The sequence below is a fragment of the Cyprinodon tularosa genome, unplaced genomic scaffold, assembly GCF_016077235.1.
Source record: "Cyprinodon tularosa strain WSP-4 unplaced genomic scaffold, ASM1607723v1 ctg1238, whole genome shotgun sequence".
Classification (NCBI taxonomy): domain Eukaryota; kingdom Metazoa; phylum Chordata; class Actinopteri; order Cyprinodontiformes; family Cyprinodontidae; genus Cyprinodon; species Cyprinodon tularosa.
In genome coordinates, this window is record NW_024038046.1 from 39,707 (window position 1) to 102,778 (window position 63,072).

At 43.2% G+C, this 63,072-nt stretch overlaps 1 protein-coding gene across 1 annotated transcript; it reads left to right on the plus strand.

Moving 5' to 3' along the window:
* Positions 1–10,948: 10,948 nt before the first annotated feature.
* tg (thyroglobulin) lies at positions 10,949–60,031 on the plus strand. Its single transcript, XM_038276281.1, has 49 exons — positions 10,949–11,038; positions 14,173–14,281; positions 14,503–14,600; positions 16,857–17,012; positions 17,114–17,270; positions 17,347–17,453; positions 19,374–19,517; positions 19,634–19,819; positions 22,125–22,630; positions 25,016–25,400; positions 25,476–25,514; positions 26,780–27,010; positions 27,922–28,026; positions 30,579–30,656; positions 32,896–32,999; positions 34,220–34,331; positions 35,762–35,923; positions 36,010–36,198; positions 37,499–37,626; positions 37,721–37,868; positions 39,323–39,481; positions 39,553–39,696; positions 39,883–40,047; positions 40,127–40,231; positions 46,251–46,360; positions 46,453–46,558; positions 47,357–47,536; positions 47,609–47,779; positions 47,852–47,938; positions 48,023–48,088; positions 48,164–48,301; positions 48,435–48,611; positions 48,703–48,817; positions 49,814–49,893; positions 52,212–52,349; positions 52,431–52,496; positions 52,818–52,952; positions 53,032–53,214; positions 53,287–53,491; positions 53,571–53,658; positions 54,774–54,918; positions 54,990–55,174; positions 55,353–55,526; positions 55,598–55,738; positions 55,827–56,014; positions 58,975–59,079; positions 59,230–59,370; positions 59,446–59,627; positions 59,812–60,031. The coding sequence occupies exons 1-49, from the start codon at positions 10,969–10,971 to the stop codon at positions 59,910–59,912; spliced, it is 7,194 nt and encodes a 2,397-aa protein (XP_038132209.1). The 5' UTR covers positions 10,949–10,968; the 3' UTR covers positions 59,913–60,031.
* The last annotated feature ends 3,041 nt before the right edge of the window (positions 60,032–63,072 follow it).

A 63,072-nucleotide genomic window follows, 5' to 3' on the forward strand; every position in this document is an offset into this window, starting at 1 on the left:
TTGAAAGTGATTTCCACAACCAAATTTATGGTCTGGCCTATCAGGACGCAGGGCGGGTGTGTCCTGCATGTGACGTAGTGGAGAAGCGAGTTCTGTAAGTCGTTCGTCTTTACTTTTTTGGTTGGCTTCTTTTTTTAAAATAAGTCTGCTGTGCACAATGTTGCCTTTTATCCGCACATTTTCATGGCGCAAACGGCATTGATCATTTACCGACATTGCGCTGATTCCACTGTTGCTATATCCAAGATGTCGGCTGTTCTGTTTTGTTTTTTTCCTGCGTAGCTCTCACAGCGTCACGGGTTAGCTTCGGTGTGAGTGGTTGAAATAGCACGTCGATAAAGATGACAGACAAGTGGCTTATCCAATCATATGCAAGGAGTTTTGATAAGGCCCAGCCTTCAGTAAAGGCAATTCCTATGGCGGTGTCCCAGATGTATGTGAGTGGAGCTAGGCGGAGCGAGACATGCATCTGGTTGTTGTCAGGTTAGGATTTAGCAGTTCTGGGAAAATAAAATTATTAATACAACTGTGTCTCCAACAATAAGTAATTTTTTCCAGTAAAATGTCAAATCATTGTGGCTTAAACATGTATATAAATCTACTCTTTATCAGACCATGTTTGGTTGTGGCTGGTTTTTCATCTTGCTAACCAGTTAGCGACTTAGTGCTAGTAGGTCATTACGTACCTACTTTTATCAAAAATTGTTCTGCATAAAATTTATATTTAAAGTCGTAGGTAAGCGACTGTTCCAACCGTTGCATTTCCTAATTCTCCCGAGTGGTGCCCGACTTTACAGGAGTGAATAAAGTGAATGTGATTTGTTGTTTATCAAGGGGGCGGGATTGTTGTGGCGGAAGGTTCACAAGCATGTTTGGTTGTGGCCGATTTGTAGGAAGCATCTTGCTAACCAGTTAGCAACTTAGTGCTAGCAGGTTCCCAATGGGAAATTCCATTGGGGAAAAGTAGCACTAAATTGGTGACTTAGAAACGACGCTGTCAAGGAACGCTATGGACAGAGGAAACATGCAAGAGGAGGAGAGTTTAGTGTCGGAGGTCGTGGATGAGTCTCCTCCGTCATCCATTTTTTATTTAGAGGAGGAAAGCGGGGACGAAGATGTTGTGGAAGAGGACGCCAGGGCGGCAGAAGCTTGGTTTGGTGTAGAAGGCTTCCAGCCGTACATGTTTGAGCCCTTGCCTCGCAACGCTGCCAGTTCTGTTAGCTCTACGCCTGCCGAAGACACAGACGTCCATCCCCGTGAACACTGGGACGCAACTCAATGGGAAAGGAAAGGATTCTGGTTTCAACCGTTGCGTATATTAGCTGCGACACATGAATCAAGATGCTATGACCGGAAACATTTGATTGACAGATGACCGTTGATATATTATTGGCCGAATTTAGGTGTTCAGGCTGACGTAGAACTAACTGGCCTGCAGAAGATAACGGAAAAAAAACCTGATTTTAAGACAGGATATTTTTAAATAGAAATTTTCTAAATTTTGGGACAATATGGTCTGATAAAGAGAACATTTATATACATGTTTAAGCCACACTGATTTAAAATTTAAATATGACTTCTGTACAACTTTTAAGTTCCCATCTAACATAAAGAGGTCCCCGTCCTTCAGGTAGGATTTCAATCAGTCCAGTGCTGAACCTGAAAGGCCGACCCAGTTTTCCAGACACTGTAATAAAATCAAGAGTTCAACCGAATCGAATGCGGCACTGAGGTCCAATAACACCGACACTTTGTTCTTTCCAGAGTCTGAATCTATACGGATGTCATTCCACACCTTCATCAGCATCACAAAAGAATTTACATTAATTTATAGATTACATTCTTCTTCTTTTACTATTTGAGCTGATGTAATGAGATCAATAAAGTCAATTAATCAATCAATTAATTAATTCACCGTGAAAAAGATGGAGGGGCAGTCATCGTCTCGACCAGTCGCTCTAAGTTCATATGTTTCTATAGAAATATTTTATCATTTGTAGATGCGTTTCCTTCGGAGGTGGCAGAGAGTCGAGGAGAAGTAATTTGAAAACGTGTTAAATATATATTTTTTTAAAACAGGCTCACACTGTTTAGCATAAATAACTCTCCTTCTGGGAAATATTTAGTTTGGCCTAAGTGTGTTTGTAAACATAACATCCTCCCCACTCTCTGCTCGGCATTTCTGACAGACCCCCCCCCCCCCCCCCCCCCCCCAGCAGAGTGTTAGCACACTGGTCCCTAAGGGAGGGGCTAAAAAAAGGTCCAATTTCCCTGCAGAAAAAAAGTTTTCTCTCCTTTCTTATTTGATTGAGAGCAGACTTTCCTTAAAGCATAGATGGGCGTGTCTATTTTAAAGAAGAAAAAACCTTTTGCTTAAGGAAGCCATCTATGTTAAGAAATAAAAACAACCTTAAACAGAGGGGGGGGGGGGACTGAGATCTCAACTTTAAAAAAAAACCTACAATGCAGCTTTAGAGTTGATTCCTTCCATCATGAGAACATCATTAATTTACCATCACAGTCTATCCATTACAGACTGTATCATTCATCAGCATATGAAAATATATTTGAGTATATTATTTTTCAAAGTGTCAGAAATGGATAACAAAACTGCTATTTTCAATGACTACTTATTTTTGTCCAGCTTTAACATCGGTATCGATATCGGTTATCGGCTACATGAGTTTTAAAATATCGGCATATCGGATATCGGCCAAAATCCCAATATCCTGCATCCCTCCATTTCTACTCATTTTCAGAACATTGTTGTAGTTTGTGAACAGCAGCATTATTTTGCGTCTTGTCCTCCTTGAGGAAAGTGTCCCACTCCTAAAAGAAAAGTAATTTTCTGTTTTAATTGGATCATTTGCCCTCATTGTAAGCACCTAGGTAAGAAAACATATGGAAAGTATTCACACCCAGCCGCCTACATTTGCTGAAATCAAAAAGTTCAAATATTTCTCATTAATGAAAAACTCAGCAACCAATCTTGACAAAAAAAAAATTTTTTTGCTGATTCACTAAAAGAGAAAAAAAGTGAAAAGCATTGAGAGCATTTTTCTCTTCTGTTCCTCCTTGACTTGGTTCCACTCCTTCATCGAACTCCAGCTGTGTTCCGTTAAACTCATCTTATAAATGTCTACTTAAGATCGTACATCTCACTGCAAAAAACACAAATCTAAATAAGTCAGTTTTCCTTAAAATAAATGCATTTTCTCTTGATTTGAGGTCAGTGAGTCACTTTGCCGAATGGAACAAGACAATTTAGATTTAAAAGAATAAAAAGCTTTGGCATTACTTTAAATGCATCTGATCTAATGATATTATTTTATAAATTCTCATTCCATTGGCAGATCATGTTATTTACCTGCCCAATTTAAAGGTAAATACTGTAACTCCAAAGTGACACCACTGGACGGCTTCCTTTAGACGGGTTCTTTATTAAATGGTGTTAAACTATAGAGACGGAGCTTTAGATATACATGCATTTACAGGCAGTCAGGTGACCTCGTGACCACCTGACAAGTCAGGTCTTTAAAAGATTAATTTGTCGTCGTTTCTCATAGTAGCTTCATCTGGTCTGTTCCTGTTTGGCTGTGACTCCGTCCTGGAGAGAAATATCAGCTGTGCTGCTGCCATCAACACCTTTGTTTCTAGATGTTGGAGCTTGGCCTGTTTTCCAGTGTAGTCCTGTTTCTCTGACTGTGACTAACTGGATGTGCTCTCTTCATCCTCTTGACATGGGAGCTGGCTCGGAGCTCGTCTGCCTGGCTGTGTGTTTCCTGGACGGGGCCGCCTGTGGAGCTGGTTGACAGTTGCCTTTTGTATCTATGCTTCTTTTTCTATGTCTGCTTCTGTCTCCTTGAACCCCAGTGGGCCTCAGCAGATGGCCGCTCACACTGAGCCTGGTTCTGCTGGAGGTTTCTTCCTGTTCTTCCTCTCCACTGTCGCTACAAGCATGCTTAGTGTGAGGGATTGCTGAAGAGTCAATGAGTCGATGCAATCAGCTGGTTTTCCTTAGATAGAAAACTTTGAATCAATCTGACTGGATGATCTGGTGAACTGGAAAGTGACCTGAGATGACATGATGTGAATTGGAGCTATAGAAATAAACTGATTAGAATTGAATTGAATTACATATACACTTAATTTAAGAAATGTTGACTTATTTTCAGATCGTTTTTTGCAGTGAGCTCACAAAGCGTTTCAGAGCAAATGAGAATCATGAGGTCTTAAGAACGGCCAGATCTGGTCAAGGTTATAAAATCCTTTCTGCAGCAGTCCAGTTTCCTTAGATCCTCTATGACCTTTAAATGGAGGAAGTTTGAGACGACCAGAACGCTTCCTACGCTGCAAAAAATGTAACCTTTTAAAGCCTGAACCATGAAATATTTGAAAGAAAATTCTAATTTTTCAAAATTGGTATTGTTATTGAACTTTCTGACAAATCAGATTAAAAAAATAAATTTTGTGTAAAGTAAATTAGATTATTTATTTAGATCAATTTTGATACAGGTCATTCTGTATAATATTTTATATGTTTTCTGTTCACTGCATGTTTCTGATAGTGTAGGTCAGGATTTCAAGAACAAAAACTCTGCACTGATGTTGCAGCGTATCAAAAACTCATCTATCAAATATGATACACTTGGCTTTAAATAGTTAAATCTAAATAACTATATTTTTTCTCAAAATAAGTTAACTTTTTTCTAGAATTGAGGAGGAAAGTGGGGAACTTTGCCAATGGAACAAGGAAATTTACCTTCAAAATAAGAAAAAAACAATTGCATTGACTTATTTCACATGCATGATATATAATTATCTTATTTTAAGAGTAAAATAGTTATTCCATTTGCTAATTTTTACGTATTTTTAAATTGTGTCACATGCAAGCTCATGAGGCGCTTTTTCAGCTGCTCACATTGGAAAAAATCAAAATCTAGATAAGTCAGTTTTTCTTAAAATAAGTGCATTTGTTCTTAAATTGAGGAGATAAAAGATACCTTTTGCCAATGGAACAAGAGAATTTAGATTTAAAATAAGAAAACACAATTGCATCGTCTTATTTCAAGTGCAAATTATCTAATTATCTTATTTTAAGGGTAAAAATACTCATTCCATTGGCAAACTATCAAATTTACCTATTCAAATCAAGGGTAAATACACTTAATTTAAGAAATTTTTACTTATTTCTAGATCATTTTTGCAGTGCAGTCGCACTGCACGCTGGAAAAAAACATCTAGAAATAAGTTAAAATGTCTTTAATTGTATTTTCCCTTAATTTCAGTAGATACCGTAAACCCTCTAATATAGGCCTGCATTCCATTAGCAGCCGGGTCTCTAATAATGGCCGGATCTCTGAATCTGACATGACTTTTCCTTCCTGGGATCAGGATCAGAATGTTTAAAACTTTCTCATAATATTCTAAAATGTTTGGTTGCGCTCTGATGAACACAGATCCAGCAGATGGGAGCCATCAGGCTCTTCTCAGATCATCACAGTTGTTTCCTGTTTGACTTCATCCTCAGCAGCTGTGCTGAAGTTCTCAATGAGAAAAAGCCACACAGGTTGTTTTTTATCTCATTATACTCGTCTCCACTCTGCTCCATTGTGCTTTTTAGAGAAAAATCGTAAATAGACGATGTGATTCTCTTCTGCAGGCTTTAAATGCAGTTTTAGTGGTTAGTTCGTTTTTGCAAAGATACAATCATTTATTAAAATGAGGCTATATTACATTCCAAAATGACAATCTGCAATAACAGATATAAATCTACTGTCTCCACAGAGTCTTGGACCTACATGTAGAGACACTCTAGAGACTCAGAAATCTAAACAGTTTATAGCAATACTAAATTTGTTCTGGACGGGATCCGAGAGAAGCGGACAGCAGGTGGTACGTTTAAAACGGGGGGAAAATGGACTGGGCTCGCTGCTGCATGTGCCGTTTGAGTCGAGAAGGAGACAGAGGTCCAAACAGTGTCTGTCTGATAGTGCTGGAGTTCTGTCCAAGAAGCTTCTGGGGATTTCCAGAAGTGATGAACAGGCAGGATGAGAGTCTTCAGGGTTAGTTTCACTGGAAATCATGAAACAATAGGAGAACTACAGAGGAGCTAAAAGCTCCACTAGGGTCACCGCTCAGGCAGAGGGCGGCCATTACTATAGCACCTAAAAGGCGGACATTATGCATCAATAAATTACTACGATTTACATAAGAATCTGGTAAACTGTCATTTATAGTCCAATATTTAAAGAGGATGCTTCTGCAGATGAATAGGAAAGATTGATGAAAGTATTGGTTCCCAGTAGGGCTGAAACAATGAATCAGATTAATTGATTGCTGAAATAATCGTCAGCTAATTTAAAAATCGATTCAACAGAGACTCTAAAACTTCCCTTTAGCTGACAGATAAGATAGTAAAACAATATAAAAACATTTTGCATTTAAGATAAAAACTGCATAAAGTCAGCCTCACTGTGTGAATTCGGCCTCGCTGTTTTATTTGTATGTTTGTTGTATGATCAAAAATACGGAAGAGGATTAGGGCCACTGAAAAAAAAAAGTTAACTGATTTTTACATTTTATTTCAGTTTAACATGGGAAAAAAGTCAGAATTCAGACTTTTTTATTGTCAGAATTCAGTCAGAATTCTGAGATTAAATTCAGAATTCTGACTTTTTTCCCATGTTAAACTGAAATTAGGCTTGTCCCGATCCGATCCACGTATCGCATCGGGACGCCGATATTGGCAAAAAAATGCGTATCGGCAAAGCATGTAAAATGCCGATCCAGTTTTTTAAAAAAAATCCGGTCCGTATTTTCCAGTTTCGCCGATTGAAACGATCCATTCCACTTTTTTGCGCCAGTGTTTCCCTGTTTTGCATTTTTATTAAAACTTACAGTAATACTTGCACCTTTAACTGTTTACGGTTTTATTGTTCACTGTGCAATTTCAGATTGCTATTCATAATTTTGTCCAGTTTGTGTTTATCTCTTAATAAACAGGTAAGTTTGTTGTTACCAAGCATTGTGTTTTATTCAATCTCACCTAATTCAGCTGGCTAGATGTTATCAAGAGCACTAAAACCCTTTTCAACATGAGTCTTACAACTAAGGCTAAATACTTTAACTTAAACTTAAATACATGCTCGGATAGGCTGGTATCAGCCAGTATCGGTATCGGATCGGAAGTCTAAAAACAATATCGGTATCGGATCGGAAGTGCAAAAACCTGGATCGGGACATCTCTAACTGAAATAAAATGTAAAAATCAGTTAACTTTTTTTTTTTCAGTGGCCCTAATCCTCTTCCGTACAAAAATAATAAAATATAAGTGACAAAAAAAAAATCAAAATCTCTCTCCCTCAAATGCGTCTCCAGCTCCTGCAACTCGACCCATGAATCACCCCAAAACGTCTGCACTGTGGCGGGACGTGGCGAGCAAATGCACTTCCTGTCACCTCAGGGCGCAGCTCTCCTCTCCTCCTGTATTGCAGAGGAGCTGCTGCACATTGAAAACCTTTAACCAGAGTCAATTTGCACCGTAGGGCGGAAATAGGTCACCAATCAAATGAACCATTAAATGACGCTTTACTCGTCATTAACCATTTAACATATATCTTACACATTTAATAAATATAGATCAATATATTTCGAACCATTTTTACTTATTAATTTAAAATTAAATTACAAATTACACATAAGGTCCGTCTCCTAATGAATGCTGCATTGGTTAACCTTGAAATCGAAATATATCTATCAAATCTCAAACTAAATTTCATTGATGAGACAAATGTTTAATTTCTACCTACAATGAACTGAGCACTGTCAGACAAAAACTGTCTGATATGTGCACAAAAAAGGGATTGTTAATCCTATTTCAGTATTTTATCGGGAAAAAGAGCAGAATATGAGTCAGTTCTTCTGTGAAAATGGGTGCTTTTTTTTCTCAAGTGTAAAAACAGGTCAATGATGCTTGATAACAAATAGAAATAAGCAGTTCAGTTTTGGCCTCAGAGTTTCATGTTAGTCACCCCTGGTTTAAAGCATCACATCTCCTGCATGTTCAATGCCGCTGATTCAGTAACATGAGGGGAATTTCATGGGATTCATACAGTTTGGTTACGTAAATCTCCAGCAACAGCCTCCTTTATGTGAGAATTAATGCTGATCAGCTTCATGCCGCCACTGGTCTAATCGCTTCTTAAGCGATTAGACCAGTGAATAATTCCGTCTGAAATGAATGAAAATAGTTGTTTTAATGGTTATAGAGTCAGATATATGGCGGTAATGTTTAATTTATCTAAAGGTTTTTATCTGTTACTGTGTAAATGAGTTTGGCTGTAATTTAAGGACAGATTCGAATATATCTGCAGAGTGGGAACTATAAAGCTGATAGGAGTTTAATTTTTTTATTGTTGTTTTGCACAATATGCTTAACTAAGTATTTTTTGTTGTTGAATATTAGAGATTTTGCAGATATATTTTGTAGATACATTGTTTAGATTTACTTATATATTTCGAACCCTTTTATAGAATAGAAAATCCCTTTATTGTCCCACAATGGGCAGATTTACAGCAGCAGAAAGATTATTGAAAATGGTCACACAAATGAGGACCTTAGAAAAATGTATAAGAATAACATAATAGACAAGAGTTAAAATATAAAAAATAAAATTCTGTAAAGTGTTTTAACAATATAAAACTGGAGAATTAATAACCAATATGCAGCTATGGACATTTTTACAGTAATGGATATTTGAAAATAGCAGCAACATCAGAGATGTGCAGAATGACAGCAGCAGGTTATTTAACTGACTGAGGTTTCTATCATTACATTTGATTTAATCTGTTCCTGCTCCCGCTGGTTGGAACCTTTATTCCACTCTGGATTCTTGTGAGTGTAGTCTTTGTTCACTTTAACTTTTTAAAAAATAAATAAATAAACAAACAGTTTTGAAAACCTCGGTATTCATTCTTTTCCTGCTTTGTGTGTCAACTTTCACGGTTGCTAAGCAACAGAGCATACGGCGGTAAAACCCGCCGAAGGGTGGACCTGTTCGAATTTACAGACAGAACTCTTCCGGCCTCCTTATTTTCAAGGACTTCGAAGGATCCAGTCTAGGTACACCGCGTCCTTGGAGGATGCAGCCCAGGTTTTTGAACAGAGCCTCTGATTAAGAACAGGGCTGCCTGCACTGAGGCGGCTCAGGGATTACGTCACACGGAGCGTCGTGCGCAGTGAAATCAGGACATTTCCTCACTTTCTAAAAAAAACCCGGAACGCCCGGGACAGGACGTGAAATACGGACGTTTGGTCACCCTAACTTAAAGTATAAAAGTAAAAGTAGAAACCACTTTTTTCATGCCGTTGCCTACATTTTAAATGGATGTCTGCCAATAGGACTAGATCTCCGTTGTGTTCATTTTCAATCATCTCGTCGTCCATGCTACTATGCTAACGCCACTGCCACCAAGCTGCAATGATTTGCCGCCAATGAATACCGCCGAATCTGTCGATTCATCTTGTAGTGGTGCGTCAAATGCAACGTAGATTCCCATCCAATTAGATTGAATTTGGTATTGATGACGTGAAAAATAATAACGGTAACTCCATTGAAATGATTCAAAACTAAAGTAACGAGACAATTTTTAAAAATGTAAGGAGTAGAAAGTACAGATATTTGTGTAAAAATGTGAGGAGTAGAAGTAAAAAGTCGCCATAAAAATAAGTAGTAAAGTAAAGTAAAAATATCAGAAAAATCTACTTGAGTACAGTAACTAAGTATTTGTACTTCGTTACTTACCATCTCTGGAAGGATGTAATCAATTTTAATAGACACCAATCACGAGAAAACAGCTTTTGTTTAGATAATGAGAAAATTATTATATAAACATTTTCGCAAGAAAACCTTTGCGAAAACTGATCGGAGGGACATGACCGCTCTGGGCTTCCGTATATAATTATCTGCATAACTTAGAATCGATTTTTAATCTTCATAATACTGCTTCCTGTTAAATCCAGAATAGAATTTAAAATCCTCCTTCTCACATATAAAGCCTTAAATGGCCAAGCTCCATCTGATATCAGAGATCTGATTGTTCCTTATGTTCCTATCAGAGCACTTCGCTCTCAATCTGCAGGTTTACTAGTGGTTCCTAGAATTTCTAAAAGTAGAATGGGAGGCAGATCTTTTAGATATCACACTGCAAAAAATGGAAATCTAAGTAATTTTTTCTTAAAGTAAGTGCATTTTTTTCTCCAATTGAGGACGAAAGTGAGAGACTTTGCCAATGGAACGAGACAATTTACATTTAAATAAGAAGTTCATATTATCTAATTATCTTATTTTAAGAGTAAATATACTAATTTTATTGGCAAATCCTTACATTTACCTATTCAAATTAAGGGTAAATACACTTAATTTAAGAAATTTTTACTTATTTCTAGATCGTTTTTGCAGTGCAGGCTCCTCTCCTGAAAAGGAGCTTTAGACCATTGGATATTTTCAGTATATCTAAAGGATAATTTATGAAACCAACAATATTTATAGATTCAGTTTGGAGAAGAAAACACCTGAGGGAAATAGTTAGAAGATAATTAGTGATTCTGTTTTCCAGAATTTTCTGTTGGATTCTTCTAATGCTGGGAGCCTGAAGGACCGTTCCAGGCTGTGATGTTGCACCTTTCCAGAATCCGCCGAGTCAGACCCTTCATCTTTCTATGAACCTTAACTTTACGTTCTCCACGTGAGTCAGAGATGGATGAAGATCCAATCAGAGCGACCCACGGCCTGTTGCCTGCCTCCTGGGTTGCGGTGAAGGACCCCTGGTTCCACCCGAGCGGACAGATGAGGAGGCAGGAGAGGGTTTAAGATGTTTTCGTGATGCCGATCCTCCACATGGTGACTCAGCAGGTGAGCAGGGTTATAAAGAGGCAGAGGTCTTCTGTGTTTCATCACTGAGACGATGGCCTGGCAGCTCTGCACAGCCTGCATCCTGCTCTGCTGCCCCGCCCTGCTGCAAGCCAGGGCTTCAGGTAAGAGAGGAAAGCTCCTCCACTGCAAAAAATCACAATCTAAAAAAGTTATTTTTTCTTAAATTAAATGCATTTTTTTCTTAGATTGAGGAGCTAAAGGAGACATTTTGCCAATAGACCAAGACAATTTACACTTAAAATAAGAAAACACAATTGCATTGTCTTATTTTAAGTGCATATTATCTTATTATCTTATTTTAAGAGTAAAATTACTAATTCCATTGGCATACTATCTCATTTACACTGCAAAAACGTTCTAGAAATAAGCAAAATTTTCTCAAATTAAGTGTATTTACCCTTGATTTGAGTAGGTAAATGAGATATTTTGCCAATGGGATGAGTATTTTTACTCTTAAAATAAGATAATTAGATAATATCCACTTGAAATAAGACAATGTAATTGTCTTTTCTTATTTTAAGTGTAAATTGTCTTGGTCTATTGGCAATATGTCTCTTTTATCTCCTCAATTCAAGAACAAATGCATTTATTTTAAGAAAAAATGACTCATCTAGAATTTGATTTTTTCCAGTGTATCTACTCTAATTAAGGGTAAATACACTTAATTCAGGTAGTTTGTATTTCTAGATAATTTTTCCAGTGTAATACTGCAAAAAAAAAAAAAAAGAAATCATCTAAATAAGTCAACTTTTCTTAGATTAAAGGAGAAGTTCGGTTTTTTACACTTTAAGCCCATTTTCTGTAGCGTCCAGGATGAAATTGAATGATCGACACCAAAATTTTGACAATTGGTCCTGTCTCTGCTTTTTGGCTCATGCAGAATCCCCCCCTGGCTGCTTCAGAATGGCTTGCATAGTGCATGTCCGATAATGTCCTTAAAACAACCTTAAACGTTCTTTTTTTAAAATATGCTACTCACCGTGTCGTCAGCGCTGTTCAATGACGTCCCAAAAAAAGTTTCGTGAAGAAAAAACGTTCCTGTAGTGTTTTATTTAGCATTTTGTAAATCCCATTGAGTTCTGTAGGAATAGTCAATATTCCGCTGCCACCGGAAATGGAAATGGAGCCTGTTTACACAGTTGTAGTCTTTTCGCTTCACTCTGTGTACTCCGACGTCGAGGTGCTAACGTCTCTGTTAAACACTTTAAAAAACTCTGAAAATGGAATACGAAAGGTGGATTCTTGATTCTCGACGTCGGAGTACACAGAGTGAAGCGAAAAGACTACAACTGTGTAAACAGGCCCCATTTCCGTTTCCGGTGGCGGAGGGATATTGACTATTCCAACAGAACTCAATGGGATTTACAAAATGCTAAATAAAACACTACAGGAACGTTTTTTCTTTACGAAACTTTTTTTAGAACGTCATTGAACAGCGCTGACAACCCGGTGAGTAGCATATTTAAAAAAAAGAAGGTTTAAGGTTGTTTTAAGGACATTATCGGACATGCACTATGGAAGCCATTCTGAAGCAGCCAGGGGGGGATTCTAAATGAGCCAAAAAGCAGAGACAGGACCAATTGACAACATTTTGGTGTCGATCATTCGATTTCATCCTGGACACTACAGAAAATGGGCTTAAAGTGTAAAAAACAGAACTTCTCCTTTAAGTGTATTTACCGTTAATTTTAGCAGGTAAATAAGATGATATGCACTTGGAAAAAGACAATGCAATTCTTTTCTCCTATTTAAATATAAAATGTATTTTCCCATTGTCAGAGTGTCTCACTTACCTCCTAAATTCAAGAACAAATGAACCTATTTAAAGAGAAAACGACTTATTTAGATTTATATTCTTTCCTGTGAGTTTTAGGGGTTTTGTTCGGTGCTTGATTTAAAGATGGTTGGAAATCCGGATGATTGGAAGAAAACAAGTTTGAATCTTCCTGATCCAGATTTTTGGATGTATTAACCAATAACCTGCAGAATGAGCTCAATTTCAATCACCCCTTGAACTTAAAAAAAGAAAAATAATGTTCCAGGTCCATGTGGTTTATAAGCCATAAATCAGTAATAGACATTTAAAATTTCCCCAATGTCCTTCATGGTCCCTGGCTGGTCCTCTGCAGTTCCTTTTTAAACATCAATCATGGAGCTAAAATATTCTGTCATGATTTGTGGACATTGAGAGGTAAAGAGAAGCGCCATCTCCTGGTCAGTCCCTGTAATTCAGTGAAAGGGTGGAGGGGGGTCACTGCAGGGACTGGAAGGTGGAGGGGGTTTGGCTGGGAGCTGCTGCTGTATCACCATGGAGATGATTTTTATTTCCCTGGTTTGATCAACAGCTTAAAGTCATCTTTCCAGCTTTCATGCAAACATTCCTGAGCTGGAGATTTCAGAGTCTAGGTGGCATCTTCAGCTCCTGATTGCTCCTCCCTGTGAGGAACCACAGAAGAAGAAAAACATTGATTGTTCTCAGCGCTGCCGCGGACAGCAGGCCTGCTCTGAACGCTCACTGCGGGGCAGGCGCTGTGAATAATAAGGAATATTTCATTTATTTAAAAACACTTTATCGAATGATTCATTGATTATATCGTCTGCCTGGCTGTGTGTTTCCTGGACGGGGCCGCCTGTGGAGCTGGTTGACAGTTGCCTTTTGTATCTATGCTTCTTTTTCTATGTCTGCTTCTGTCTCCTTGAACCCCAGTGGGCCTCAGCAGATGGCCGCTCACACTGAGCCTGGTTCTGCTGGAGGTTTCTTCCTGTTAAAAAGGAGTTTTTCCTCTCCACTGTCGCTACAAGCATGTTTAGAGTGAGGGATTGCTGAAGAGTCAATGAGTCGATGCAATCAGCTGGTTTTCCTTAGATAGAAAACTTTGAATCAATCTGACTGGATGATCTGGTGAACTGGAAAGTGACCTGAGATGACATGATGTGAATTGGAGCTATAGAAATAAACTGAATAGAATTATATGAATATAACCTAGTTAATCTAGACTTTGACAAACTTTATTGTCATTTTGTACACAGGGTGAATACAAAACAAAATCAATCAATACGCAGGCCAACTTTTAGGAAACCTTAAAGCTTTCAGAGCAGACTTGTTTTCTATAAAATGTTCTAGATCAGCTCTCTGTCTAATTGTAGAATAATAGGAAGATTAGCTGCAATAAAAAGTTGCTGCAGGATTGAAGCGATGCCTGCTGAGGCTGATGAGAAGGGTTTGTTTTGTCAGAGTACCAGCTGGAGTCGCAGACGCTGAGCCGATGCGAGTTACTGCGGAGCGTCGCCACGGAAACCAAGCAGGGAGACGTTCCTCACTGCTCAGAGGACGGCAGCTTTAGGTATGAGAAGCTCCACCATCTTTAGCTCCGTCTTTCTCTAATGAACTTCACTCAGTTTTACGCTCCAACAGAAAAATTTTCATATTTAATTAACATTTTTCTCTCTAGGTTAAAACCAAGAACCTCTGTTGTGATGAAAACAACTCACTAGCTTTTTTATTAAGCTGATTTATTCAAACTGAGTTTTTTTTTTTATTCTATGTTTGCGTTTCTGTGTGCAGACCTGTGCAGTGCAGCGGGCAGAATCAGGAGTGTTGGTGTGTTGACTCCGGGGGTCAAGAGGTCATCGGGACTCGAACCAACAACTCTGCTCCTCACTGTGAGCATCAGAATAAAATCCCACAAAAACATGTTCTGTGGGCTTTTATAGAACATTTTTCACTTAATTAACTGAAAATGTGATGGAGGATCCAGAATGAATTGATATTTAGCTTTAAGAGTTTCTGCAAAAACATTTTCCTGAAACAGAGTAAAAAAAAGCATTAAATGTCTGGTAAAAACAACAAAACAAAAAGACTGTCTGACCATCTAAAACTCTAGTCATGGTTTAAACTAAAACCATCAAATCAAATTTTATTCTAAAGTATTTTATTAGATGAAATGTTGCAGAAACTCAGGTTATTTTTCTTCCAGCTGGAGGCAGAGGTGTGCAGCGCATACGTGGGGTACCAGAAGGCTAGGTTTCAGAATAAGGAGGTGTTAATAGAAAGTAAACGACACTGAAGCAGATACTTATATTGGGTGTTGGTACCATATATTATGTGGAAACAAGAAAAACAACAAACAAAACTCAAAATATTTACGATCTGCAGAAAATCTAGTTTTGCCTTGGTGCGATTGAGAAAATTCAGTTCGGCAGACTCAGTAGTTTACCGAGTTAAACAACAAAATACAGAAACAAATTGAGGAGCATTCAAAGATGAACGTTGCATCCAAATGAAGAGAATACTCTGTTAGATGCAAATATTCCACGATCCAAGTCGAATGAGTAAATGATACGAACTTATATGGAAAAAAAAAAAAAGAGTTTATTTCTAACTGTAGTTCTGCACTCCAACAGTAGGTGGTGACATCCCCGAGGGGATCGTTGAAGCGATTTAGCCAAACAGTTCAATGAGGCTTCACCATCACTAGCTAATGCTGTTAGCATTGGGCTAGCAGAACATTTCAAAATAACAGATAGCATGGCTAATAGCAACATGCTAGTGAACAAACCGACTCACCAATTCCCGCAGATATGCGACACACCGCGGTAGTAAACGCTCCAAACACAGAATCGCATGCTAGAGTCAAACATGCTTTAAGATGGAAAAGAAGTAAAAACTGCATCGTTTGTGTAGAGTCTATTTTTAAAATGTATGGAATATAAGTAAAAAGTTGTCTAAAAATATTTACTCCAGGAAAGGAAAGATAGCTAACATCTCTACTTAAAGGTATAATGGAGGATTTTTGCAAATTTTTGAAAAGCCGCTGCAGACAGGCTAATGTTAGCGCTGGAAGCTGCAGATGGGTATCGTTAGCGCTGGCCGCCACAGACAGGCTAATGTTAGCCATGGCCGCTGTAGACGGGTTAAGGTTAGCGCTAGCCGCTGCAGACGGGCTAACGTTAGCCCTGGCCGCTGTAGACGGGTTAACATTAACACTGGCCGCTGCAGACAGGCTAACGTTAGCCCTGGCCGCTGCAGACAGGCTAGCGTTAGCCATGGCCGCTGTAGACGGGCTAGCGTTAGCCCTGGTAGTTGTAGACGTGCTAATGTTAGCCCTGGCAGCTGTAGACGGGCTAACGTTAGCGCTGGAAGCCGTTAGCTCTGCTGTTTGCCGTGGTCCTCTCAATTTTGGAATGAATTTCTTGACTTATGCCCTAAATCAGTAAATGTTCCATATAGTGAAGCTTAAAGTATAATATTCTCGCCTTAAATGATCTTAAAATTTACTTTTATTGAACAACAGCATCCGGCTACTTTGTCCGTTCTCGGTCTGCTGTTCTTTTGAATTTTAACAGTGCTAGGGTTGACAGTGATGACGTTTCATGAGGACACGAGAACGCACGACCTTTAACTCATTTAGCAGCTAAACCCTGATTAACAAACCAATTTTCTTCATTTTTAGGACATCTGCCTCTCAGTCTGAGCTGTCCATCTGCTCATCATGTTTTTTGTGAGAGCAGTGAGAAATATCAACTTCATTTATAGGAGTTTACAATGATATATTTAAAGTAAAGTGATATTTCATTAGAAGATATTGTTATTAATTCAAAGTAGCCTACTGCAAAATGGCTCTTAAATTAAAAAAAAATTATATATTTATAGGGCAATATCAATTAAATTGCTCTTAAGCCACTAGGTGACAGCACACAGCCACATAAGTTTTTCTTAACACATCAGAATGACAGCAATATCTAAGTTTTCCACAGCTGAATTTTTGTAAAAAATTACAGTATCTGATTATATTTTATTATGAGAAATTCATCATATCACCAAATTATTGCCGTATTGATTTGATTGTTTTCTTCCTTTCGTATTAAAATGCTTGTGACTTGAAATGCTTCCTTTAAAGTGCTGAAATTGTCTGGTAGGTCCGACTCCCTGCCAGCTTCAGTCGCTGCTGCAATGCTCCCCATCTGGCCTCTTTGAGTCGGTTCAGTGCGACTCCAGCAGGGGGCAGTGTTGGTGCGTGGACCAGGATGGTATGGAGCTGTACGGGACCAGACAGAATGGGAGACCCCAGCGCTGTGCGTACCGGTTACAGTCAGAACGACTTCCTTCAATCTGCTCCGTCATCCTCCCTCAGCTCCAGGCACTGTCCCTACTGACTATGACCTTTGACCTTTAGGTCCCGGCAGCTGTGAGGTGAGATCCAGACGTCTCCTTCACTCCTCGGCTTCTTCTCCCCCTCAGTGTGCGGCAGACGGCAGCTTCCTTCCAGTTCAGTGTAAATTCATCAACACGACGGACCGAATGGAGCTGGATCTGCTGCACGCCTTCAGCAGGTAGAGGAACATCTATCCGCCCGGATTAAACAGCTGGATACAGTTTAATTCTCACATCTGTCTAAATGTGCATCAGATCTCCTGAGGCCTTTGAGACGTTCAGCAACTTCAGGAGGTTTTTCCCACTGGTGTCCTCGTACTGCTTCTGCTCGGACAGCCGTGGCAGAGAGCTGCAGGGAACAGGTGAGGAAAAGGATTTCTATCGGCCATTCCAAAAAGAATATGTAAAAAAATCCACTGGACTTTGTTTCCAAGTTTGAAGGCGTTTCTCTTCCATCCAGGAAACTTTTTCATTTCGTAATGTCAGAAATAGCGTTTAGTTCCAGGTTTTATCCAGCAGCCCAACAAAGCCTGGTTTTAGTTTAGAAAACATGCAAATAGAAACGGATGAACGGGTCCACCCCTTTGGAATGGGGGTCGTTTGGCTTCTTTGTTAGCCTGCAATGCCCCATACCTGTCTATGTCTCTGAAAGGGGGGGTCGTTAAAGACACTTCAGACACTTAGACGGGGTTGTGAGGATATTTTGGACAAAAAAGACAGGTAGTTTGAGAGGGGCGTGAAGGAAGCCACCTATGTTTAGAAAGAAAAACCACTGTCAAGGAACGCTATGGACAGCGGAAACATGCAAGAGGAGGAGAGTTTAGTGTCGGAGGTCGTGGATGAGTCTCCTCCGTCATCCATTTTTTATTTAGAGGAGGAAAGCGGGGACGAAGATGTTGTGGAAGAGGACGCCAGGGCGGCAGAAGCTTGGTTTGGTGTAGAAGGCTTCCAGCCGTACATGTTTGAGCCCTTGCCTCGCAACGCTGCCAGTTCTGTTAGCTCTACGCCTGCCGAAGACACAGACGTCCATCCCCGTGAACACTGGGACGCAACTCAATGGGAAAGGAAAGGATTCTGGTTTAAACCGTTGCGTATATTAGCTGCGACACATGAATCAAGATGCTATGACTGAAAACATTTGATTGACAGATAACCGTTGATATATGATTGGCTGAATTTAGGTGTTCAGGCTGACGTAGAACTAACTGGCCTGCAGAAGATAACGGAAAAAAAAAACAGATTTTAAGACAGGATATTTTTTTTTTTTTTTATAGAAATTTTCCAAATTTTGGGACAATATGATTAGCCTGGTGAGACCATCCTGATCTCGCGAGCTTTCAAGGTTTCACTCGCAGATCAGTCTGGAGACTCTCCGTTAAAGAAAATTTGGAGCCGTTCACCAAACGAACGTCCAATCAGCGTTGGCTTTGAGGCGGGTTGAGGTGTGACGCAACGAGAAGCGTGACAGTTCAGTCTAAAGAACATGGCGGCTTCAGCCGATGAAACTAGCGTTAGCGTGGCTATCGAGCAAGTTTTATCGGAATTACAGAGTATTTCTTCACTGAAAGAAGAGCAAAACACTGCTCTGGAGGCTTTTCTCAGAGGAAAAGATGTTTTTGCTCTTCTCCCCACTGGTTTCACCAAGAGTTTGATCTATCAATTGGCTCCTCTTCGTCGTCGCTCTGTTAGTACGTCATATGCTTCGTTGATCTGATTGGTTTATTTGGCCCGTCTATCACCGACATAGGCCAATCAGCTAACCAGTATTTTCGCCCCTTCCCAAAATTACTTCAACGGAAGGTTTCCAGATGGATATGCGGAGCAAATCCATCTGGCGGAGTCAGGTTACAATATGGTCTGATAAAGAGAACATTTATATACATGTTTAAGCCAGAATGATTTGACATTTAAATATGACTTACCCTGCAACATTAAAGACCCCCTTTCAGAGACATAGACAGGTTTCAGGTATTACAGGCAAACAAAGAAACAAATGGATCCCCATTCCAAAGGGCTGGAACAGCTCATCAGGCTCAATTTGCATGTTTTCTAAGCCAAAACAAGGCTTTGTTTTCGGTCCACTCTATGAAGCTTTGAACTAAACGCTATTTCTGACATTTTGAATTGAAAAAGCTTCCTGGATGGAAGAGAAACGTCTTCAAACTTGGAAACAAAGTCCAGTTGATTGATTTTAACTTTTTAGAATAAATTCCAATCTGAGCTGTTTAATCCGTCTGAGCACCGGGTTAAAGTCGTGATGCAGGTGTGAACTTCCTGTCCAGGTGTGGAGCTCTTCATGTCTGAGGTGTACGACTCGGCATTTCCTCGTCTGCATTCTCCTCGATCCTTCTCTGAAACCAACATCTACAGAGTCCTGCAAAGGAGGATGCTGGGAGTTCGCCTCGCCCTCACCGGACACTTCAGATGTAAACTCACTGCACTCCCAGCAGAACATTCAGAACTCAGGGCTAAATCCAGACTGAGTAAAAGGTTTAACTTTAACACCAGTTGGAATCTGAGACCTTCCCCTCATCCCAATCAGGTCCGTCTGCTTGTGAGGAGGAGAGGCGCGTGGCCATGGAGTCATCCAGCGTTTTCGTCCCCTCCTGTGAAGCGGGAGGCTCGTTCAGGTCTAAGCAGTGTCAGCAGGGGGCGCAGTGCTGGTGTGTCGACCCAAAAGGAAGGGAGATTCCTGGGACACGGCGGCTCGGAGACTCCCTGCTCTGCGGTATGTGTCTCTCTACATGTTGCTAGTGGCTTATGTTCAGACCGCAGGCGTTTTGAGCATCAAAGAAGCTTCTGCTGCTTCATCTCTGATCCTCATTAAGGTCAGCCGTCCAGTAAAGTGAGTCCAGAAGCTTCTGCTGCTCCTGTGTTCGATGCCAGAGAGCAGCTTTGCTATATTAGCTGTGATCAGCGGGTAGAAAGTAGTTAGAATCTATGTTGAAGTGAGAAAGTCCTCCTGAAAACATGGTCTGTGCAGTCAGTTCATCCAGATTACCATCCTGCCTTCAAAGATTATTTCTCTGTGGGAGCCGCTCAGACCCCCACATACCGGCGCTGCGCTGTCACTGGGAATCCCCAGCAGCAGCTGCCTCAGGCCCGCTCGCCTCTCCAGGGTTTTCCCCTCCTGTTGGTGGCGGCTGGAAGTAGATGTTAGCGTTTTACAGGTCTGTGCTACAAACTGCAGGCAGCAGGATAATAAAAGCCAACATATTCTGCCGGCAGGTTTCTACATTTGAAGTTAATTTAGGCGTTAATAAACTGTTTCAGAGGAGTGATCATAGCGCTCTGCATCAGCAGTGCTGCGTCTGACTCCCTGCCAGCTCCCAGATCAGCTTCTCTGATTGTTTGATGCGACGCGTCCAGCAGCTAAAGTTACATTCTTCCATCTTGCGCCTCAGATGCTCATTAGGCGCTGCTCCTGCTGATCTAGACGCAATGCAGGACCTTCTGATGCGCCTTGATGCTCCTCAAACATTGACTTCGCATGTAAAGGGGTTGCTGCTGCCGCTGCTGCTCAAAGTGTGTGCAGTGTGAACGTAGCATTATAGTCAAACTTGACAAAAACAACTTCTGAAAACTCTTTTACATAAACCAAGAGAGATGGGGGATTAGGCTTAGCATGCTTTCATCATTACTATTGGGCAGCGAATGCAAGGGCCTCAGATGGCTAACGAAAGAAATACTGTTGGAAATGGTTCTCTTCAGGCACTTTTCTCAGCACCAATTTCCCCCAGAAAGTGAAGTAAATAATTTGATTGCTTCAAACTGTTTAAATATATGGAAAGACATATTTAAACAGTATTAAGATATACTTTGTCCTACCAATACCTCAGTTTACGCCCCAAACCCTCTGCACGCGGTTTGGCTGATTGAAAAAATCCTGTGCATTTCCATCTATGCTGGAAATGCAAAATGGAATCAGGAACTTTTATACATGGGAATGTAAATGCATCTCCCCATTCTGGAAAGCAGTATTACAACACATTGGATGTTGGATAGGGGTGGGGATACCCATGTCACCAAGACTATGTTTACTGGGGGATCCAACAGTGATGCCTAATATGCCTAAACATCAAAACACTGTGGTGCAGGTGGGGACGGTCACAGCTGCCAGAATAATCCTCAGACTATGGAAATCTTCAACTGTTCCAAATGTTGAAAGCTGGTTGGGATTAATGTTGGAAATAGTGTCATATGAACAAATGCTGGCTAAGCTAGATGATGACATAGAAAACTTCAAGAAATCTTGTAACTATTTTCTCTCCTGCAATACTGGGACAAGTAAACCTTTTTGATGAACATCTGTTTTGAAAGTATTGTTTACTGTGGATGTTTCTGCTGACTTCGAGGATAATTGTAAATGTCAATTTTCTGGGAAACTTAGTGATTTGATATGCGCTGGCCTGGCCGCTTTGGTTGTTTTTTTTTTTTGTTTTTTTTTTGTTTTTTTTTTTTGGTGAGGGGGTTGGGAGGGGTTATATACTTATGATCTGAAAAATAATAAAAACTTTAATAAAAAAAAAAAAACCTGTGCAGCTGATGTGGGCGTGTCCAGGTACGGGTGGTAATATGACAAACAAAATCAGAAAAAAACATGCAACACAACCAAAAATAAATCAAACAAGAAAGTAAATAACTTTAAAATAAAGCAAATCCAAATTAGAAAAATAAAACATGCAGTTAACCTCAAGTAAAGCGAAAAAAGGCCACAAAACCACAACTATCCTAAAGTGTAAATAATAAACAGTGCAGTGTAACAGTTACTTAGATAACTTCCCTCCCTTTTTTTTTTAAATAATTTGGTTATTATTTTTTTTCTTCCTATATCTCTCTCTTCTCTTTATCATCTGTTTTTTTTTCTATTGTTGTATTGGTAAGAGTATTTTTTTTCTTAGACCGTAAATTGATAAATATATGTATGCTTTATACTCGGGTGTGTGATTTTTCTATGTTGCACTTTGGAAACTTAATAAACATATTTTTTAAAAAGAAAAGAAAAACAGCTTGTGTTCCTTCTCCTTCTCCAGGTTCTGGTTCTGCTGACTGTCTCACTCGGCGCCGTCTGGCTCTGTCTCAGCTCTTCTCGGGTCCCATCCATGCTCCGGCAGATACCTCCTCCGGTGGCGCATCTCCAGCGGCTTGTCCCGCCCTCCTTCGTCCTCTCAGGGACCTTGTGTCGGTCGAGGAGGATCCAATCTCTGTCCTTTTCCCTTTAATTGAAGTTCTCCAGGGTTTATTTCCCTCAGTGGGCGGAGCCTTAGAGGCTCTAACACGCGCCACACCCCGCCGCCTCCAGGAGAATCTGTTTGGGGGGAAATTCCTGAAGAACGCTGCAGATTTTAACTTCAGTGGGGTGGTGGGAACCAGAGGAGCTCTCAGTTTGGACCAGCTGACCCCTCAGAACCTCAATCTGTTGAAGAACCGCGACCTTGTCCGGTCTGTGAGTCGAGCCCTGGAGGATCCTGCCTTCCTGTCTGCCCTCAAGGAAACACTGAAGAGTGCCAACAGCGCCCCCTCTGGGTCACTGCAGCAGGTCTGGAACTAGCCTAGATATTTCATTAGCGATAAGCTGCATCCTGCAATGAGCCGGTAAACCGTCTGCTGGGTCCTTGCAGGATGCAGCCTCTGAATGTGTCTCCAGATGCACAAATTCACCTGCCGGCGAAATATTTTCACTTTTATTATCCGGGTGCATCCGTCCAGGTCCGTGAAAATTAGGAGGCCAGAAGAGTTTTGGCTGTGGATTCAAACAGATCCAGCCTTTTTCAGCATTCACCGCCCGTACGCTCTGTCGCTTAGCAACCGTAACAGTTGACTGAACTTCTTATGCTGTTCTGGCTGCTAATAACATTTCTGAGGAGCTTCAGCAGCAGAACCGTCATCTCAGATATCAGATTTATGGTCCAAACACTGCAGAGATGTTGGAATCTGAGCTAAAATGACAGCCAAACCCGTTTACACAGGGACAGATAAACGTAACGGGGAGTCTTCCGATCCGCACAGGCCTCGGCGCCGAACTATGATGTTATCGGCCGAAGAATCTGGCCTGGTAGAGAAGCAAGTTTTGAGCACAGGGAGAGTCTATTTCACCTTAACATCCAGCTGAGACCAAGCAGAGGAGCTGATTTATTTCACGCTCTGATTACGTTAGCCCTGGCCGCTGCAGACGGGCTAACGTTAGCCCTGGCCCCTGCAGACGGGCTAACGTTAGCCCTGGCCCCTGCAGACGGGCTAACGTTAGCTAAGGCCGCTGCAGACGGGATAACGTTAGCACTGGCTGCTGCAGACGGGCTGCGGTTAGCCCTGGCTGCTGCAGAAGGGCTGCGGTTAGCCCTGGCCGCTGCAGAAGGGCTGCGGTTAGCCCTGGCTGCTGCAGACGAGCTAACGTTAGCCCTGGCTGCTGCAGAAGGGCTAGCGTTAGCCCTGGCTGCTGCAGAAGGGCTAACGTTAGCCCTGGCTGCTGCAGAAGGGCTGCGGTTAGCCCTGGCTGCTGCAGAAGGGCTAACGTTAGCCCTGGTCGCTGCAGACGGGCTAACGTTAGCCCTGGCCCCTGCAGACGGGCTAACGTTAGCTAAGGCCGCTGCAGACGGGATAACGTTAGCACTGGCTGCTGCAGACGGGCTGCGGTTAGCCCTGGCTGCTGCAGAAGGGCTGCAGTTAGCCCTGGCCGCTGCAGAAGGGCTGCGGTTAGCCCTGGCTGCTGCAGACGAGCTAACGTTAGCCCTGGCTGCTGCAGAAGGGCTAGCGTTAGCCCTGGCTGCTGCAGAAGGGCTAACGTTAGTCCTGGCTGCTGCAGAAGGGCTGCGGTTAGCCCTGGCTGCAGCAGCCAGGGCTAACGTTAGCCCTGGCTGCTGCAGAAGGGCTAACGTTAGCCCTGGCTGCTGCAGAAGGGCTAACGTTAGTCCTGGCTGCTGCAGAAGGGCTAACGTTAGCCCTGGCTGCTGCAGAAGGGCTAACGTTAGCCCTGGCTGCTGCAGAAGGGCTAACGTTAGTCCTGGCTGCTGCAGAAGGGCTGCGGTTAGCCCTGGCTGCTGCAGAAGGGCTAACGTTAGCCCTGGTCGCTGCAGACGGGCTAACGTTAGCCCTGGCTGCTGCAGAAGGGCTAACGTTAGCCCTGGCCGCTGCAGAAGGGCTGCAGTTAGCCCTGGCTGCTGCAGACGTGCTAACGTTAGCCCTGGCGGCTGCAGAAGGGCTAACGTAGCCCTGGCCGCTGCAGACGAGAATGCACAAGTACACAGATTGAGAAACGGCCTTGTAGACAGACATACTCAAAAAGTACAACTTTAAACTAACTGAAACAATGTATCTAACTAATTAATACTCCTAAATTACTCACAGAGATACATTATGGTTACTGTACTAATAATTACAGTTTATTTATTATATCAAATGTAATTAGTTAGGAGTAAGAGTATCACTGCTGCCACCTTTGGGTTTAGAGGGGAACTGCTCGTTCTGAAGGTAATAAATGATGTCCTCATGGGAGCAGCAGAAACAGCACCACACTCTAAGCAACATTCTTGAGGAAAATCTTAAATATCTTTAAACCTAAAGTGTGATTGTAGATAACAAGATCAGATAAATTCCAACTTCTATTACCCGGTTAGACTGTGAATAAAGGTCCTGAGAGAAAGGAGGCCGTTCGTCGGCCCTCTGGGAGGAGCGTAGAACAGACACATTATGCCAGAAACAGAAAACGGAGCTCTGATGCGTTCGCTTGGGCTGTTTTATCTGTTCTTTGTTGTAAAATATCAGCTTCCAGACTCAGACTTGTCTGATCTCAGATCATCCTGCAGCCTAATGAGGTTCCACCTCTCAGCAGATCAACCTCTTTAATCCTTCCTGGTTATTTACCGGGTACAAGAACGGATAACAAAAACATCCCTTGTTTGAGGAGTAAAAATTCATCTTGTTTCAGGTCCTGAATCCTGTTCTGAGTTCCTGCTCTGAGGAAGGAGAGGATGAGTCGGCAGCCATCTTTATCCCCCGCTGTACGGCCAGCGGCGGCTTCCAGCAGGTCCAGTGTCGGGGTTCACAGTGCTGGTGTGTCGACTCTCAGGGTCAGGAGGTTCCAGGTTCTCGAACCGCCGGCCATCCATCCCGATGTCCGTCCCGCTGCGAGACGGAGCGCGCCACAGCTTTGAAGGTGAAATCCAACATGGCCGCTGGCGCTGAGATTTACATCCCAGCATGCTCAGAGGATGGAGGCTTCCTGCCGCTTCAGTGCGTCGGACCGCGCTGCTTCTGTGTGGATGCTGAGGGGAGGAGGATGGCTGCCGGTCCAACAGGGGGCGCTGTCACCTGTAAGACAATTCAGAGGGGTTAATCTGGGTCAGATGTGAATCTCTCTGGTTGTGATCATGTCTGCTGTGTTTCAGGTCCAGAGAACCAAACACTGAAGCTGCAGCCGTCTGAAGGTGAGCTCAGAAATTTCAAACTAATTTGATTTCTGCACATTTTAGTTTGTGGAATCACTTCAACTCTGAACTATTGGGGAATATAAATAACAAATAGTCATTTATATTCTACATCAATCAATCTTTCTACAGGACTGATCAAAAGTACTGAACACATCCATAAATAAATAAGTACATACATAAAAGACGATAAAAGACATAAAAAAGACATAAATCAGTGATAAAATTCTCCTTCCTTCCTTCCTTCCTTATCTTCCTTACTTACCTTACCTTACTTACCTTATCTTACTTACTTACCTTACTTACTTACCTTATTCACCTTACTTACTTACCTTACTTACCTTATTTACCTTACTTACTTACCTTACTCACCTTACTTACTTACCTTACTTACCTTACTCACCTTACTTACTTACCTTACTTACTTACTTACCTTACTTACCTTACTCACCTTACTTACTTACCTTACTCACCTTACTTACTTACCTTACTTACTTACTCACCTTACTTACTTACCTTACTCACCTTACTTACTTACCTTACTTACTTACTCACCTTACTTACTTACCTTACTCACCTTACTTACTTACCTTACTCACCTTACTTACTTACCTTACTTACTTACTCACCTTACTTACTTACCTTACTTACCTTACTCACCTTACTTACTTACCTTACTTACTTAGTTACTTACTTCGAAGCCGGACATGAACTTTGCGATATCTTCAATCATTGTACTCAGCTAGAGCTCAAACTGTGCGACTCACAGTGTGAGAACCGTATGTTCTCTGTTCCAAAAACCACATGTGAAACTCATCGCCAAGAGATGGCGCTAGATGGACTCGTCGATGTGGCAGAACAGGAAAAAGAACTCCCTTGTTTGTGCAGTGCTGAAGGTTCTGGTAAATCGGCTCGTAGCTCTGCTTCAACAGGATTTGCCCACCTTACGACGGCCGACAGAATTTCAAACATGTTTGATTTTCTCCCGACCTTACGATTCCTGATGGGGAGGCGGTCGTTAGAGGCTGATCGGCCCTCGTTACGCCCTGAATACTATAAGACGAAAAAAGTCTCGCATGACTGGAGAATCGGCGTGAAAAGGGCAAAAACTCCTTTCCTTCCCCCCAGTTTCCGGCGCTGACTGGCCTCCACCCACAGTGTTAGCTTCAGCTTCAGATTTGTCGGCATGTCGTCGTGTGTTTTTTGATCTGAGGACCTTTTTTCATCAGAACTTCTCTGACCTTCCATCACCTGCTACCTTTCAGGTCCCTGCTCCAAGGCGCTCGCTGAGGTCACTGCATTCAGACAGGAAGTGCAGAGCTTCATCACCCTCTCTAACTCCTCCCACTTCCCTGTGGGATATGGATTTCTATTGGCCGAAGGTCTGAGCCTGACGGCCGAGGAGCTGCAGAGGAGCCAATTAGAGGAGGAGTTGAAGGTGTCTGAGCGGCTGCTGAGTCGCTCCAGATCTGCGCTCCGATTGGCTGCTTTCTCCAGTGAGTTACAGCCACAGAAGTAATCTCAGATTTATCTGAAGATTAAACTGCAGAATCTTTGCTTTTGTTTGTGAAAATGATTCCTGGTTTGATTTACTTGGCCTGAAAGATTTCCAGTGTTTTATGGAAATATAATCCTTTGAGCTAAAGAGTTAAATAATAATCCGTTTTCTGATGCTCATACTGTGAAAAAAATGACATCTAGATATGTCATTTTTTCCTAAAAAGAGAGCATTTGTTTTTGGAAAAAGAGACATTTTGCCAATAAAAGAAGCCAATTTACACTTAAAATAAGAACAATACAATTGCATTGTTTTATTTCTAGAGAACGTTATCTAATGATCTTATTTTAAGAGTAAAAATACTCATTCCATTGGGAACTCATTTCATCTACCTACTCAAATTAAAGGTAAATATCCTTAATTTGAGACATTTTTACTTATTCCTAGATAGTTTTTCCAGCGTTGGATCAACACTGGAAAAATTATCTAGAAATAGGTACAAATTTTTTAAATTAAGCTTTAAAAAAGCTTCAAGAGTGATAAACTGCACAGCAAAAACATTCAACAAATGAGTAAAAATGTCTTAAATAAGTGTATTCACCCTTAATTTAAGCTGGAAAATAAGATGATCTGCCAATGGAATTAGCATTTTTACCCTTGAAATCAGATAATTTGATATTATGCACTTGAAATAAGAGACTTCTGTTGTTTTTTTCTTATTTTAAATGTTAATGTTCTTATTCCATTGGCGAAGTGTCTCACCTACCTGCTCAATTTAAGAAAAAAAGCACCTATTTTAAGAAATAATTACTAACTTAGGTTAACATGTTTCGCAGTGTGTGACAATCTAATGCACTTCACCATTTTGCAACCCTCTTAAATGTCGCTGAACATTTGGTTCTTCCTTAGCTGTGCAAATGCTGCTTCCTCCTCATGGTCGGTCCTACCAGCTCTTCACTCCACAGTGTGACGCTGAGGGAAACTGGAGGCCCACTCAGTGCCACCGCAGCACAGGTGTCTGTCTCACACACACGCTCTCATTTTCAGCCATTAAATAAGACAGTTATAGATGCTGTATTTGATTTCTTATTTATTGTTTTCAACAAAAATCTTATTCCATTGAAGATTTTACTTACCTGTATAAATTAACTTATTTAAAGAAAAAATCTGGTCAGCAAGGAATAATAAAAGGATCATTATTTATACCTAAAACTAATACGTTCGCCATCATATCATGAATTTTGTCTTAAAAAAATAAAAAACAATAATTTTCATCCCAATCACAGAGTCTGGGAGCGGCCATTTTTGCCCAAATATAGTAGCCCCTCCCTCCTGCCATCTTCCAGCAGTGACGTCACGGTGCGGTAAGCCTAGCGCCATTCTCCCCGCTTTCCAAGCTAAATCAATGGGAACTACTAGACACATCTGCAATCAACAACAATTATTGAAGATTTCCAGAGGACTTCACCATTGAAATTCACCAGAGCTATAGTGAAACTGACAATGCCCACGTGCATGGCAGCTGGATGCTGGAATACATCGGGTAAAAGTGAAAAGAAAGAGTTATTTCACCTTTCTGATTCCTGATCCTCCACGGACGGGTTGGTCGTTGGATCGCCAACTTGAAGAGGGAGGATTTGCCATCGAACTTCTGGCCAGAGAAAAAACCCGTAATATGTAGCCAACATTTGGAAGAAGAATGTTTTCAAGATGACTTGGATAATAGCGCGTTGTGACAAACACCAGATACAGCACTGGGACTTGATCAACAGCCGATACCGCACCGTGACGTCACTGACCAGTAGGTGGCAGTAGTGTTCTTTGACAAACATGGATGCCTCCAGTAAAGCACATTCACATGAAAATTACTCTGAATTAACAACACTGATCATTTATTGAACAGGATGGAATCATTTCAGATTTAAATATATTTATGACCGGACTTTTCCTTTAACATAATTTTAAAAGGAAAAGGCTCAGTTTGAGTAACCGTACAATCTGGCAGTGCTCTCACTGTTATGCAGATTTTCCAGTTCCAGTCTAAATAGATTATTAAAGTCATTAAAACGATTCTCTGCCTCCCAAAAAATAAGGTTTAACTGAACCTGAAGAGTCATAAATAGCAGAAGTCTTTCAGAAACTGTACTCTCAAAGTATAAAAAAATAATAAAGTAGTTTTTAATTGAAATTGGCCACAGTTAGACCCAAATTCAAGAAATTGATTCCTCTCCTTCTCTATAATGACCAACCTGTAGAGCCCAGAAATACAGTAGCAGCCATTCAAAATGGCCCTTCCCTGTCCAACGCCAGCCGAATGGCAGCTCACTTCCTTCCAACTCCCAGCAAAATACCCTCCCAACTTCCAGCCACAGTACTGACCCCCTCTTGCATAATTTTTTCCTCTGACTTCACTGAATTATAGGGTCTGACCAGAAGATGGTGCTTCTCTTTAGGTCCTAATGTCCACAGATATTTACAGAAAGAATAGTTTAGACCAAAGATTGATGTTTAAAAAGGAATTGAAGGGAACTAGCCAAGGACCAGCAAAGGACCAGCAAAGGGCGAGCCAAGGACCAGCCAAGGACCAGCCTAGGACCAGCCAAGGACCAATCTAGGACCAGCCAATGACCAATCTAGGACCAGCCAATGACCAATCTAGGACCAGCCAATGACCAATCTAGGACCAGCCAAGGACCAGCCAAGGACCAATCTAGGACCAGCCAAGGACCAATCTAGGACCAGCCAAGGACCAATCTAGGACCAGCCAATGACCAATCTAGGACCAGCCAATGACCAATCTAGGACCAGCCAAGGACCAATCTAGGACCAGCCAAGGACCAATCTAGGACCAGCCAATGACCAATCTAGGACCAGCCAATGACCAATCTAGGACCAGCCAAGGACCAGCCAAGGGGCCATAAAGGAAAGTGGGGACATTTTGAATGGCTACTACTGTACCTGTTGCTCAGAGTTCAGGATGGCTGTAGATCCTGACCATTGAAGATGCATAACCTGAAAGTGGTTCCTGAAACTTCTGAAGATGGGTTCTTCAAAGGTTTCCTAGACCAGGTGGAGGGATGCCATTGCTAGATCAGTATCTGGATCAGTTGGGCTCTTCGTCAAGATGAACTCCAAATCTACAGAAAACTGCCGGCTTATTGGAGACCCTATCCTTACGGAGAGAGAGAGAGAAGATAGACTGTGACTCTCAGGAAGACAGCGACCTTAAAATCTCAAATCTTCAAATTTGGATTTCTGGACAGAGTTCGGGAGGCTGAACGCTGAGCAGAGAGAGCAGAACGTTAGAGATTGAACTAACAGATTCTGCAGAGTGGGAGAATAGAGATAGAATGAAGCAGAGTGATGAAAAAGGGGTCCCTATGTCTTCCAGCAGTCTAAGCCTATAGCAGCAGAACTATAGAGATAGCTGAGGATAACCTGAGCCACTCTAACTAGAAGCTTTATCTGATGTTCTTTAATGTTGGTGTTTAGGTGCATGTGATGCTAACCATCCTCCCCAGAGTAGCATCAGTGTGTTGGATGTCTCCTTGTTTCTGTGTGCTCAGGTCAGTGTTGGTGTGTGAATGAAGAAGGAGACTACATCCCAGGATCTCTGAGCAGGCGGTCCCTCCGCCTGCCGCAGTGTAAGAAAACACACACAGCCTGTTTCACCTTCAGTCTCACTCTGCCCTCTGCAGACCTCTGGATGTAAAATAATATTACTGCATTAATCCAGGAAGGTCTTTGTGATCATTTTGGCCTCAAACCCACCTGAAAGCACAGAGATGACCTGTCTGTGGCGTCGGAGCTGATCCACTAACGTTAAAGCTTGGATCTGTATGCTGGGGAATATTCTCAGTCATCCAGGTCATTCCACAAAAGTTAAAAATCAATCCTCTGGACTTTGTTTCCAAGTTTGAAGACGTTTCTCTTCCATCCAGGAAGCTTTTTCAATTCCAAATGTCAGAAATAGCGTTTAGTTCCAGGTTTTATCCAGCAGCCCAACAAAGCCTGGTTTTAGTTTAGAAAACATGCAAATAGAAACGGATGAACGGGTCCCCCCCTTTGGAATGGGGGTCGTTTGGCTTCTTTGTTAGCCTGCAATGCCCCATACCTGTCTATGTCTCTGAAAGGGGGTCGTTAGAGGGAATTGTTGGCCTGGATGAAAACACGTGGTCTTCTGTTCCCCATCACGACCCCGACCCCTTTACAGGGGACCAGAAGACCTCGTCTGTTCAGCCAGGCCAACAATTCCCTCTAACGACTGTGGTGCAAAAAAAGTTTCAACTCTACAGTCCAGTTAAATAAACGGAGATCGATGGATTTTACTCAGTTGGAACAAGACATTCACAGCCGGACGGTCTGCCCTGTTCTGACTTAGAGTCGTTCCCTTGCTTATAAGGCAGAGTCAAATTACAGACACCTTGGTTAAACAAGAACACATTATGAATAAACCTTGAGAAAGAATCTGGTTTGTTATGGGAAAAAGTATGTCTTGTCTATATCCACCCCTCACTCAGAAATTTTGTGGCTTTGCAGGTGAAACAAACTGAGTTAAAAAATATATAAATTTTAGACAGTAAATAGCATCCATCAACATATGAAAGAAGAAATGAATAGAAATCTAAATTGTCCGACCACAACGCCCCCCCTTTCAGAGACATAGACAGGTATGGGGCATTGCAGGCTAACAAAGAAGCCAAACGACCCCCATTCCAAAGGGGGGGACCCGTTCATCCGTTTCTATTTGCATGTTTTCTAAACTAAAACCAGGCTTTGTTGGGCTGCTGGATAAAACCTGGAACTAAACGCTATTTCTGACATTTTGAATTAAAAAAGCTTCCTGGATGGAAGAGAAATGTCTTCAAACTTGGAAACAAAGTCCAGAGGATTGATTTTTTTACTTTTTTGGAATAAAGCTTGGTGAGGTTTATTTTGTTATGACTTTTATTTGAACTAAACTCAGAGGTGGAAACACAGCAGCACAATAAGACACCAAGGTACCCAGATTTCCTCTTAATTCAACGTAATCCGTTCACCTTCAATTCAATTCTATTCAGTTTATTTCTATAGCTCCAATTCCCATCATGTCATCTCAGGTCACTTTCCAGTTCACCAGATCATCCAGTCAGATTGATTCAAAGTTTTCTATCTAAGGAAAACCAGCTGATTGCATCGACTCATTGACTCTTCAGCAATCCCTCACACTAAGCATGCTTGTAGCGACAGTGGAGAGGAAAAACTCCCTTTGAACAGGAAGAAACCTCCAGCAGAACCAGGCTCAGTGTGAGCGGCCATCTGCTGAGGCCCACTGGGGTTCAAGGAGACAGAAGCAGACATAGAAAAAGAAGCATAGATACAAAAAGCAGCTGTAAAAGGTGGCTTCCCTCCTAAAATCCCCCTATCAGATGAGAGAGCACTATTGCGATGTGTTTCATGGAGGAAAAAGGTCCTTTCCAGGAACTGGTTTAGCCAGAAGACTTGGCTAACTTCTAACTTCAGAGGATTGGCTCATAACTCATCACAAACAGACAGAAAGTCTTTGCTGAGGTGAATCATCCAGGTCTGTTTAATCCTGCAGTGAAAAGGCTGCAAAAAAGCTCCAAATGCGTCCCAGAGGAGATCTTTGTGTTGCAGGCTGTGCAAAGAGTCTATGATCCCTGATCCACATGTTTCAGGCCTGCAGAACTGAAACATGTGGTGTCCCCGGGGACGGTTTATTCCATAAGCAGGATGCCGTGCACATGTTGAGGATGAATAGGAAATTCATTTAACATGTTGCCAGTATTCATCTGCTAAACTGGTTCCCAGCTCCTGAACCCAGTTTGTCTTTCTTGCTTTATAAACTTTTACCTCCTTAAAAAGTTTATTTTATCCCCGCAGGTCCGACTCGCTGTCAGAGAGCAGAGGCTCTCTCTCTGCTTTCCGATTGGATGAAAGCCGCTGACATCACTTCCTCCCCATCTTACCGCCCACGGTGTAAGCAGGTGAAGCACATGGCCTCAGCGTTCGCTGGCAGAGATTCAGGGACGGTCAGACGCCAGAACTGCCACCTTTAGAGTCGCCTTTAGTCATTTCTACAGGTGCAGTTAATAAAAAAAGAGAAGTCCACCAGTAAACCATACGGCAATAAAATAATCCAATTCTTCTTTAAATCACCACCTGCAGCGTCTGACCGCCATTTTGAAAACACTTATTGAATGAACCATTTTTCTACAGACCAGTTATGTTAATGCAGTTTTCAGTTCAGTTTATTTCTATAGCTCCAATTCACAACATGTCATCTCAAGGCAGCAATCCCTCACACTAAGCATGCTTGTAGCGACAGTGGAGAGGAAAAACTCCCTTTGAACAGGAAGAAACCTCCAGCAGAACCAGGCTCAGTGTGAGCGGCCATCTGCTGAGGCCCACTGGGGTTCAAGGAGACAGAAGCAGACATAGAAAAAGAAGCATAGATACAAAAGGCAACTGTCAACCAGCTCCACAGGCGGCCCCGTCCAGGAAACACACAGCCAGGCAGACGAGCTCCGAGCCAGCTCCCATGTCAGAGGATGAAGAGAGCACATCCAGTTAGTCACAGTCAGAGAAACAGGACTACACTGGAAAACAGGCCAAGCTCCAACATCTAGAAACAAAGGTGTTGATGGCAGCAGCACAGCTGATATTTCTCTCCAGGATGGAGTCACAGCCAAACAGGAACAGACCAGATGAAGCTACTATGAGAAAAAGCAGAGAGAGCAGAACGTTAGAGATTGAACTAACAGATTCTGCAGAGCGGGAGAATAGAGATAGAATGAAGCAGAATGATGAAAAAGGGGTCCCTATGTCCTCCAGCAGTCTAAGCCTATAGCAGCAGAACTATAGAGATAGCTCAGGATAACCTGAGCCACTCTAACTAGAAGCTTTATCAAAAAGGAAAGTTTTAAGCCTAGCCTTAAAAGTAGACAGGGTGTCTGCCTCACGGACTAAAACTGGTAGTTGGTTCCACAGGAGAGGAGCCTGATAACTAAAAGATCTGCCTCCCATTCTACTTTTAGAAATTCTAGGAACCACTAGTAAGTGTAAAGGAAAGTATTAGTTACCTGTCAGAATATAATCTTCATTATAATCTGATGCTCACTGACTTGCTGCCATATTTTGTCTTTTGTTGTCTTTCATTTTCATATAAAGGTACATTTTACTTTAACACGGACGTTCTGTTTTTTAGGACGGACGCTTCTCCGTGCTGCAGACAGAAGGCGCTGTAGGCTGGTGTGTGAGCCCGCTGAAAGGAGAGACGTTAAAACCAGCAACGCGAGGTGGTGTGGGGGAGCTGACGTGTAAGCAAACACATGCAGAGTTCAAATTCAGCTGCTGCGTCCTACGACGGCCAGATTACGTCATAGCGTGGACTCCTCGTTATGCGGCCGACAAATGTGTCCCTCTTTTTGCCTGCTTGAAGGACAGGTCCGCTGTATCCTGCGTAGCCTTGTTTGTGAGTCCAAACGAGCCGGCTGCTCTGTGCTCAGAGGAAAAAAAGGAAAATGGCGCCAAACAGTGGAGAACATTGGAAGTGCAGTTTAAATAATCGCAGTATGTGATTAGTTCCGTCTGAAATGAATGAAAATAGTTTTTTTAATGGTTATTGAGTCAGATATAGGTTTGCCATTGACATTTCAGCTAAGCCAAAAAGGGTTGGCTGAGTGGGGGAATATGGGAGAATTATCCTGCCATAATGCAAGAGCACATCATTTCAATTTGAGAAAAGAATTTCATCTTCTTGCACTCAAAACTTATAATGCTCACACTCAAAACATGCGCTCTCTCTCAAATATTTTCTCTTCTCTCTCAAATCTTTGTTTCTTCTCTCAGATTTAATGCTTCTTGCACAGATATTTTCTCCTCTCGCTTGCCTCCTTATCTTCACGCTCGAGTCTCAGATACGCTCGCAAACCTGTAGGCTCTGCTTGCGGATTTTTTTTGCTCTCTCTCGGATTGCAGTCAGATCGTCGCCTAGCAACCTTTCAAGCCAATAGAATGACAGCCTCAGAAAGGGTGCGCTTGTTTAACCTTACTGAGTGTGCCTGTGATAAACCTTACCGACAATAAAATGGCTTTTTAATTTAAAAGCTATTAAAATAAGAAGCTGGAAAAACAACAATAATCAGGAAAATAAAAAAAGGAAATAATAAAGGGCGATTCAAGAATCACCAATGAAAAGTCACTTAACTTCTGCTGGAGGCAGAATTAGCATCTGCCCTGACTAGCAAACTTTTTTTTTTTCTTTTTTCTGCCTGTGAGCATTATAAGTTTTGAGTGCAAGAAGATTAAATTCTTTTCTCAAATTGAAATGATGTCCTCTCCCATAGGGGAAGGGCTTACTGAGGCCATGCGTGAACGCTGCCTTTGGCGCTTTCTCATGGCTGCCGAGGGCCCCAACCTGTAGGCGGTTCACTATAGCTCCGCCTTTATTCTGTGGAAAGATAGGAGCAACATTGTAAAGGAAGAGGAGAAAAAAAAAACATATTTCACACTTTATCCTTGACAGGATACAGTTTAAGATATAAAAAAATATATAAAAAAAAAATCTCAGCAGAAGAAAAGCACACGTAAACATTTCTGCAGAAGGAAAACATCAGACATTAACGTCACGGACCTGGAAGAACCCAGTCCAGAGAGACCGGGTCCTTGGAGGACGCAGCCGCTCAAATCAAACACCTGGCACTCTGCTGCGTTCACTGTCTCTCTGTGAAATCTCTGCTGCCTTCAGGTCCCAGCTGGTGTGAGCTGCAAGGTCTCCAGTGTCACCCTGATGGTTCCTTTGCCCCGCTGCAGTGTGATGTCACTTCCTGCTGGTGTGTTTCTGAGGGTGGACAGGAAGTGGCTGGGACTCGGATACTTCGACGGACGGGACGCACGCCATCATGTGACCGTGAGTTAGAGATGAGGGAGCCTCCTAGTGGACGGCAGCAGAACTGAGGTCTCTGATTGGTCCAAATACTTGTCCTTTTCTCTCAGGTCCTCTTTGTCCTGCCCCCAACATTACCCATGGTGCATTGCTGTGCCGTCCAGGAGCTGCTGGACAACAAAACTGTGACCTCATCTGTCACCATGGTTACCAGAACTCACTTCCTGTTAGCAGCTTTGTCTGCATTGCTGAGAGTCGTCAGTGGGGAGAAGACAGACCTTTGAGAGGAGCCTGTCAGAGTGAGAAGCTACTCAACTTTAATCTAGTCATAGATAATTAAATTTAATCTGGTTTAATATGAGATAATCTGGACAAATCTGGTTTAATCACAGTTGATCAGATCTAATCTGATTAGAGATTATCAAATCTAATTTTGCCAGAAATAATCAAGATCAATCTGGTCAGAGATGAAGAATTCTAATCTTGTTTAATCTGGCTCAACTAGAAATAATTAAGTCTAATCTGGTTTAATCTGAAATAATCGGTTCTAATCTGTTAATTAATAGAAATAGTAAAATCCATTCTGGGTTAATCTAGTTCAATCAGAGATAATTAAAGGTCTCATATTACAATATACTACGTTTGAAAAGGAAAAATATTCCCAAACCTCCAGAGCAGGAAAACTCCGCTCAGATTAGGCCGAAGGTGTGCATCAATAACCTCCTCATTCAGCCCTCTGCTCGATGAGCTGTTTTTCCAAACCCTCGCCCTCCCTAAGACCACACCCCCCCACACCCTGCAACCATGACAACCAGTCAGAGTTCGTAATGATGGTGGCACACAGAGCGGAAAAATACGGAAGAGAAAGGCCGACATTAAAGGGCTGCTACAGACGCCCTGAGCGGCTTACCAGCGTAACTCGAGCAGCTTAACCAGATAATCGCTCGTTGACAATAATTTTTTAGGTTAAAAACAATAATACACTTTTTTTTATCCCATCGGAAATATGGACGAATCTCACTCTAATCATCTCAGCACAGAAAATGAAACCTACGTTCAGAACGATCCCGATTTTCCATGGAAACTCTATACCGTAAACAACCTTTCAATAAATAAACAGGTACACCCAGTAGCCCGTTAGCCTGAGCTGCTACGCCCTCTATCTGCTGTAACGAGCTATTCAACCTGCAATTAACAAAAGTAATTTAACACAATTAGATTTACTGCAGATATCATGTCAGGAAAAGACTGTTTGTGAAGCATGTAGAAGATTATCCATCTTATAAAATCATCAAAACAGCCGAGGACCCAACGGTTAACATGTTTACAGGTCTAATTTAATCTAAGCAGTTTAATCTGACATTGTTTAATCCGAGTTCATTGAGTCTAATCTTGTTTAATCTGGTCAGAGACAAGCGAGTCAATCTTAGTTTAATATAGCTGAACAATAAATAAGTAATTTAATCTGTTTTATTCCAAGTGAATCAAGTTTAATCTGGTTTGGTCGGATCTTATTGGTATAATCTGCTTTAACCAAAGGTAATGAAATTTAATCTGGTTTATTCTGTGTAATTCAGAGGTACCCCGTTTGTGTCTTAGTCTCTCAGCCTCTGCAGACGGTGTCGTTCTCTCAGCAATGGGCGCTCCTGCTGTCCTGCTCTCAGACGGACGATTTAAAGTCATTGTTGTTCAACATGCTGACCAGCAGGGCGCTCTGCTCTGCTCAGGTGAACTCAGTTGTTTAAAATCGCAGCTGGTGGGTCGTCCAAACATTCCGTAGACTCTGTTGGGATCTTTGTGTTTGTTTTTCTTTTGCTGCAGACCGCATCCGGCCAAACGGTGGCACTATGTGACGAGTCGTCTGTGGGACTGAGATGTGATGATGCCGACTCTGTGACTTTAACGCTCAGGTGGACTGTGGCCCTCGCTGACCTCCAAACCTCTGACCTCCCTCACCTCCATGATATCAGTGAGTTTTGATAAATGTAGCTGCTTAACCTTTTAGGTTAGTTCTTTAGGGATTCCCTGCTGCTGCCAGCAGGTGGAGACAGATTTCTTTTAGTCTGGCAGTAAAATTCTTCATCTATGGTACCAACCAGTCTAGACCTGCTTATGCTTGTGAGGAGGGGCATCAGGGCCTGTCTCCGGAGGTCATGGTCAACGCCAGACAGGCTCCCGCTCACAGAGAAAACTAATCCTGCACAAATACACCAACGGTGAATTCACTCTAAATAACCCAAAACTCTCAAAATGCGGAAAGATCCCAGACAGAGATTTCTACTGAGGAGCTTCTGGCTGCAGCAGCTCCTGAGGAGTTGCAGGAAGCCGATCCAAGACAGGGACACAGGGCAGACAGGAACAGCCAGATCAGACGGGATCCAGATCAGGCAGGAACAGAACAGATGACAGGATCCAGACTTCCAGGCAATACCAAGCTCCCAGACAGGTTCAGAGTCTGACAGAGTTCAGAAGCGTGGCCAGACGGTCACGCACAGGAGCAGACAGGATCCAGTGCAGACAGGCAGGCTCAATGAAAGAGGGTAGCCGAGACAGGACGTGGAACCGGAACTTGATGCAGGAACTTTAAACTGGTCTTCTCCCTTTAGCCAGGCTTACTGGATAAAAACTGAACCGCCCCACATATAGAGCCAAAAACCCAGAGGACTCCGCGGGGGAGGAACAGTGGACGATCAGGAGACGAGACAAACACAAAAACCCTCTTTCCACTGGCTGCTAGGATCCAGGACATGAACCATGAAATAAACAGACTGAAAAGAATAACTAACTGAAAACAAATAATGATCTGGCCCTGAATGCTCAGGCTGTACAGAATATAACCCAGAAGAAAGAAACAGGTGAGAGGAATAAACTATAATTGAGGCAGGGAGGGAAAACGGCAGGTGAAAGAAATAACCAATTAAGGGAGAGAAAACAGGCCAAATCAGGACAGATGGAGCTGCTAATGAAGTCAAACTTTCATCTAAATCCATCACTGATCCGATCAGATTTTTGTTTCCTCAGTTCTTTTTCATTATTATATCATTTGATCATTTTGGTACAAACCATAGGCGGTTCTAGACAGGGGCCAGTGCCACTCTTCACTAGCGTTTTTGTGTTTGCATAATTTACGTTTGTTAGTCACATTTGCTGTCAAATCGTGTATTTGCATGGATGGATGATGGATGGATGGATGGATGGATGGATGGATGGATGGATGGATGGATGGATGGATGGATGGATGGATGGATGGATGGATGGATGGATGGATGGATGGATGGATGGATGATGGATGGATGGATGGATGGATGGATGGATGGATGGATGGATGGATGGATGGATGGATGGATGGATGATGGATGGATGGATGATGGATGATGGATGGATGGATCAATTTATCAACTGATGATGTTATTTTTTCTTCAGCGACCTTCTTAAATGAGTCCAGACTCTTGGATGGTGTTCAGGGAATTCTGGGTAACCTCCGCTCCTCCCTGACCTCTGATCCCAAACTGATTTCCGTGATGCCACCAAGCTTCGGCTGTTCCCATGGTTACCACCTGGACAGTGATGGAGAAGGCTGCTGTGAGTCTTTTTTTCTCTTCAGATCTTTCTTCCTTCTCAGACTCACAGCTTTGCTTTCTTTCTGCTTGCAGTGGTTTGTCCTGCTGGTACCTTCTTCCAGCAGGGGGCGTGTCTTCCATGTCCTCAAGGAACCTATCAGGAGGAACAGGGGCGGGGCTTCTGCAACAAGTGTTCAAGAGGCTCCTCCCCTGCAGGCGCTTCATCAGCCAATCAGTGTAAGTCTTTGTTCTGTTTCTTCTTGCTGACGATGTTTGACTGGTGAGCTCACCTGTTCTCAGGTGGATGTTAGAGAATCAAAACCATAAATAAATGATGTAATCACACAATCTATCATAAACTGAGCAGTAGTACGGTTAGACGCCGGCGTGTTCATAAGAACGTCTCACCTGTCCTCCTCACAGGTGAGACGGACTGTGAGAGGCGGGGTCTGCGGTGTTCAGAGCGAGGAGAGTTTCTGCCAGCTCAGCCAGACTTCCTGTCTGGCAGGTGGAAGTGTTTCAGCAGGGAGGGGGCGGAGCTTGACTGGACCACCAGTGAAAAGCCTCTGACAGATGAGGATTGCTCAGGTACAGCAGCAGCCAATCAGAGGACAGATGGTGATGTATTTTAAGCTGATGGTTGTGTTCTCCTCTCTCTGTCACTCAGTTCTCAGAAGGTTCCAGACTGTTCCTGGATCAGATGTAATGTTTGGAAGTGAAAACACTGACGTCCTCAAGACAATGACCTCTGACCTCACTACCTGTGTCCATGGTAACACCAACATCCTGTAGACTTAGAGTGAATGTTTTTGCCGTTGAACTCCTGTATGAGCTCATTTCTACATTTTCTCCATTTAGATCTTTGGTTTTATTTACTTTCTGTTGTAAATTTTATTTATATTATTTGAGCAACGAGTTTTTCTTTTTCACTCCCATCAAGGTCCTTCACAGATCAGCTCGCTGTAATTATTTACTAACCAGTTACTCTATCAGGTTAAGTCTGTTATTATCAGTTGACTGTCAGGATCCAGTTTATGCTGCAGTTTTTATTACCATAATTTCTGTCCAGCTTTGCAAAAATCATCTAGAAATAAGAAGAACATTTCTTAAATTGGTGTATTTACCCTTTATTTAAGTAGGTAGATAATATGATTTGCCAAAGTTTCTTTTTTCTGAAAATAAGATATTTGGATAATAAGCATTTGACAATTCAACATTTTTTTCTTATTTTAAATATAAACTGTATTCTTCCAATGGCAAAGTGTGTCACTTGCTTCCTCTATTGAAGAAGAAATGCAATTATAAGAAAAAAATACTTACTTAGATTTTAATTGTTTGCAGTGAAGCTTAAACATTTCCTCCCTTCCTGCTTCCATGTGTGACCGGTTTAAAGCCATTTACTTTCAATGTAGTTACAGAAGTAGTAATGAAATTATACAGATAAAGTGTTAAATCCCTGTTTTCATTTATATGATCTGTCCTCACCCCCACCATGGACTGTTCTCCCTGCTGCCCTCTGGGAAGAGGCTTCACAGCATTCAATGCAGATCCAGCTGGTTCTGCAGCAGCTTCTTCCCCACTAACATCACACTGATGACAAAACTCTAATGCTGTTTCTCAATCCACAATAATGAGGACGGACTCGTGTCCTCACCAAGTCTGTTCTTGACCAGAACACAGGAAAGTCTGGATTTGGGGAGAACGGGAGCACGCAGAATAAATCTGGGTCAATTGGAGCAGAAACGTACTGATGACATCATCACATTCAAAGCTAGTCTGACTTTAAATATCGCCATTAGAGCCAGTGGTCCTTCACACACGGCTATGCAGACGGTCTAACATTAGCCCTGGCTGCTGCAGACGGGCTAACATTAGCCCTGGCTGCTGCAGACGGGCTAACGTTAGCCCTGGCTGCTGCAGACGGGCTAACGTTAGCCCTGGCTGCTGCATACGGGCTAAAGTTAGCCCTGGCTGCTGCATACGGGCTAATGTTAGCCCTGGCTGCTGCAGACGGGCTAACGTTAGCCCTGGCTGCTGCATACGGGCTAACGTTAGCCCTGGCTGCTGCAGACGGTCTAACGTTAGCCCTGGCTGCTGCAGACAGTCTAACGTTAGCCCTGGCTGCTGCAGATGGGCTAATGTTAGCCCTGGCTGCAGACAGTCTAACGTTAGCCTTGGCTGCTGCATACGGGCTAACGTTGGCCCTGGCTGCTGCAGACAGTCTAACGTTAGCCCTGGCTGCTGCAGACGGGCTAACGTTAGCCCTGGCTGCTGCAGACGGGCTAAAGTTAGCCCTGGCTGCTGCAGACGGGCTAACGTTAGCCCTGGCTGCTGCAGAGGGTCTAACGTTAGCCCTGGCTGCTGCAGACGGGCTAACGTTAGCCCTGGCTGCAGCAGACGGGCTAACGTTAGCCCTGGCTGCTGTAGAGGGTCTAACGTTAGCCCTGGCTGCTGTAGAGGGTCTAACGTTAGCCCTGGCTGCTGCAGACGGGCTAACGTTAGCCCTGGCTGCAGCAGACGGGCTAAAGTTAGCCCTGGCTGCTGCAGACGGGCTAACGTTAGCCCTGGCTGCTGTAGAGGGTCTAACGTTAGCCCTGGCTGCTGTAGACGGTCTAACGTTAGCCCTGGCTGCTGTAGACGGTCTAATGTTAGCCCTGCCTGCTGCAGACGGTCTAACGTTAGCCCTGGCTGCTGCAGACGGTCTAACGTTAGCCCTGCCTGCTGCAGACGGTCTAACGTTAGCCCTGGCTGCTGCAGACGGTCTAACGTTAGCCCTGGCTGCTGCAGACGGTCTAACGTTAGCCCTGGCTGCTGCAGACGGTCTAACGTTAGCCCTGGCTGCTGCAGACGGTCTAACGTTAGCCCTGGCTGCTGCAGACGGTCTAACGTTAGCCCTGCCTGCTGCAGACGGTCTAACGTTAGCCCTGGCTGCTGCAGACGGTCTAACGTTAGCCCTGGCTGCTGCAGACGGTCTAACGTTAGCCCTGGCTGCTGCAGACGGAGTAACGTTACTCCGTCTGCAATCCATTTGAAAACAAACCATGCAAAGAGCAGTGTTGCCAACTTAGTGCTTTAGTCGCTATATTTAGCCACTTTTCAGACCCCTCTAGCACTTTGATTTCTAAAAAGCTCCTAGCGCCAAATCTAGAGACTTTTTTCTGCTACTGGAGACTTTGGAGACAACATCTAAAAGCAGCAAACTCTGCTCTCCAGAGCGAGTAGATTGGTAACCCCGCCTCCTGCTCTCCTCTATCTTCAATTCAATTCAGTTTATTTATATAGCGCCAAATTCACAACACATGTCATCTCAAGGCACTTTACAGTTCAACCAGATCATACAGTCAAATTGATACAAAGTTTTCTATCTAAGGAAAACCAGCTGATTGCATTGACTCATTGACTCTTCAGCAATCCCCCACACTAAGCATGCTTGTAGCGACAGTGGAGAGGAAAAACTCCCTTTTAACAGGAAGAAACCTCCAGCAGAACCAGGCTCAGTGTGAGCGGCCATCTGCCGAGGCCGACTGGGGTTCAAGGAGACAGAAGCAGAGATACAAAAAGCAGCTGTAAAAGGCGGCCCCGTCCAGGAAACACAGCCAGGCAGACGAGCTCCAAGGCAGCTCCCATGCCAGAGGACGAAGAGAGCACATCCACTCAGTCACGGTCAGAGAAACAGGACCACACTGGAAAACAGGCCGATCTCCAACATCTATAAACAAGGGTGTTGATAGAAGCAGCACAGCTGATGTTTTTTTCCAGGATGACGTCACAGCCAAACAGGAACAGACGAGGCAAAGCTACTCTGAGGAAAAGCAGAGAGAGCAGAAGGTTAGAGATTGAACTAACAGATTCTGCAGAATAGGAGAACAGAGAGAGAATGAAGCAGAATGATGAAATGGGGGTCCCTATGTCCTCCAAAAGTCTAAGCCTATAGCAGCATAACTATAGAGATAGCTCAGGATAACCTGAGCCACCCTAACTATAAGCTTTATCAAAAATGAAAGTTTTAAGCCTAGCCTTAAAAGTAGACAGGGTGTCTGCCTCACGGACTAAAACTGGTAGTTGGTTCCACAGGAGAGGAGCCTGAGAACTAAAAGATCTGCCTCCCATTCTACTTTTAGAAATTCTAGGAACCACTAGTAAACCTGCAGATTGAGAGCGAAGTGCTCTGTTAGGAACATAAGGAACAATCAGATCTCTGATATCAGATGGAGCTTGGCCATTTAAGGCTTTATATGTGAGAAGGAGGATTTTAAATTCTATTCTTGATTTAACAGGAAGCCAATGAAGAGAAGCCAGGATAGGAGAGATATGATCTCTCTTTTTTATTTTCATTAGAACTCTGGCTGCAGCATTTTGGATCAGCTGAAGGCTTTTAACTACAGTTTGTGGACTTCCTGATAGTAAAGAATTACAATAGTCCAGCCTTGAAGTAACAAATGCATGGACTAGTTTCTCAGCATCACCCCTGGACAGGATATTTCTAATTTTTGCAATGTTCCTCAGATGAAAGAAGGAAATTCTAGAAACCTCTTTGATATGGGATTTAAATGACAGGTCCTGATCAAAAATAACACCAAGATTTTTTACTTTATTATCTGAAATCAGTTTAATCCCATCCAAATGAAGTGACTGGCTAATCAGCTTCTTTTTCAGAGACTCTGGTCCAAAGACTATAACTTCTGTTTTGTCTGCATTCAGAAGCAGAAAGTTAAGAGTCATCCAGGTTTTTATGTCTTCAAGACATGCCTGTAATCTATGTAATGGGTTAGCTTCATCTGGATTTATAGACAGATATAGCTGGGTATCATCAGCATAACAGTGGAAATTAATCCCATGCTGTCTAATAACTCTACCAATTGGGAGCATGTATAAAGTAAAGAGAATTGGTCCTAGCACTGATCCCTGTGGTACTCCACAGGTAACCTTTGAGCGTGTTGAAGATCTGTCATTAACATGAACAAACTGAAATCGATCAGATAGATAAGATTTAAACCAGTCTAGTGCTGTTCCTTTAATTCCAACAAAATATTCAAGTCTTTCTAAAAGAATATTATGGTCAACTGTATCAAATGCAGCACTAAGATCCAACAGGAGGAGCACAGATACAAGTCCATTATCTGAGGCCATGAGAATATCATTAGTGACTTTCACCAGAGCTGTTTCAGTGCTATGATGAGCTCTAAAGCCAGACTGAAACTCTTCAAAAAGTTCATTATGGTGGAAGTGATCGCAAACTTGTTTGGCAACTACTTTCTCAAGAATTTTGGATAAGAAAGGAAGATTGGATATAGGTCTATAATTGACCAAGTCATCTGGGTCAAGAGACGGTTTCTTAAGCAGAGGTTTAATTACAGCAACCTTAAAAGCTTTAGGTACATATCCCTGTAACAGAGATAGATTAATCACATCTAAAATGGAGGAGGAGATCAAAGGGAATACCTCCTTAAATAACCTGGTTGGAACTGGATCTAACATACAAGTTGAAGGCTTAGATGAAGACAATAATTTTGCTAATTCAGAGAGTTCAACTGGATCAAAGCAGTCTAAACCCGGTTCAGATTCCATGACTACCTCAGGTACAATCGCGGATAGAGGAGTGCTTATGATCTTATTTTTAATAAGATCAATCTTATTTATAAAGAATCCCATAAAATCATTGCTGCTAAGAGCAGGTGGAATGGACGGTTCAACAGAGCTATGGCTCTGGGTGAGTTTGGCAACTGTATTAAAAAGAAATCTAGGATTATTCTTATTCTCCTCTATTAATGAGGAGAAGTATGCTGCTCTTGCTTTACAAAGGGTCCTCTTATACAGCAGTAAACCATTTTTCCAGACTAGGAAGGACTCTCGCAGGCCTGTGGAGCGATATTTTCTCTCCAGTTTCCTAGCATTTTGCTTCAAAGTACGCAGCTCTGCATTAAACCAAGGAGCAAGCTTTCTATTTTTAACGGTTTTCATTTTCAAAGGAGCTGCGTTGTCTAAGGCAATAAGCAGAGAACTAGCAACCCCATCAACAAAATCATCAACCTGTGAAGGGGAATAAGCTAAGCTTTTGCACTCTGCAGCACTGCTCAGTGACACAGAGCAGAGAGAAAGTGAAGCAGATTCTTTAAAATTTATAACTGCACTATCTGATAAAGATCTACTAAAATTGAACCTTCTTTTGGGGGAGGAGAACTCTGTTAAAGTAATCCTGAAGGTTATTAGAAAGTGGTCAGAGAGGACAGGGTTGTGAGGAAATACTGTTATTTCTTCACATTCTATGCCGTATGTCAGCACAAGATCCAAAGTATGAAGATGAGAATATCTTGTCTGCTGTCATGATTCATGCAGCTATTATTTCATCCAAATGAAAAATGGAGAACAGATAAGCAGATCATGGCTTGTCTACAGTGAAAAGAAGGACTGGGTTATTTACTTTGGCCTTTTTGGAAACACAGGAAGGAGCAATCAGCTAAGTGAGCTTAGTGCTTGGAAAAAATCTTTCATTCCTTTAGAGACAGCATGAAAAGTCAGCTGAGTACAAAACATAGAGAGGAAAACAAGAAGAAAAGGGACAAGAAGAGAGGGACACAACCTAGAACAGATAATGGATGTCTATTCTATTAACATTTCTATATCTGGAGAATGGGGCTGTTCTATGTCTTCTCTATTTATGGGCCCCCCTGCCTGTCTTTGCCTAGGGCCCCACATTTCCTAAATCCGTCCCTGAATAGTACATGTATTCCAGAGTTTTCATCCAGGCCTATATGTGTTCCTTTTCTCCTGAAGTGTTGTCTGTGTTCCAGCCTGTGCTGCAGAGCCGTCCTGCCACCATGTGGTTCTGTTCGACAGCCAGAGGCAGTGTGAGCTGTACAGCACACACACAATGAACACCGTCTGCAATGCCTCCCGGCAGGTACGCTCACACTCACAGCTCTCTGGTGTTTCTGCTGACACCTTTAGTCCTTCTCTCCCTGATGGGAACGTGGTGTCTCTCTGTCTATGCAGGGCAGCGGGTTTCTGGGTAACCCTGAAGCAGAGCGGTTCCATCAGCTGAGTTGTTCTCTGAAAGTGAGGGGCGGAGCTTCAGGACGGCTCGTCCTCAGGAAAGACGGTAAAGTTCTGCTTAAGCATCACACCAATGAGAGAAGCTGATCTGGGAGCTGGCAGGGAGTCAGACGCAGCACTGCTGATGCAGAGCGCTATGATCACTCCTCTGAAACAGTTTATTAACGCCTAAATTAACTTCAAATGGAGAAACCTGCCGGCAGAATATGTTGGCTTTTATTATCCTGCTGCCTGCAGTTTGTAGCACAGACCTTCCTGCTGAAGAGTAAAGACAAAAACAAGATTAGACTCAGAGAAACAAAGCTTCAGTTAGACTCAGCCTGGATAGAGCAGGCATCCCGAACCTCGGTCCTCGAGGTTTTAGAGGTTTCCCTGCTTTAGCGCAGCTGATTCTGATGATTGCAGTAGACCACAAGCCTGTTAATCAGCTTTCTATTAAAATCAGCTGCTGGAGCAGAGAAACCTCTAAACCCTGCAGGATGGCGGCCCTCCAGGACCCACTTTGGGGATGCCTGCTCCAGAGAATCCAATAAACTTCTCCTGAATACTGTCTTACATTTTTAGACACCTAGGGTTTTTTCTCCATTTTAAATTAATCATTTATTACCTTTTTATTTGGCTATTTTTTTTTAAAAAGTTAGTAAGTAGCTTAAGGATGTACTGGAACCATATTTACGTAATAAAACAGCTTTCTGATTGGTGTAAAAGGAGACATTTTTTGTGCTGCAGCTTTGACCTTGTTACCATGGTAACCCGATGCTGACAGATGTGGTCCAGAGCTCCAGTGTCAGGATCAGATTTAGCGTACCTGTTTGTGATCCTGTGGGCGTGCCTTCTTATGCAGGGGCGGGGCTTCCCTTGATGAAGACGAGGATGAGGAAGGTGGTCTCAGGTGTATTCAGGACTCAGGTGTTCTCCTCCAGAACCACGTCTCTGTCCGACGCTCATCGCTTCTGTCAGGACGGCTGCAGCCGGGACGCCTGCTGCGACGGATTCATCCTGAACCAGAACGTCCTGGATGGAGGTGTGTTACCATGGAGACGGGCTGCGGGGAGGAGTTGACCCTGATCCTCACTGCTCATTTCATCCCATTAAGGTTCCCTCCTCTGTGGTTGGCTGAGAGCTCCGTCGGTTCTGATGTGTGAGGATCAGGACTGGGACGTGATTGGACAGGGACCAGCCAATAGAACCTGTGGGGCGGGGCTTACCTACAACGAACTGCAGCGAAGCTTCTTGTTCGACTTCGGAGGAGAAAAGTTCACTATCAGTAAGAAAAAGGTCCAGTTCATTTCTGAGCAGCTTGTTTCAAACAGAACCCAAACATTCTGGTGCCTTTCAGCTGATGACGCTCTGCCCGCCGACAGCAAGAATAAAAAGGACTATCAGGCCTCCATCATCAGCTTCCAGGCCATCTACCTGCACACAGGTACGCTTCTGTCCTGAAGCAGCAGGTAAGACCCACTCGGGTCAAGGTTCAGCTCGGCTCACAGTTTTTTGTTGTCATTTGCAGAGTCAGAGGCCGCTGGTTCCGGATCTACTTCCTGCCCTGCAGCAGAGCTTCCTGCTCCTCTGAATGGTTTGGATCTTCTCCGATCAGGTGACTTGCCGTCCATCGCTTCACATCTATAGGTGATCTTCTTTGTGTTTCCAGCGTCCGTGCTGCTGAGGTTCCAGCCGCTGTCCAATGATGACATCATCGTGGATCCTCAGAGGAAACTCCCCGTTCTCTCCTTCTGGCTCAGTAAAAACCACTACAGTTCCCAGCAGGCGCAGCTCTGGTGTCTCACACGTACGTAGCTGCAGATTTCTGCCTTTGACAGACAGAGAAGGAGAAGATTTCATTTATGACCCTTTAGAAAGCAGTGCCCCCCCCCCCACCTGTAGGTGTCAGCACTCTGTAGTTTGACGGCTGTGTGTTTCAGGTTGTGATGAAGAGCAGCAGTGCGCTGTCGCCGACCTCAGAGATGCAGAATCAGATGTTTTCTTCCGCTGCTCTTTGCACCCTGACACCAGAGTCTGTGGAGCCTACGACCAGCCAAGAAAACAATCCTGCCGCCCCCTGCTGGCCGTGTTACCAAACAACACCTACAGCAAGCTGGGTGAGGATGAGACCCTAAGATCAGATTCTGCAGAGTTCAGCTCTGGTTCTGTTAGAAATGTTCTTCTGTTATCTATTTTTCTTCTCTTTAGTGGATCTGAGCGGTCCAGTTCAGAGTTTCTATGAACGGGTTCCCTTCCAGAAGATGGTCTCCTACTCTGTGAGGAACCGGGTCACCCTGAGAGACACCCGGCAACTGTCAGAGAGGTAACTTCAGCAACAGCCGGTCCTAACATCAGAACCTCTGATCTGAGAGGGCTTCAGGAAACAATGTGATGAACCTGGGACACTAAGGGACACAAAGCGACACTAAGGGACACAAAGTGACACTAAGGGACACAATTAGGCACTACAGTAAGGAACACAATGAGGCACAGTAATACAATAAGGGGCACAAAGCGAAACAATAAGACACCAGGAGATACTTGGGGACATTATTAGACACTAAGGGACACAATAAGACACTATGGGACACAATAAGACACTATGAGACACAATAAGACACTATGGGACACAATTAGGCACTAAGGAACACAATGAGGCACAGTTATACAATAAGGGGCACAAAGTGAAACAATAAGACACCAGGAGACACTTGGGGACATTATTACACACTAAGGGACACAATAAGACACCATGGGATACAATAAGACACTATGAGACACAATAAGACACTATGGGACACAATTAGGCACTAAGGAACACAATGAGGCACAGCTATACAATAAGGGACACAAAGCGAAACAATAAGACACTAAGAGACACTTGGGGACATAATTAGACACTAAGGGACACAAAGCGACACTAAGGGACACAATAAGACACTATGGGACACAATTAGGCACTAAGGAACACAATGAGGCACAGCCATACAATAACGGACACAAAGCGAAACAATAAGACACCAAAAGACACTTGGGGACATAATTAGACAGTAAGGGACAAAATGGGACACAATTAGACACAAAGAGACACAGTGGGACACAAGTCACTAAGGGAGACCATTTGACACAAAGACACAACCTGAGAGACAAAAAGACACAATAAGACCTTGAAAGGTGCACTGAGCTAAGGAGACAGAATGTCAAGATAAATGCCATTATAGATCAAATAGATATTTTTCCTCAGAGTTTCAGCTTCTATTTATCTCCAAATTTCACTCTGAGTCCATCGGTTCAGTGATGGAGCGCTCTGTGTCTCCAGGTTCATGGACTGTGAGCGCCGCTGTGACCAGGACCCCTGCTGCCGTGGTTTTGGGTTCGTCCGTGAAACCCAATCAGGAGGTAAATCCCTTTCACTGCAGAACCAGAACCAAACCTTTCCACCCTGTTTGGTTCAGGTAACCTGGGTTTGTAGGAGACATGATGGGATTATAAGATTAAACACTTCAGATATTTCTGTAAAAAACTGCTATGTGCCATAAGGACGTCATCATCAGCAGGACATGAACAAGTCAGATGTAGAGCTGACCTGTCGATGTCAGACTCGGCTGGGCTCAGACATTTTAGCTTGTTGCTGCAGAGGCTAATCTGCCTGTTTAAGCTAAATAGCAAGCTAAGCTATAAGAGGAAGCTAGACTTAGCTTGACTGGAGTCCAACACGTTCAAATAGAGGCCCAGAATTTGGTCTAAACTTGGTCTAAATTTATGGTCTAAACATTGATAATGACATAAAAGGGAAGTTATATTTGTTCACTATCACCACTGGGTGGCGCTCAGGAGGAGGAGCTAAGGGAATGCGAGGGACTTCATTCCTTCTTTCCTTTGATAGAAAAAGTTTTACCGAACTGCTGGGGGTGCTTTGGTAGCGCAGTGCTTAGCACGCAAGACCGTACAGATGCTGTAGTGCTCAACATGGCCGACACGAGTTAGTATCCGGCCTGTGGTCCTTTCCCTACGATGGCCCTGAAGTGCAAAACTGCAACTACAAATCTAAAAGCACAACTACATTAAGAAAAACAAAACTACATAAAGTAAAGCGCAACTACATTAAGGAAAACACAATTACATTAACCTACCGGAAAAGGTAGGTACCAGTGGGAAACATGAGACATCGCTGATTGGACGACGGCGCCGTTTGACCCTTGAACCGGAAGTCCTTCTGCCTGCTGCGGCTTTTGAAAACATGGATATTGTCGGCGCCCCAAACATAGCTGCCGTTATCCAGGAATATTTTGAATCAGGACATACGTACGAGGTGATACTGGATATGCTCAAGACTAATCACCAAATTTCAGTTAGTTTGCGTACACTGAAGACACACTTAAAAGAAGCTGGACTGTTCAGACGACGCAACTTCCGGTTCAAGGGTCAAACGGCGCCGTCGTCCAATCAGCGATGTCTCATGTTTCCCACTGTTACCTACCTTTTCCGGTAGATTAATGTAATCGTGTTTTTCTTAATGTAGTTGCACTTTTAGATTTGTAGTTGCAGTTTGCACTTCAGGGCCACTATATTTGCCGTATGTCTAGTGCCGTAAAAACCTAAAAAAATACACACAAAAAAACCACCTCCTGCAGAGTCTGAAACTTATGATGGAGTATTAGATCCACGCTAGAGATTGTTTACATTTTTTTATTTTTAGAATAAAGTTTTAATATAACAAGAATAAAGTCATCATACCACAACCTGTTTCAGAAAGAAAGCTTGGAGCTCCGCCCAGCAGATGACGGCCGACCAGCTCCACCAATCAGCAGCCAGAGTCCACTTTGACATCCTGCCCAGTTTGATGCTGCTGCTAAAAGATTTCCTGATTTGTCAAACCGATGCTAAAGTATAACTTCACATGATGCTCCACATTCCTCATTTTAGGGAAGAAAGGGCTTCTTGGAAGAGTTGTCATAAAATAAAACTTTATTCTCGTAATTTAGTTACTTTATTCTTGTAATTCTATGACTTTATTCTCAAAATAGAAAAAAGACCCACTAACCTGGTCCTAATACTCAGTTGTAGAAATAAGGATTGATTAAAAGTAAGCAACTTTAAATCTGTTAGTGTGATGAAACCAGCCAGAAAGGATATTTCTGAATGTGAAAAGTGTTTCTTGTAAAGATCCTCAAATCTCCTGCCATCTAGTGGTGAGCTAAGTGAATTACAAAGGACATAGGAGCCTTTTAGAGATTAATGATTTCAGCGGGAGCCACGAAGTGTCATAAATGTGTTAATGTCACCGTCCTGCATGATTTAAACTTTATTCATCAGGGGATGGGAACATTATAGGACTTTTTGTTTATTATAAAAAACTTATGACCCTAGTTATTAGTTATTATCCGGGGTCGAGTCGCGGGGGCAATGTCCGAAGGCGGAACCAGTGTTGCTTCGCAGCGATTCGTCACTGTGATGCTTTTCATGAAGCCAAAACAGTAAAACTGTTGAGAAGGAGAGAGAATCATTCAGAATTAGATTAAAAGAGACGCTAAACGGAATCAATTTACCCCAAACCATGAACTCTATAAAACCCAAAGTGAGCAGAACCTCTTGAAAAGTCCAAATTGAACTGTAGGTGTAGCAGAATAAAGCTCCTGGTTTCAGAGGAAGTCTGATGGATCCAGATTATCGTCACTGCCATGATGATGATGATGATGATGATGTGTGTGTTTCAGATCTGGTGTGTCTACCTCTGATCAGTCTGGGAGTTCAAACTTGCAGCGAAAACGACGCCACGACCTGGAGGATACAGGACTGCACACAGTCCGATGCAGAGACCACGCCGGAACCGTTCGGCTGGTACCAGAAACCAGGTACCCATTCCTCACATAAAAACATGTTCTTACAGGACCAGCGGGAACAACACAGCCATGATGTGACGTTTGTTTTTTCAGTCAATCAGTGGACGTCTTCTCCAGCTCTGTGTCCCACGTTCAGCCTCAGGAACCCCAGGAACAACGGTGAGACCCAAAGTCTGTTCTGGTTCTGCAGTAACATTCACAGAAGTTTCCTAACGTTTCCATCCAGCCCTCTTCTCTCCAGTATTGATGCCAGAGAACCACATCGCCCCCTGGTGGAGGTTCTTTAGATAAAAGCGGTGAAAGTAAAGATCTTCAAAAATCCCTAAGAACATTTTAAAATTTGACCAGAACATCAGAACCACAGGAGGGAAAATGGAGGGAATGGAGGGTTGGATCAGGGCCGGCGTGGAGGAAAGTTCTCCATCATTGCTGGGTTCTGTTGGACCCAGGAAGTAGTAACACCTGAACTTTCTGTTTTAGTCTCGATGGATGATTGGCGGCTCCTCTCCGACTCTTCGCTTCTGGTTGATTCGTCTCTCTCTACCTATAACGTCATCCACGTGAGCCGTGACATTGCCACCGACCAGGAAAAGACCAGAAACTGGTGTCTCCATGGTAACCACAGACAACATCAGTAATTAAGGTGCTGAGGTCATAGTTGAGTTTAAAGAACCTTGTTGCTGCTTCCTGTCAGCCTGCCAGGAGGCGGAGTCTTGTGTCACCGTGTCAATCAGCGACGCCGAGTCCGCTGTACGCTGCATCCTGTACCCCGATACCACAACCTGCGGATTAGGCTCCGCCCCTGGCTCCTCTGGCTCAGCCGCCTCATGCAGATTAGTGATCAGAGAGCCCGCCCCTCAGGTCTACCTGATGACAGGTGAGCTCATCAGTCAGTCACAGTGGAGAACAGGGTGTGGCAGCTTTCTCACTGACCCCAGTGTTTCCTCAGAGCGATCAGCACAGGCTACATCCATCTTTGTTCCCGGTCATGGGATGCTGCAGGGCGTCACCATGGAAACAACAGTTGGTTCAGACATGAGGAAAGTGATTCAGTTCCTAGGAGTCCCATATGCCCGGCCACCAATAGGACCACTTCGCTTTGAGGCGGCGCAACCAGCTGATTGGACAGGAACATGGGACGCCACCAAACCCAGGTAGCTGCCCATCACGATCTGTTCTAAGGAGACTCGTTGCAAAAACATGGATGGACCTGTTGTCCGCTTCCTCTTGCAGGGCCAGCTGCGTCCAGCCTGGCGATGAAGAGTCCAGAGCTTCCAGTGAGGATTGTCTCTACCTGAACATCTTCACACCTGCTGCTCTGGTGAGAAAGGAAGGTCCCTCTGGTCCGACTAAAATCTCTACAATCAGTTTTTATATTTGCAGCAACAATAAAGAAACATGCAGAAAGCTTAGGTTTTGATGACTTAAAAGCCTAAATATTTAGATCCTGACAGGAGTAGAGAAACTTGAGGTTCTGGAGTCTCATGTTGGACCCATTCAATTCTATTCAGTTTATTTCTATAGCGCCATTTCACATCATGTCATCTCAGGTCACTTTCCAGTTCACCAGATCATCCAGTCAGATTGATTCAAAGTTTTCCATCTAAGGAAAACCAGCTGATTGCATCGACTCATTGACTCTTCAGCAATCCCTCACCCTAAGCATGCTTGTAGCGACAGTGGAGAGGAAAAACTCCCTTTGAACAGGAAGAAACCTCCAGCAGAACCAGGCTCAGTGTGAGCGGCCATCTGCTGAGGCCGACTGGGGTTCAAGGAGACAGAAGCAGACATAGAAAAAGAAGCATAGATACAAAAGGCGACTGTCAACCAGCTCCACAGGCGGCCCCGTCCAGGAAACACACAGCCAGGCAGACGAGCTCCGAGCCAGCTCCCATGTCAGAGGATGAAGAGAGCACATCCAGTTAGTCACAGTCAGAGAAACAGGACTACACTGGAAAACAGGCCAAGCTCCAACATCTAGAAACAAAGGTGTTGATGGCAGCAGCACAGCTGATATTTCTCTCCAGGATGGAGTCACAGCCAAACAGGAACAGACCAGATGAAGCTACTATGAGAAAAAGCAGAGAGAGCAGAACGTTAGAGATTGAACTAACAGATTCTGCAGAGTGGGAGAATAGAGATAGAATGAAGCAGAATGATGAAAAAGGGGTCCCTATGTCCTCCAGCAGTCTAAGCCTATAGCAGCAGAACTATAGAGATAGCTCAGGATAACCTGAGCCACTCTAACTAGAAGCTTTATCAAAAAGGAAAGTTTTAAGCCTAGCCTTAAAAGTAGACAGGGTGTCTGCCTCACGGACTAAAACTGGTAGTTGGTTCCAGAGGACCACGGCCCGTCCGACTCATTTATTAACAGAGCTGAATCCTTCAGGAAGACTTGATTTAGTTCTGGGAATTTTCTATCTGCTTGTCCTTTAGAGGGGACGTGTCCCGGTTCTTGTTTACTTCTTCAACCCTCCAAGCAACCAGAACCTGCTGGATGGCTCCGCCCTCGCCGCTCTGGGTAACATCGTCGTGGTTACAGCCAGCTATCGGACCGCAGCGCTGGGTTTCCTGACTGCAGGTTAGTACGACTCATATCGAATCAGATCAACGGCATGAAACACGCTTGATCTCATCGTCTCTGTCATGCAGGTGATCTCCATGGTAACTACGGCCTGTCGGACCAGCAGGCGGCACTTCGTTGGGTCAATGCCCACATTTCCCTGGTTGGCGGAGACAACAGGAGTGTGACAGTGGGGGCAGAGCGTTGCGGTGCTGACATCAGCAGCCTTCATCTTCTTTCCTCTGCTCCTTTGTTCCAGCGAATGATCCTGATGGTTAGATGATCAAACTTTCCCCTCATCTTCAGGAGTTCCGCTTCCTCCATTATCATCCAGGATGATAATATGCTTACTGAGAAGAAGCTGGAAGCAGCAGGATGTGTTTTAATGATGATTGATAATCATCAGCTCTTTAGCTTCAAATGATAATATTGTTCTATCTCTTTTCTCACAGGGAGGTTCTGTTTTCTCTCCATCTTTGGTCCAAACTCCTGCCGCCTCCAGAAGGCAGGCGATCGAATTGGCTCGAGAACTGGGTTGTGTGAACTCTGACCTCATTGACGAAGGTCTAATGGTCGCCTGCCTCAGATCGACTCCTGTCCACAAACTAAACGCCGCTCAGACCAAAGTCTGTGTCCAGAACTCTGTACTTCTGCAGCTCAGTTTCTACATATCTGACCCGTATGTGTTGTGTTGTAGCTGTTGGCGGTGAGCGGTCCGTTCCAGTCCTGGTCTCCAGTCCAGGGTTCTGTCTCCGAGTCCACCTCCTTCCACAGAGTTGATTTGTTGCTGGGAACATCGGAGCATGATGGTCTGATCAGCAGGGCTCGAAGGATAAAGGTCAGAGGTCACATCCCATTTATGTACAAGGTCAAATGACTGAGCAATGATCACATGACTCAACCATAAGTCACATGACTGTCTGTAGGACTTCGAGGCTCTGCAGGGTCGAGCTGATGGGAAGACGGCGTTCTACGAGGCTCTGAGTCGGTCCCTGGGTGGAACATCAGGAAATGAGCTGTTGAAGGAGGCGGCAACCTGGTTCTACTCTCTGGATCACAACCCGTCAGCCGCTGGTTACAACCTGTTCTCCAGAGCACTCAACAATGCCACCAGGTGACAATGCTGCCAACCCAAAGTTTTAAGACTTAGAATTAGCCTTAAAACTCTATAGTTCTGCTGCTATAGGCTTAACCTGCTGGAGGACATAGGGACCCCTTTTTTCACCATTTTGCTTCATTCTATCTCCATTTTTTTGTTCTGCAGAATTTATCAGTTTAATCTTCAACTTTATGCTCTCTCTACTTTATCCTCATCATAATAGCTTCATATTTTCCCTTATTTTATTCTGATATCTTATTTGTACTTTATTACATACTTATTGTTCTCTCTTCTCTAAACAGTTGCACTGCAAGAAAAAAACATCCTGCAAGGCATTAATAAAGTGATAGTTCAGTAGTTCTGATTCTGATGGACTTTTCCTTTCTGGCTTTGACTCCATGATGGAGAGAAATATCAGCAGTGCTGCTGATATTGGATCGGCTGGTGTTGCCACTGGATATGCTGGTTTTAGCTTTGGATAGGCTGGCGTTATGTTTAGATAGGCTGGCGTTATGTTTACATAGGCTGGCGTTATGTTTAGATAGGCTGGCGTTATGTTTACATAGGCTGGCGTTATGTTTAGATAGGCTGGCGTTAGCTTTGGATAGGCTGGCGTTATGTTTAGATAGGCTGGCGTTATGTTTAGATAGGCTGGCGTTAGCTTTGGATAGGCTGGCGTTATGTTTAGATAGGCTGGCGTTATGTTTAGATAGGCTGGTGTTAGCTTTGGATAGGCTGGCGTTATGTTTAGATGGGCTGGCGTTATGTTTAGATAGGCTGGTGTTAGCTTTGGATAGGCTGGCGTTATGTTTAGATGGGCTGGCGTTATGTTTAGATAGGCTGGTGTTAGCTTTGGATAGGCTGGCGTTATGTTTAGATAGGCTGGCGTTATGTTTAGATAGGCTGGTGTTAGCTTTGGATAGGCTGGCGTTATGTTTAGATGGGCTGGCGTTATGTTTAGATAGGCTGGTGTTAGCTTTGGATAGGCTGGCGTTATGTTTAGATAGGCTGGCGTTATGTTTACATAGGCTGGCGTTATGTTTACATAGGCTGGCGTTATGTTTAGATAGGCTGGCGTTATGTTTAGATAGGCTGGTGTTAGCTTTGGATAGGCTGGCGTTATGTTTAGATGGGCTGGCGTTATGTTTAGATAGGCTGGCGTTAGCTTTGGATAGGCTGGCATTATGTTTAGATAGGCTGGCGTTATGTTTAGATAGGCTGGTGTTAGCTTTGGATATGCTGGCGTTATGTTTAGATGGGCTGGCGTTATGTTTAGATAGGCTGGCGTTATGTTTAGATAGGCTGGCGTTAGCTTTGGATAGGCTGGCGTTATGTTTAGATAGGCTGGCGTTATGTTTAGATGGGCTGGCGTTATGTTTAGATAGGCTGGCGTTATGTTTAGATAGGCTGGCGTTAGCTTTGGATAGGCTGGCGTTATGTTTAGATAGGCTGGCGTTATGTTTAGATGGGCTGGCGTTATGTTTAGATAGGCTGGTGTTAGCTTTGGATATGCTGGCGTTATGTTTAGATGGGCTGGCGTTATGTTTAGATAGGCTGGCGTTATGTTTAGATAGGCTGGCGTTAGCTTTGGATAGGCTGGCGTTATGTTTAGATAGGCTGGCGTTATGTTTAGATGGGCTGGCGTTATGTTTAGATAGGCTGGCGTTAGCTTTGGATAGGCTGGCGTTATGTTTAGATAGGCTGGCATTATGTTTAGATAGGCTGGTGTTAGCTTTGGATAGGCTGGCGTTATGTTTAGATGGGCTGGCGTTATGTTTAGATAGGCTGCCGTTAGCTTTGGATAGGCTGGCGTTATGTTTAGATAGGCTGGCGTTATGTTTAGATAGCCTGGCGTTATGTTTAGATAGGCTGGCGTTAGCTTTGGATAGGCTGGCGTTATGTTTAGATAGGCTGGCGTTAGCTTTGGATAGGCTGGCGTTAGCTTTGGATAGGCTGGCGTTATGTTTAGATAGGCTGGAGTTAGCTTTAGATAGGCTGAAGTTAGCTTTGGATAGGCTGGCGTTATGTTTAGATAGGCTGGCATTAGCTTTGGATAGGCTGGCGTTATGTTTAGATAGGCTGGCGTTAGCTTTGGATAGGCTGGCGTTATGTTTAGATAGGCTGGAGTTAGCTTTAGATAGGCTGAAGTTAGCTTTGGATAGGCTGGCTTTAGCTTTGGATAGGCTGGAGTTAGCTTTGGATAGGCTGGCGTTATGTTTAGATAGGCTGGAGTTAGCTTTAGATAGGCTGAAGTTAGCTTTGGATAGGCTGGCTTTAGCTTTGGATAGGCTGGAGTTAGCTTTGGATAGGCTGGCGTTATGTTTAGATAGGCTGGCGTTAGCTTTGGATAGGCTGGCGTTATGTTAAGATAGGCTGGAGTTAGCTTTAGATAGGCTGAAGTTAGCTTTGGATAGGCTGGCGTTAGCTTTGGATAGGCTGGCGTTATGTTTAGATTGGCTAGCTTTAGCTTTGGATAGGCTGGCGTTATGTTTAGATTGGCTAGCTTTAGCTTTGGATAGGCTGGCGTTATGTTTAGATTGGCTAGCTTTAGCTTTGGATAGGCTGGCGTTATGTTTAGATTGGCTAGCTTTAACTTTGGATAGGCTGGCGTTATGTTTAGATTGGCTAGCTTTAGCTTTGGATAGGCTGGCGTTATGTTTAGATTGGCTAGCTTTAGCTTTGGATAGGCTGGCGTTAGCATTGGATAGGCACATCAATACTGCGCCATAAGTTCCTGTTTAAAGGGACTTTTTCTTCTCCACCATCGCTGCGTGATTGCTTGTTGAGATGGATTGCTACAGACTGAAAGACGCTGAGTCATTAAATGTCAAATATATTCAGATATTTAATACATTTAACAATGTTTTAAGTTCCATGTGACCAACACTAGAGGTCAAAGGTTAGAAATGGTTCTTTAAACCCTGTGAGCCAGCAGCCAGCTAAGCTAATGACCAACCCTCTGTGTTTGACTGCAGAGATCAGTTCATCATCTGTCCCTCAGTGCAGATGGCTCGCCACTGGGCCGCCAGTGGAGCCAACGTCTTCCTGTACCACCAACCCGCCTCCAGCGCTCAGGACAGGTATGGAGAACACACTGACCGAGGGAAGCAGTCCTTACTGTTCTTCTCTTCACACCAGCTGAACCTCACGGCAGCTAAGAGGGAAAATACCGAGACATGAGAACCGGATCGGATCAGAAGCCAGAATTTTGATCTGCTTGTTTTTTGCAGAGCCGATATCTCCGTTCCTTTGGACGTTCAGTTGATGTTTGGGGTTCCACTTCAGCCAATCAGCTCTCAGCGTTTTACCTCCTCAGACCGCCACCTTTCTTTGGCTGCCATGACCTACATCTCCAGCTTCACGCGGACCGGGTCAGGCCTCCAGACGGTACTTTAACAAGTCCAGCAGGACCACAGCTGAGCTGATCTGTCCTGGTTTTGTTTTAGGAACCCGAACCCATCCCGTGTGTGGATGGACTCAGTTCTGCCTCGCTGGCAGCCGGTCTCCACCTCTGATGCTCCACCCACCTACCTGGAATTAAGCCCCGCCCTCCGGCATCGACAGAGTCTGAGGCAGAACTCCTGTTCTTTCTGGAGCCAACTGGGAACCAGACTGACCAGTCAAACAGGTTACAGTGTGTAGCTGTCGTTGAGATTTGGCTTCGATCAAACAATAAATCAGTTTGCTTTTAATTTCACTCAATTTTCCTTTATCCTCAATCAAAACTGACCATCAGTCACCAAACGACATGTTCGCACTGCTTCAAATTATTTCTTCTTCTGCTGATTACCTGTTCCATTATCTGTCTGCAGGTGAGTCGGGGGCGGAGCCCGTCCAGACCGCGTTGACCCCTGAGCTCCCACTGGCTGCGCCCTCCAGCCAATCACTGACAAAGAAGGACGCCTACAACTGATGTCATCATCAGCAAAGAAGACAGAAAATCACTCTACATTTCCCATAATTCAGTTTGATTCACACGTTTCTGCGGCTCTTTTCTGTTCCCAATCATCAATAAACGCATCATAAAGAAAATGACGTGTGTTTTGTTGTTGGGAGGGATTTTAGGAGGGAGGGGTTTCCCCTCAGTCAGTCAGACACCGATTACAATTTCTGTAAGGTATAAATGTACTGAGGGCCATATCTCTCCATCTTAGGACGTTAAATTAATTTGAACCTTATTTCTTGCAAACTAAACTGCATCTTTACACATCCCTAATAAATAAAATCATTTTTTGTTTCAGTGACAGAAATCAGCAGAATCTACTCCTTTGTTCTCTGGAGTTTCAACAACACCATTTGAAAAAGGTCTAATTTCTGTAATTATTCCAGAGATTATCATTTTTCTGGTTGTAAATCCAAGAAGACAGACCCTGACTCAAACTGAAAGTGCAGGGGATTAGGCAACGCCCCCTCTGGGTAAAAAGCAGCAGCAGGTCAAACGACTGGAAGACGAACAGATATCGAATTTCTCCCTTTACTGACGCCAATCCTGATCCTTGGCAGTGTAGAATCCTTCTTGCTTCAAAGGAACCATTGAGCTCCAAGAGTGTTTCATTAATTTGTTTGTTTTTAAATGGAAATGAACATGACTAAATGAAAAATAATTAACCCTAAATTGGGGTGCATGCGTGGAGCCCAATAAAGCTAAAAACTGTATCGGTGCGCGTGTCGTTTAAGGAAAGTCATGTGACCGATCCAGGAGCTGTTTCTAACTGACCGACTCACTAAACTCTGTTTAAATTAAAATAATCAAGAATTTTGGAGCCTAAAAGGAATATGAACGTTGCGTTTGTCATTTAAATGATCTGAATTAAAGTTAATTTCAAATTGACTCTTAGTTTATTTACTGCTTTTACTGTACTTATTGTTTTAAAATTATGATTTAAAATCCTCGTCCAGCAACATTGTCATTCACATTTTGCCCTAAATTTTCACGTTATGATAAATGTTTACTTTATTGGCTGCATCTAGAAATATCAAATATATTTACAATCTAAATATAAATATGAAATAATAAAATATAACCTACAACAAATTAAATTATATCATTGTACTACGTAGGTAAATCACCTGAGGAAAGTTGGGCCTGTTTGTGCCGCTATCATTTTAAAGATATAAAGAAATATTTCTAGAAGTCATCAAAGGTCAACCAGCCCCCCCCCCCCCCCCCCCCCCTTCTTCAAATCAGACGAAATGGGTGTCAATTAACTCCATTTGTGCTGGTTCGTGCAGCAAAAATTGTCGTTTTTGCCGCTATCGTTTTAAAGATATAAAGAGATGTTTATAGAGGTCATCAAAGGTCAACCAGCCCCCCCACTTTCCTCAAATTAGACAAAATTAGTGTCAAATGTTTGTGTTAAAGTTGTGTTGGTTTGTGCAGCAAAAACAGATGTTAATAACTGACCTTTGATGACGTCTACAAAATATTATTAATTTCATTAAAATGATAGCAGTACAAATGAAAATTTTTGCCATACAAAAATATAAAATTTTTAAATTTATAAATTTATTTTAAATATTTAAAATAAAAATGTAAAATTTAAAATTCATATTTTATAATATATACATTTTTTGCTCTGCTATGATTTTAATGATATTAATAATTGTTTGTAGAAGCCATCAAAGGTCAGTGAACATTTGTTCATTATGAAACTCTGAATTTCATATAAATTATAAGTTGCTAACCAACTACAGAGAGGAGGTGGAGCAGCTGGTGGAGCAGAGATAACAGCCTGATCCTGAAGGTGGAGAAGATCAAGGAGATCATGGTGGACTTCAGGAAGAAGCGGCCTGACCACGCTCCACTGCTCATCAACAGCTCAGCTGTAGAGGTGGTCAGCAGCACCACATTCATCACAGACACCCTCACCTGGACTGGAAACACCACCTCACTGGTCCAAAGGGCCCAGAAGCGCTTGGACTTCCTGCGGAGGATGAGGAGAGCCCACCTGCCCCCCCCCCCCCCCCCCCCCCCATCACGTGACGTCACAGTGCTGCGTCACGAGCCCGCGAAACTCAGATGGAGGGCAGGAAGTGAAGTAGCTGAGGATCTGCCGTCTGAAACAATGCCTATGTTTTGTGTAGTTTACGGCTGCTCCAATCGTTCTAACCGAGAAAAGGAAAAGAGCTTTTACAGAGTACCAAAGATTGTCGTCCATAAAGGTGAAAATTGTTAAAAGCTCACAGAACAACGCCGAAAAAAATGGATTCTAAACCTACGTCTGCGATCTGAAGGAGCAGAGTCTGCCAATGTCCTTGTCTGCAGTGACCACTTCGTCGGAGGTAAGCTATAACGTTATGTTAGCTAGCTAACTTTTTTTTGTGGTTGTGTTTATATAGCATAAGGTTATCATAAGGTGCCCTACCATGTACTTAGTAATGGTTAATAAGTTACCGGTAGTCTAATATGGACTTCATTGTGACTGTTTATGCTGTCCTAGCGCTTTGGGTGACGTTGAATCGGTAGACTGGGCTCCGACGGTCAACCCCGGTTATCAAAAAACTAAGCCCAAATCAGAAGCATCTCTTCAACGAGAGAAACATAAACAACTGTGAGGCTAGCCGCTACTGCTAACGCTAGCATCTTTTAACACATAAAACAATATAAGAACAAACACTCACCCTGGCGAAGACTAGACAATAATCGTTGTGGAGACGTTTGGTGCCGAGGTTGTGGACCCACCCGTTGACAAAGAAGTTATATGCCTTCATACATTTATAGGCCTTCATTTGCTGTTTGGTGTAATACGACGTCTGAAGGACCAGATAGTTCGTTATGTCGACGGCCTCCACTGTCGGCAAATCTTTAAGGTCCACCGAAAACTCACTCATCTTCATGAGGTACGGTCACGTCCAACATATCTGTATATCAACTCCTTGTATCTGTGTCTTGAAACAGGCTCTAACTCCATACAATACGGCTCTTGGTAACGGTATCCTCCATGTTTCACTAACCATAGACTTCCTGCCCTCCATCTGAAATCGCCCCCCTGGGGCCCCGTCATAAAAGTCACGGACGAAACCCGGGTATGACCCCTCACCCCCCCACCATGGGGCTGTTTCTCCCCGCTGCC

Excerpts from the sequence above, each read along its gene's own strand:
- tg (XM_038276281.1), top strand. The coding sequence starts at position 10,969 with ATGGCCTGGCAGCTCTGCACAGCCTGCATCCTGCTCTGCTGCCCCGCC. Across the intron at positions 14,601-16,856 it reads CAACAACTCTGCTCCTCACT|GTCCGACTCCCTGCCAGCTT; the intron begins GTGAGCATCAGA and ends ATTGTCTGGTAG. Across the intron at positions 33,000-34,219 it reads ACCGCCCACGGTGTAAGCAG|GACGGACGCTTCTCCGTGCT; the intron begins GTGAAGCACATG and ends TCTGTTTTTTAG.